Here is a 62,735-nt window from a genome sequence, read left to right on the forward strand (position 1 = left end):
CAGCCATGCAGTTGGAATTTCTTAGCAAATAATGTTATGTCGCCACTTTTGATTCGAGGGAAGGCCAAATTTGACATGAACTTAGTCTTCATAGGTCTTCATTGAAGAGCACTGGTAAGGAACTGTAAGCATGCAAGTTTCAGGTGCGCGGACAGAGAAAGATCGCCTGTTTCAGCTTTGTGGTGGCCAGGTTTCTTTCTTTCTTCTTTAATTGGAATTTATGGGAGCCTCTGAAGACTAGTTCAATGTGGCCCCATGTCAGAACAGTTCAAGGAATTTGACTGAATTTTGTTTTCAGGTACAAAATTCGGTGTCTTGAAAAAAAACTCAAGATTTCTCAATGGCTAAAAGGCTACAGAACGGGGCCACCAAAATGGAGACCACATCGGGGCGGAGAGCACCACTCCAGGGCAGCCAGCCCCACTCCAGGGCAGAAGGCCCCACTCCAGGGCAGCCAGCCCCACTCCAGGGCAGAAAGCCACACTCCAGGGCAGATTAGCCCCACTCCAGGGCAGATAGCCCCACTCCAGGGCAGAAAGCCCCACTCCAGGGCAGAACCTGGGGACACTAACCACTACCTGGGGACACTAACCACTCACCTGGGGACACTAACCACTACCTGGGGACACTAACCACTCACCTGGAGACATTAACCACTCACCTGGGGACATTAACCACTCACCTGGGGACACTAACCACTCACCTGGGGACACTAACCACTCACCTGGGGACATTAACCACTCACCTGGGGGCACTAACCACAAACCCGGGGGCACTTACCACACTTCGAGGCATCTTAAATCTTTGTAAAGAATTTTGCAGTTAGGTGTCGGGAGCATTTATAGGTGTTCAGGAGTTAAACTTCACTTTAGCTGGTCGTAACTTCCGCCGGCTCAACACCTCGGAGCGGGACAGCACGGCAATTTCAAAGTTCGAGAAAGATAGTTCCAGAAAGGTGACGTAGCAGCCGGCCGAAGCCGGCTACTGTCACGGGAGCTCAGCAAAAAGAACCTCTTGCCTCAACGGTTAGAACAGAACCCCCGGTGGCCAGGTTAATTTTGAGGCAATCAGTCAGAAGTCCGTGAGCTGAATAATTAGCAGGATTGCAATGGCGGTACAAGAGGGGATGGGGTGACGTATTGTGACGAACGAAGAGCGCTTTGGTCAATTTCTTAGCGGCGGATCAGTCAGAGGCACTTCTTTGAGCTTCGTGAAAAAGACGCACATGGTTAGATGATGGCAATGTTGAAAAATCCGCACCAGGAATTCGAATAACAAAGTTGTTGATAAGCGAAAGGATTACAACAAATCTTTGGGGACAGATTGGATTCACGGTAAGTTAAGGCAGGGCGTCAGCCTGCCTTTGCTTTGCCAAAGCCAGCGGGCCAGGATGTGGTGGAGATAAGGGGCAGCAATCATAGTGAGGAAAGCCTACGCATACCTCTCTGGTGGTACGCGTAATTTAAACCATTCTTGTGCGTGAGGCTAAGGAGGCCTTTGCATGAATAATATTGGCCAAGTACGATGTTCTTTGGATCCCGTCACTATCGCCAAGGCCTACAACGAGCTGAACATTTTCCTTCAAGAGTCGACTCATTTGCTGGTCAATGAGACGTGATCCATGGCCAAAGCGACGCGTTATGCTGATTACACATAGCGTGATTCTCACGATAAAGCCTCGTCAAGCGCCATCTTGAACACTTAAAGCATATGGAGCGAGGCCCGATTCACGTTCAGTTAGTGTTCAATAATATTTGGGCACCATGGAGAAGATATAATTGGCATGATTTGCTAATCAGGAACAGGTGGGCAAACAATTTACGGGAGTTCGTCGAAGGGCTCTTCTGAACATAACTCTGGCCCATTGATGCCTTGAAGACGACATACAAGTCACGACTGAGTCAGTAGTCATTCTAACCTGACGTTCAGAATTTCAATTTAATGCCCGTCGTTCTTCTGACGTGTGGAGGGTCATGGACTACCCACTTGATGAAGCGCCAAAAATAGCATCCAAGAGAATAATTTAAGTAGTTATTTCACTAGCATCGGTCAGAGAGACGAAACTCAACAATCGTACGAGTCGTGGTCGCATCTCGCTGCGTAAGACTGAACTAACTGGGCTGCAAATGCACCTCTGCGACAAACTAAGATTATTTCCAAGTATTCAAGGAAAGAGGTAAAAATATTCAAGCGCTGAAACTTTTTTAATGTTGTCATAAACTTTGCCGCCACATTTACAGTGACATTCAAACGTTGACTTCAGGTAAATAACGTAACACGCCGAGCGAGCATTTTCAAAGTACGCTTCATACGCAGTATCCAGACAAAATAAAATAATATTAAACATGCAAAAGCTTTCCAAAAACAAATGTTCGTTTCATAATGTAGCTGCTGGATTGAAATTTCTGAAGCTATACTAAAGTAAAAGGAAATGACATTCGCTAGGCTTGAATCCGCTCTCAGAGGCTCCGTTCATATTTTTGATCCAGGATGAATGAAAAAAAATTACAAAACTCGCAACTGGCTAGCCCCATATTTCCAAAAGATGAATAAATCATAACTTCATTCATCGTTATGATCAAATTTTTCCTTCATGAATCATTATAAATATAATTACTGTTCATGGCTAATGTCTTGATTGGATCGTGCCAGCAATTGAGCCTTAATGTGAGAAAATAGTAGCTTTGAAACAAAACTTATTTCACAGGAATGCAATCAAGCTTCATATGAAGTTTCTTGATTAAACTAAAGAACTTTTCAATTAGTGAGGTCATTTTCTATTCATTGATTTATATAGTAGCCACATAAAAGTAATTTTTATCTCGATTCGCATTCAATGGCCTAATGATTGCATGGTATCATACAAGTTCTCAAAAACGAGGATATGAAGGAGGCGCAAAAGGCATGGGTTCCTGCTGTTGTGGGATTATAGGCAGGTTGGAAAATGGGCGGCGAGTAGCCTCCATTTCCTGACGAGGATACGAGTTTGGAGGGCACACACGAGTGGCCGGCGTACGGGAGTGGCCGGCAAGACCGGTCTGCAACTCGCCAGTATCTGAGGAAAAGTTTCGGGCATCGGAACGCTGCCCGGAAGTTACACCAGCTTTGGTTAGAAACGCCAGCGCTGATGCAATGCACTCCATATTAGGCAGAGACCCGTGAGAAACTGGTCGCGCTGGTGCACCTCCGCTTTCACTGAGAGTCATATTCCCTCGAGTGTTTGGGTCAATGCTGCTGCTTGCGGCCATCGACGTAGTAACCGCTGAAGACAAAAAAGAACCGGATTCCCAGTTGGCTCCTGTCAACGCAAGAGGACGAGAAATCCGGCTTTTCTTCACAACCGATTGCGGTCGTAGCTTTTGTACCTGGATTACACCGTCAATAATTGCGTAGAGTTTCGTGTCATCCACTTGCAGGCGTCCAAGAATCATGAGCTGTTCCACAACTTTTTGAGCAATTTCTGACAGTGGACATTGATGGTTATTATCAGCGATGGCTATGATGTTCACACTGCAGAAGTGTTCGCTCCAAATCTTAGAGAGCAACCAGTCCACCGACTGCAAGCAGACACTCCCGCTGGAGTCGAGATCGGTGCATCCGGGATCTTTTAACATGGCATCTTCGATCTTCCTCTTGGAACGTTCAACAGTATTGATATTGGGAATATCTTTGAAAATAGATAAGGGGTCTTTTCCTAAAATATTTGCATTGACAGCAGCAAAGAGTAAGTTTGATATTTTTGGGGCCAAATCTGCCAGGTGTGCCTCCAGTTCATTCAATAACTTGAGTGTGCTGATCACGGAATACTTGAATTCACAGCCAGTATCTGTGCTTGTGGTGGCTGCAGGTGTTTTAGGATGGCTCCGAGGCAGACTAGAAGCAGCCTTTGTGATGAAACTCATAATCTTCTTGGTTTGTTCACTGCCGTGGGGCGTCTGGTCAGGGCGACCGTCCGTTTTCAAAGTTGTTGAAGAAGAATGCGGTGGCGCCTCATCTTGGCCATCAGCGCGAGCCTCTTGGTCTAAGCCGTGCTTGCTGCGCAGGTTCTTGCGTTCTTGGTCAAGGTGGCTTTTGGCGCGATCATCGATAATGGCGCACCACACCTTATACCATTCAGGCTGAAAATCGAAATCCTTCACCGGAATATTTTGACTCTGAAGTTCCATGCTGCGTCGTTGATAGAAACTCCTCCATTCCTCGGCGTAATCGGGGTGAGCCATTGGGTGATCCTTGAAGTAGGTCTGTACAAATATCAATTTGCATCAGTGAGTAGCTCAGCTCACGATATTTTCATACTTAAGCATGTAAACGTAAAGAAAAAATTCTTGAAGGTCCTGACACTTGGTTCTCAATGCGTCATATGTAGAATTCAGTGAGAATAACGACGTTCCGTTTTCATAACATTTAGGTTTACTCAATGAAATTAAGATTGAAGTGGTCCTTAAATACTGATAAGGCTGGTGCCGGTATCCTAGTCTTTACAACATTCTCACGGAAAATAAGTTATTTAGAAAATAACGAAGAAAAAATATTCCATAAATGGCACTGCCAAAGAGTTCAAATAATTTATAAGACATAGTTATTAATTTAATCTGACCATGCTACCTCACCGGTATAAAAGTCTTAAATGTGGCATTCAAGTAATGGAATAGCATAAACCATCGAATACTGGCACCAACTCGCTAAAAAATAAATCTGAGAGCAGAATTATAACTCAAAAGATACCATCAGAATTTAACAATTCAAATACTTTTCACTTAGCGGCAAATTGCTGGATGTAAAATAATAAAATTTAATAAATCTCTCATGAAACTACAATGATGTACAATGATAATTCGAGTGATCTTACCTTCATCTTATTCATGTGCTCTTCAAGCGCGAGCAATTCATTCTTGAATCGAATGTGAGCTGCGGAAGTCTCTTCGGAGAACCTTATTCCTTCGCCTTCTGTACGGCGATCGCCGTAAACCGACCTCAAGGTCTTCGCAGCGTAACTCTGGTTGCGCTCAGGAGTGTGGCTTCGGCGGCGAGGAGTGATGCTGCGGCGACGAGGGGTGATGCTTCGACGGCGAGGAGTGATGCTGCGGCGACGAGGGGTGATGCTTCTACGGCGAGGAGTAATGCTTCGACGGCGCGGAGTGATGCTTCGACGGCGAGGGGTGATGCTTCGACGGCGAGGGGTGATGCTTCGACGGCGAGGAGTGATACTTCGACGGCGAGGGGTGATGCTTCTACGGCGAGGAGTAATGCTTCGACGGCGCGGAGTGATGCTTCGACGGCGTGGAGTAATGCTTCGACGGCGCGGAGTGATGCTTCGACGGCGAGGAGTAATGCTTCGACGGCGCGGAGTAATGCTTCGACGGCGCGGAGTGATGCTTCGACGAGTGGTGATGCTTCGACGGCGCGGAGTGATGCTTCGACGAGTGGTGATGCTTCGACGGCGCGGAGTGATGCTCCGACGGCGCGGAGTGATGCTTCGACGGCGAGGGGTTATGCTTCGACGGCGTGGAGTGATGCTTCGACGGCGCGGAGTGATGCTTCGACGGCGCGGAGTGATACTTCGACAACGAGTCGAAAAATTGTCGTCTCGAGGTGAGATGCCACGCTCTCTGAAAGTTATGCGTTCCTGGGAAATACTGCGACAACGAAAATAGATTTCTTCCTCTGCATTAGCGAGAAAGCGAGAACCCCTTGAAGGATTGTCCCGAAAATATGCATCCAGGACCTCTTGACGCCAAGGACTGCCGCTACGGCAAGTCTCGTACCCATGCTCATGGCCGTGTCCATGATGTGGAGATGACAAGCCACGATAAGAGCTGCTATGATGAACGGCCGGACCAATGAATGAAGGCGGTTGACGATTCCAGTCATAATTTGAGCAGCCAGCGCGGGTTAAGCGCTCTGGAGTCGTCGGTCGGTGAGCGGCACTAACGACATTGCGCCCTTTGTCAAAACAATCAACTAAACCAAACCAATCTGACGCAGAATGGTCGATACTTTCATCGACGTGCCTACGGCTGGATGATTTATGTCCCAGCTCTGAAGGAATCGAGAAATCAAGACGTGACGCCAAACTTGAACTGAGTTTCAGACCCAGTCGACCACCCAGCCTGCTAGCCATTGGCCGGCGAGACTGGTAGGGCGTCGCAACTCCATCATCCCGCACCTCAGAAAACCTGGAAAAAAATAAAATACATATCTTAATTATGGTTAATGTGACAGTAACACACAGTCTTGTTAATTTGCAGATTATATTACATTGAAGAAGTGATTAAACCTTAGAGCAGTGGTAAGTATGAGTAAAATTAAGTCTTTATATTTTTCGGAAGACTTCCACCTTTTCCCAATCCTGAATGCAAAATAACATAATAGTACTATTCATCGTAACCGAAGCTTTACAAAGCTTGTTAACATGTTTTCAGAGTGGCCACTGCACGCCAATTACTTTTCAATTTAAGACCGAGTTAGCCTACCAACGAACAAAATTATGTTACAGAACAGCAAACAAACTGTTTCTTCAAATGAACATCGATCGTGAATAAATAAAATGGAATGGGTAAAATTTAGAAGGTGTGTTATCTCAGCTATTATAATGTCAATTATTAAGTATGCTATTTTGGATACTAGCGTTGCTTGACTTTCCCATATGGAAATCTTTTACAAGATGGCGTTTAAGAAACGCACACATAAAACGCACTATTTATGCAGTATATCCGGACTCGTACCGATGTCTGCTAATGTAATTCTACGATTAAATCATTTAACTCGAACGTTAACTTGTCCCTTCAAATAACTAACTATATTTGGAGAAATCAAGAGCACGTGGATTTTCAGGTATCCATGTTGCGTCACCATGTCTTGAGCTTACTTTGTGTGGACGTAATGAGCGAACGAACATGGACGTCCATTTGGCGGTAACAAGAGATCACGAACATGGGGTTTTATCTAGTCTCGGACCAATATAATATCCAGATTCGTAGTTTCGAAGCTCACGCTACAAGTTTAATTGGAATTAGAAGAAACTTGTGACCTCTAATTTCGCTCATTCAAATTACCATAGAGGGGGAAATTAGATTCACGTATTGTTATGACAGGCTCCATTTTTGCGTTTTTTGTTGAACTTCTACTGGGTCATCAAAAAGGAATTGTTATTCATACATTCCATAAATACCGAGTTTAGACTATAATAACTCTCCATTTATCTTCTACAATTGAAAGAGCCTGATTTTTCTCATGCATGCGATAAGGTGCCTGTACACAGGGATAGTACTAGCCGCTAGTTCATCCGCCGCTTGAACTGTCCACGCTACTAGCCTCGTGTATAGGTGCCTGTACACAGGGACAGTACTGGCCGCCAGTTCATCCGCCGCTTGAACTGTCCACGCTACTAGCCTCGTGTATAGGGGTTCAGCCGCTTCAGAGGCATGCGCCGGCAAGTGCCCGAGATGCAGCCGAGAAGGACAACGATGTGTTGATTTCTGCGCTGGAGATTGGAGAAGTGGCTAGTAGCGCTGATGCTGCCATGGCGAGAGCATTTGTGCCGCTCTTGTGAAGTATCTTGGGTCAAGTGAATCATGGATTCTTTGAACGATAATGTTTCTAAGAGGAATCCAACAAAATGGATTCCAGACGAAATTCAATTATTCTTTGAAATATTCCAAAAATACGAATTAAAGTGGAATGTTTGCCATGACGGTTACTCCAACAAAATGAAGAGAGAAACGAGTATTTTGAAACTGGAAGGAGACCTTATTAGTCAGGGCTTAGTTGTTCCCGACGTTGCATTTTTAAAGGTTAGAATAAAGAGTATAAAAACGACGTACAGACACGAGTTGTTGAAGGTGATCCCACTATCCATCTTTGCAGAGCTCACTCGATGGCTTCTAACGACGCACTAGCGGGCGCGAACGAGAAGATACTACTCTCATCGTGTGTACAGGCTTACTTGCCGGATAGTCAACAAACGACCGATACTAGCCAGATTTACCAGCAGTCTGCACTATCCCCGTGTACAAGCACCTATACTTAGATAGTGTATACTGTTGAAAACACACGAGGACTTGTTCCTATTTATAAGTGGGATGTCTTGAGTTTTTAGTCTTAGATTCAACCTCTAACATTCCATCAATACTTTCCCGCAAGTCGTCACGAATCTCGTTTGCCCATTATTGGAGCACACAATCCTCATACCTCACTTCTTTACCATTGTTTACGTTTATTTTTTGGAACTTCAACGATTTTTACTGAACGATGTACAACGCTATATATCAGCGGTTCCCTGCTATAAAAGAAGCCCACATAGTGCGGCTCCGAGATACCGATGACAGGTGAAGCGTGACGTGTGGGAAGAATTTTTATTTCCATCGAGAAATTTTCTACCTATTCGTTAAATTCTTTCTAATTATCAATCTTGATCTTTTTTCTATGAACAATTTTAAAATCGTTTTTGGAGTGTCAAGATATTTTCCCTACTCATATGATCGTGCGAATATAAATACAGTTGTTCGCGATGCGCATCCGAGTACGTTGGTATGACGTCACGCAATCTTTATTCTTGACTAACGGGGCATAAAGCGACAAGTTGGAGGACTTGATACTAACTAACGCGTCCCCTTATTCGGCAGTACGCATTCCTGTCGAGCAGCGGAACATAACGGTATCCTATAGTGACATTGACTCTAGTTTCCTCTTCCGGGGTTTCCAATTTGCGTATTTTAGGGTCCATGAATATTTTTAAACAGAGGCCTAGTTTGAATGCAACTTTCAACTCTTATCAATTTGAAACTGCGAATGGATAGGTTTTGCCAGATTTTCTTGCTTTCCCTTCTATCTTCAAAATTGAGGTTTAACTTTTTCTTAATTTTTTTTTAATTGAACAGTGCTTATTTTCGTTGCTTAAATTAAATTACTATTGAATTTGCGATTCAGGCAATCGAGTGACATAGTTACATCTATAAAACACGATCGCACACTTGTCAGGTTTGAATCCATCTAATACAGCGGCTGGCATAGCTGTATACTTGAAATGTTAGCATTGTATTCTGAACGAGTATTTACCCGATTTTCACTGCCCTGCTGAATCCTCATAAGCAATTCTGATATAGAGAAATATTCAGTATAGTGCAGATTCGATGGTCTCGGCTAATGGAAGCTCTGCCTTATAATTCATGAACTAAAGAGTGTTATCAAGATAAATGATTGATGTCTAATTTTCAATGGCCACTGGAGAATAATTATCAGAAGTCGCAATTCGGAACGCAGGATAATGCTTTCACTTTTCAGTCAGAGTCATCATTGTTTAATACTGCTATAACTGCAAACCTGACACGCCAAAGGGAACAAATTATTTCAGTCGACATCAGAGTTCACCGCGTTGCCATGGTTTGCTTATTATGCATGGAGGGAATTCGAGATGGAGCGAAGAATGAATATTCTTTTATTCAGAAAAGAACATAAGATATCCTGCTTCCATTTGCCGCGCCCATGGGGCGTCCATGTAACTTGGGCTCCTCCGCTGTGGTGTCACTAAACCAAAAATTCGGGTCAAAGCAGAGAATTTATTTTGACACAAGATCTACTACTTCAGAGTAGCAATAAAATACTGAGATTGCATATGCAAAACTACACAGGTCTATTATGGCTAGTTAGGTAGGGAATTTTTTTATTTGCAGTTTCGCAGATTGCGAAAGGAGCAGCTTCATCTTTGGTGTACACAAGTTTACACTCTGTTTTAGCCGCAAGTAATGAGAGCGAAACAGCATTTTTATTTTAACCTCTGGAACTTGGTGGTATTTTATTTTATTAACTTCAACTCACTTTAGCACATTCATGTATTGTCACGATAGTCCTTCACTGTAACTTAATACTATGTTACCCCCACTTGAAGAGTGGAAGCTTGAAAATTCCCTCGGGTCAGAAGTAAATAGCGACCCGAAAAATTGTACAACTCAGCAACTAACACTCAGAAATATCTTAGGCTCATTTTCTAAATAGCGATGCACTATTTGCTCTTGGGTGACCCAGTTTAGCCCGGCAGAAAGATATATCACAGCTACGACGCTCGCTGCATGTGTTGTGAATATATATATATTCACTATTATTAAACAAATACACTTTTCGGACATGGACCTATTTATTTTTATAATCGTACATAGTAGGGAGTAATACTCGATAGAAAATTTTCAATTCAGCTCGTTTCATAAACCAGCGTTCAATTCGCGTTTCAAGTTGTTTCATAAACCAGCGTTCAATTCAAGTTTTCGGCTGTTTCAGCGAGTTTTATAAACCAGCGTTCAATTCAAGTTTTCAGTGCGTTTCATAGAGCAGCGTTCAATTCAAGTTTTCAGTACGTTTCATAAACCAGCGTTCAATTGAAGTTTTCAGTTATTTCAAGTACTAAAACTGATAAATTCCGATGAAATAAATCAAGGTGTTCATAGAATAGAAGTGTAGGCACTGAAGAAATAGGCCCATGGCCTGTTGCCGATTCTTGTTCTTTTCGTGACTTGATTCACAAGGGATCCGGCCTTTGAGACCCGATCTTTCCATAACTGACGATTGGTTGAGATAGCTGCTGGACTTATTGCCTGGTCCATAAGTTGCTAGGCATTTTAAGACTGAACATATGCTCCTGCATAGCTTCGTCTAGTCTGTTCTTGAAGGCGTTCTTCCTCGGAGCGTCACCGATGGCATCAGGGAGGCTGCTCCACATGTCGGTGACTCGAAGAGAGAAGAAATTTTGTCGCATGGATGTGTTACAATGTAGTTTTTCAGTTCATAGCCGTGGCCCCTGGTGTTGGTTCTTGTTTCAAATAGTAGTAATCCTTCTGGGACATTGTATAAGCAATGAGGATACTTGTAGGCTTCAATGAGGTCCCACTCAGACGTCGATAACAGAGGCTCGATAACTTCATAATCTATAATCTTTCCTCATAGGACTTGCCTTTCAAGCCCGGAATTATCCTCGTTGCACGTCTTTGAACACTATTAAATTTTTGTCCTCTTCAAGTTTCGGCGACCACACGACGTTTTCAAACTCTGGGTTCGGGCGCACGACAGCAACAAACAACTGCTTCATCGCTACTGCATGTAGGAACTCGAAAGAGCGTCTGATCAGTCCAAGTCGTTTATTGGCTTCATGAACTTGACCTTCAATATGCTTAAAAAATTTCAACTCACTGTCGATATTAACTCTTAAATCTTTTTCCATTGTCGACTTCGACATCATCACACTTTCGTTTCAACCGTGTCTTCTCATACTGTAATCTTGCTGTTCATTATTCTTGCCAAGGTGGATTACTTTACATTTGTCAGCGTTAAAACGCAGCTGCCACTTATCAGCCCAGTCAACCAGCCTGTCAAGATCAACTTGCAACTGTACTTTTTGCACCGTATTCTTCACTGTATTATAAATTTTTGTGTCATCAGCATACATCGAGCACGCGCTAGACACAGCTTCTGGCAGATCGTTTATAAACGCAACGAATATAACAGGCCCGAGAACGCTTCCATGTGGCACGCCGCTGCGCACTGAAACCCAGTCTGATACGGACCCATTAATACTGACACGTTGTCGTCTCCTTACTAGAAAATCTCTGATCCATTCGAGTACCTTACTCTTAATTCTCAAAGACTTCAATTTACGCAACAGCAGCTCATGCGGGACACTGTCAAACGCCATGGCAAAATCGAGGTACACTGCATCAACTGGCTCCCTTTCGTCCAGCAGGCGCATCCATTCGTTTAGAGTAGGCAGGACGTTAGTGGTGCAGGATCTCCCGGCAATAAAGCCATGTTGACAGCTGATAGGAGATTATTAGCAGTCAAATGATCTATCAATCGATCCCTCACAACAGATTCCATTACCTTGCAAACGGCACCCGGGCAGCTTAATTTTTTGAACAATGGCAGCAGCACCTTTTTGCACCTTTTGCACCCGGGCAGCACCTTTTCTGAACAATGCTGTCACTTGAGCTTCTTTCCAGTCAGCCGGCAAGATCCCTTCGTTCAAAGTTTTTCGAAAAATGGCGTCAAAGGGCCGGCTAGGACAGTTGCTAACTCTTTGAGTAATCTGGGGTGGAAGCTGTCCGATCCACATGACTTGTTTGGATTAACAGCGATAAGGCGCTTGAGAACCTATTTTCTTGTATTTCAAAACTTGGTAATTTAAAGCTATTGAGGAGCGACTAGGCGCTCCTCAATAGCAGGAATACTGTTCAAATCCTCTTCAGTGAATACGCTACTGAAAAACTGATTAAGAACGTTAGCCTTGCCCTCATCAGAGGATATCTTTCGTTGATCTACTTTCAAATCAGAAATACCGTCCTTTATCTTGCACTTCGAGCTAGCGTACAAAAAGAAGGCTTTCGGGTTCTTTTTTGCATTTTTAGCAAAAATTTTTGCGAGGGTTCTTACTGCGGTGCGATAGCTTTCTTTAGCTTGATTTCGAGCTCTTGCGTATAGGTAGTAGTCAGCATCGCTACGAGTCCTTATAACGCTGGTAGGCTTCCTTCTTTGTTTTCAGCTTAGCGAAAACTGTACTGTTCATGCAATGAGTTTTTTTTTGCCCCACCAAGCTTAATTTTAGGTACACACGCATCAACTGCAGACATAACCGTGTCCTTGAGAAATGACCATGACTCGGCCACATTCATGTCATGAATACAGTTCGAAATATTCACTGCTTCACGGAGTTTATCATAGTCGCCTTTCGTAAAATTCAAACGCACACGCTTTCGAGACGTCTTTTCTGTACAGCACTTTAGACTGAAAAACAATGATTGGTGATGGCTTTTGCCCAAAGGAGCCTCGTGACGAAGCACATCTAACATCGATTCATCACTAGTAAACACCAGGTCTAGAATATTGGGAGTCTGTTTACTTCTATAATGGGTTGGCTTGGTAACATACTGGACTATGAAGAAGTCTCTCACAGACTCCATGAACAAGGATGCTTGGCGATTCTCATCCTTTGGAGAGGATCCATCTGTCCAGTGTAGCTTTGGAGGATTAAAATCACCAACGATCATTGTGTTTGACCTACGGAAAGTCATGCCCGGTAAAAGACTGTTTAGCGCTTTATCGTTATCAGAGAAACTGTTTGGTGATCTATACACGACGCCTATGAGGAGGCTATTTTTGCCTTCGAGAGAAAGTTCGCACCACACTGATTCTCTAGCTGATTGATGCTGTGCAGATAACTTGATTTTCTTAACCCCATAAAAGATTCTAACCCACAAAGCTACACCTCTACTGCACTGCTCTTCAATTGAGTTATGAAAACAATCAAAATCTCGCACTGATATTCAACAGGTACAAATTTCCCCCCGTAATTTTTAGGGAGTGTTTCTGTAATACAAATAATGTCTATGCACTCTTTTTCGATCACAGTTAACAGTTCACTTTTTTTGTTCAAAACAGAATCCAAGTTCGTATAAAAACATTTTAAAACTTTTTGTGCACTTTCACTTTGAACTTTGATGCATGCGTTTACTTCCTACATTATTTACAGGCCTGGATCTATGGATATGACTTCTTACTTGTCTTCCAGCTCCGCTGACTGACCGTGTGCGGCCGGTGTTATCTTGACATCGTGAGAGTGGTTGACCCGAGTCTCCGTGTTTAAGATAACAATAGCGCCAAGCGGCAAATCGCATCAGTTCATCATCTTTCCCCTATTATACTTAGGGTGAGCAATACTCAAAATCGTCGTGAGAATGTTGAGCTCACCGAAAATAACTGGCACGTACAGAGGACTTTGAGTAAATGAATGTGCATCGTGAAAGAGTTGTGTTATTTTAAATAATTTCAACCAGCAAGTGTGACTTCCGAACCAGAGAAAGAATACAATCAATCAGGTAACTAGCAGTATTTCGACCACACAAACAACGATTCAAGCGCGATTTACATATTCGAAAACATTGCCATTATAGTCGTGCAGAGATTTCCACAATTTACCTTCGTACCGAATCTCAAATTCATACATCGTTGGTTCATCGATTACTCACGCTTACAAGAAACAATGATATTGCCTCTAAAAATGAATAAGTAATAACCAATCAAACGTGAAGAACATCGCATAGCTTAGCATATATAAGTACACATCAAAGACTAGAAGCTCATTGGATTTACGGATTGGATTGCGCAGACCAAAATTATGTTTATAATTTGTTTATTTTCCGAGTCAAAATAATGTCTTTCCACTTAGTTCATAAAATTAAACACGAGACGTGGGCGGTGCTGCTGTGCGATGTTTAAAAGATGACAGCAGCGTTCACGCTCCCGCTTCTCGGCCACCATGGAGCTTGTTGACCACGATCCAAAACTTGCTTCGCCTGGCAGTTGACCTGAAATGATTGATACCATAAAAATTTTCCATCGAAATGAATCTGTATTTTTTCTTCAAATATAGACAAAAATTTTAAAATATGAACATAAGGACAATAAATTTAGACTATGATCGAGCAATTCACCTTGAAGAATACGTTCAAATAGCCGACCATGGAGGGCTTATTTTCTTCCAAGGATGTCCTTTCTGTCGTTGAAGCGGCTTTTCACAAGACACTCTAATCAATTTGCGTTAAAAAAACGTTTTTCAAGCAGAAAGCACATGGGATAGAAGATAGTCATGTTTGCTTATCAACTCAGTCTACCGCAATTGTTTTTCCAATATAATGGCAGATCAATTAATTTATCGTTTCTAGATAGTTTTAATTCTAATATAATACGGATTAAGGTTTTCCGCATCGCAAGGGAGCTCTTGATCAACGACCGGGCTTAATTTTGTTGCAGTAGAAATATCTTCACCCAGTTTTCGTAAGTGATGAATTAGAAAAGAGCGAATTTCTTTACGTGGTACACCGTTTTCTCGTTTCTGAAAAAAACGAATAACGTTGGTTTGTGCATACGATACCGTTGAGATCTGTGGCACTATCGATAAGCGTGAATGTGCACCATCCTGCAAGTTTAGAGTGGTTAAATGAGGTTGAACGTTTACAAGGAAGATATTTCTTTAACACAAAAATTCCAGGAACAAAATATCGATAAAAAACATTGTCACGGAATGCCAGTACCGTACCAAGCGGGTGTCGAAAACTGATTAGAATTGAAGCTAAATGCAGCTTGCGAATAATTGGTTTCTTTATTAAAAAAGATTCAGTAAAAGGGTATACAACGAGAAGCCAAAATAAAGCTGTAGTTTTTGGAAAAGTTCGAAACACGAGTACGGTAAGAGATAGAAGCCAGACGGCTGCTATGCCGATCGAGGCACACTGTAACCGAATCGGCGTAATGAGGTTTGATTGAGGCGAGAAATCGACATATCTTGAAGCCGTTCGTTGACACTTTCTGTTTTCATAGAGAGAAAGAGAGAACAAGTACGAATTCCAAATTTCCTATAGAGAGAAAGAATCAACAAGTACGGTTGAGTGAGAGAGGAAGAGATAATAAGTACGGTTGAGTGAGTGTGGAAGATATAACGAATACGGTTGAGCGGGAGAGGAAGAGATAACAAGTATGGTTGAGTGAGTGAAAGAGATAACAAGTACGGCTGAGTGCGAGAGGAAGTGATAAGTATGGTTGAGTGAGAACGAAAGAGATAACGAATACGGTTGAGTGGAAGAGATAACAAGTAGGGTTGAGTAAGAGAGGAAGAGCAAACAGGTACGGTTGAATGAGATAAGAAAAGCAAACAAGAACGACTGAGTGAGAGAGGAAGAGCAAACAGGTACGGTTGAATGAGATAAGAAAAGCAAACAAGAACGACTGAGTGAGAGAGGAAGAGCAAACAAGTACGGTTGAATGAGTTAAGAAAAGCAAAAAACAAGAACGACTGAGCGAGAGAGGAAGAGCAAACAACTACGGTTGAATGAGTTAAGAAAAGCAAAAAACAAGAACGACTGAGCGAGAGAGGAAGAGCAAACAAGTACGGTTGAATGAGTTAAGAAAAGCAAAAAACAAGAACGACTGAGCGAGAGAGGAAGAGCAAACAACTACGGTTGAATGAGTTAAGAAAAGCAAAAAACAAGAACGACTGAGCGAGAGAGGAAGAGCTAAAAAGTTCGATATAGTAAAAAAAATCCACTATTGATCAAACTATCAAATTAGGTTGTGCTGGAACACAAAGGGAAGCTTTAGCGCAAAAAAGACGTCCGTGCGCGAATGGTCACGCACCGTATATTTACGTTTAAAATTTAAAGAATAATACGAGCAAGAGTCGAAAACTACAATGGCAGCTAGACATCAACAATACCAATTCGAGAATGTTAGAATTCTAGAATCCACGATACGCGTGGACTAGGTGGCTATACCTGCAAGTAACGTGTGTCGTTATAAACGAGCTGGTCACACGAGTTTCGGACAGGGCGGTCAGGATACGACTCGAGGTATACCAGGCGTGTCTCGTTGGAATACAGATGAAGATTCATATACAAAATTGCTAAATATCGATTTAAATTTACTCTATTACAAAAAAGAAATCGATTACATTCCCATTGATTTATAACTAATATGATCTCAACCCGGTTCTTGATCTTGAACCCGATTTGATCTCAAAATACGAGTTATAGAACAAAGTAGTTCATACTTCTCATTTCAAAATTTGGGATTTTTTGGTTGTTTCGGAATTAATTTGTGCATACCAATTGCATAATCATGTTTCATTTTTTCATACAATCCTTTCCTATTTACCCATTAATAATAAAATTTCATGTTTAGGTAATATACTATACCGACTATCGTCCGTCCCTACTCCCTACAACACTACCAGCGACGAGAAGCAAGCAACAGCATCGTGCATCAGCTGACCCAATGAGGGCGGATCCGCGATAGTTAGAAGCTTAGAACCTTGAATGAGGGCAGATCCGCGATAGTTGCGCTGCGATCCATCGTGGCCTGGGACTGCTACGCCCGGTCCAAAAAATATACTAATGATACTACAGCCGTGTAGTAGCTCCTTGATCTTTGCTTTGCCAGACTTCAAACACACACACAAAAGATGGAACGCAAGCAGCCATACATTCAATACATGAAATATGAGCAGTTGGGGGCCACGTTCAGGCGTATCGAGGGCACAAGCGTCCTTGAAGATTTTAGTCTTCAAGGACGGTTTCAGATTCTGGAGCCACGAAGTCTTTCGAGGGCACTCGTGTTCCAAAAATATCTCGACACTTGTCGCTTTTACAAGAGGGTAATATTAGCTATAAGATCTGGCTAATATTACCTTATAGTATTTTTTGGGGGGTACGCAGCCGTGCACCACTAAATTTGTGCACCAATCAGCCTTGAAAGGAACGCCTAGCATATTTCCGGATGACCACCAATCAGCAGCGGATTAAGCCATCCGTCGGTAACCAGCCCGTGACATCATCTTGTTTTTTTTTTTTTAATATTAGGAGCTTTACGCCACCACATTCTGAAGCGAATAGCCCAGAGAGTAATGGTTATGCACCACTGAACGTTGCATCGAATCATCACTTCATACCCCGACTTTAGCTCGAACTGTAATTTGCGGACAACGGACTGCGACCAACCAGCCAGGTCGCCAGTGGAACTGCATGCATCCTGCCGTGCACCACCAGACCGTCACTTTTAGCTCAACATCCGGGGTTAGGTTTCAGAAAGCACCGTTCTGTTCCAAACTCTATCGTCCGCCAGCGAGTGACTTCCGCAGCTTCGCTAAATTGCGTAACTTTTAGCTCACTGCATCTGGGGTTAGGTTCCAGATAGCATAGTTCTGTTCCGAAATTTATCATCGTACGACGCGTGGCCGTTCGACCGTGGGTTGATTCGACACACGGGACAGATACGGACGGCTCCGACGCGCTCCGTCCGGGTGGTGTGAATTTTTTTCTCGCGTTGACAGACGACGCTGCGCCATACGACGCCAGGCTTATTTTCCTGTGGGCTGATTGATCTAATTCAATGGATGTGGTCTGTCTGGTGGCGTGCGGCTGATAATGTTAGGTCAAGGTGTGTTGTAGGCTACGTTCTTCAGGGAAGGGATCATGATAGTCCATTCGAAGCACGGCAGTGGTGGTCTCTGACAGGAGTCCCTTTTTTTGGTTACAGTATAGTATTTGGGGTTTTTGGTGTCCTTCACCTATCGAGTCTTACATTCTAGAGCCGGACGCGATTGGTGAAATACGCGGTGGGAAATTGTTCGAATGAAAATACAGTATTTATATTGTAATTGTTTGGTTAGTGAAATCCGCAACGGGCAATTCTTCAACTGACAGTACAGTATTTATATTGTAATTGGTAGCTTTTCTTTGCATAGTAAGTGATTACAAATCCTAACCACGCTCTTACTGCCGACCGAGTTTGACAAGTCGTTTATATCTGCCGATCGAATTCCTCAGAAACCCGTGAACCAGCGCACAGTCGTAAATAATTCTTCTCATTATGATTTATTGGAAACCCGCGATCAAATGAAGCCACGCTACCTGCAGCACGATATGGCGATAGATCACTTTACTTTCCTAGTGTAGAGCCGTACTAGCTGGTGTGAGTTAGGTCCTAGCGGTACTAGCTGAGTAGAGAGCAAAATACAGCAGCGCACGCATGAAGTACAAAAATTTTCGTTGTATGTGCCGGAGCTGGGGCTGAATCAGCCGTTGTGGATCAGCCTGCGTCTCTAAATTCACGAAACAAAGCCGATTATGATCCAAAGTTATCTCTAGGTCCTACCCAGTTTTCCCCCCTTCACTATGTTGATTGACAAGCTGCTCATCTACACCGATAGAGTAACGACAATTTCACCAATTGCTTTTTCCTAAATCTTCTAAACCAATAATTGTTTGTTATGGCATATTATTTCACCGAATGCAGACTTCACTCGGGGGCTTCTAAGGAGACACTGGCGGGAACGTATGAGAAATACTGTCAGCTAATTCCTGCCTAGTGTATAAACCCACTCACCGGTAACGGCAGAAGCGGAAAATAATAGCCGCTAATATCCAGCTATAAATTAAGGGTGGCGCATCAATGATTATAGGTGGCGATGGTAGATTACAGGTGGCGTAACGGTGTGTGGCCAGATCTGCCAAAAATCGGCAATTAAACACCAATTAAATGAATAAATCCAGAGGGTGCCGAGCATAGGTGGCAGTCATCGATGATTTAGAGGATCTGATTCATCGATGGCGCATTGCAGGCAAATATCTTGTAAGCCACCGATAACAGTTTGCTAAAACTGCACAGTGCACGAAGGAATTTGCCACTGTGATTTATCCAACGTAGAAAGGAGTTATTGGGTTGCGGTTCATTCGACATCCCGACGAAACTATGATTTCGTTCTGCATGTTAGGCTTGCAAGATTTTGATTCAAGAAAATTGAGCAGAAATCGGTAGGTACGAGTAAAACTGACAGACAGTCGTAGGGTGTTCACACATTTTTAATGCTAAAGTGAAGCAACTGGGCACGTATCAGAATGCTTCTGATATAAATTGTCCGGGGAACAGTGGAAAATTTTGTTGCAAAAATAAAGTTTTCCAAAATATGATGGCGAATCCAATTCTTCATGTTCACTTGATATATTGCGTAAATTTATTGCGAAATGTGTATGCGCCAATTAACTTGCTGTGCTGGAAATATTACGATTAATTGAGATTAATTAATTGTATCAGTAAGTATAAATTATATGGTTTGATTATGCGCGTTTCATAATATATATGTTACTCTCAAGTTGCTGCGTGTACACGTTCATAACTGTTGAGTTGGAGCGCGTCGACGTTGAACTTCTTACTCATTAATCTTTAACACGTACTGCTTTGAATGTGTGCTTTCCACGTAATTTGCTTGCCAAAATAGTATCCTCTTTACGCAGAGGGATACGAGTAAAAATTCGGTTTTCTGTCGCTTACTTCGATAGTGTAATTTAATTATTTTTTGGAGATTTTCTTAAACCGTCAGAAAATTATTTTGAGTTTGCGTCTACATTTCTAATCAAGTGGTGGTGTCTTTCCTCCGAAAAATATGAACCCTTTAACGACCAGGTGTACTATACGGTCGCCTTTCAAACATGCTCTGTAATATTGTCACGATAAGGAATTGGCGCTAGTTGTTTTGAACGTGTTCGGTAAGCGTCACTGCTTCGTTTCGGTGGTGCAACTTGGCCAGTGCATGGAGACATAAAATAGGTAAACTGAATTAGTGAAACACACGCCTTCATCACGTATCACGACGTATCACAAAGACCGCCGAGAAGAAACGAACGCCGTACCCAATTACTGCCAGGTTTCGACTGAACGAGTCCCGGGGAAGTCTGCCGACGCACGCCTTCGTTCCAGCCGGTGATGTAACCCCTTTTGGACCGATTGAAATAATAGCATTCTCATGTTAGCCACCCTTAATTGTTTCTTACTGTGTTAGCCTCAAGTAGTCACTCTGCCTGTTAGTAAATAGTGCCTAGCTCGATCGTCTCAATTGACACGTTGGGATTTCTGTAGCCAGTACGGTGTCCCAAATGCCTAGCAAATTACGGATCAGGCAATAAGTCCAGCAGCTATCTCAATCAATCGTCAGATATAGAAAGATCGGGTTCCAAAGGCCGGATCCCTTGTGAATCAAGTCACGAAAAGTTCAAGAATCGGCAACAGGCCATGGGCCTATTTCTTCAACGCCGACACTTCTATTCTATTCTAACTCTACTCTTTGCCGTCAACTACACAGTACATCGCTGATCTTGTTGGGAATCCGTGGTGCCATTCCCTTGTTGAACTTTCCCAATCTTTATTGGACTATGGTGGGAAAATCAGATAAGTTACAGCATTGAAAAAATTCTACATTGTTTCTGGTACAATAGTGAGTACACATGCAAAATTTGAACATAAAATAAAAATTACATGCATATATCACATTGTGTTTCTAAAGGCGACCGTTCAGTACAGTTGGACTTAAAACTGCGTTGTTTGAAACGCGACCGTTGAGTCATGTTGGTCCTACGACCATACAAGTAGGGAATTACGATGTAAAATAATTGTGTTTTCATTACTATTCTATAATTTAGTGAATTCTACAATATTTTTCTCACTACTAGTGAGAAACACTAATTCAGTTTACCTATTTTATGTCTCCATTCACTGGCCAAATAATCGAATTATTTAAGTGTACTAATATTTTTTGCCTTTCAGAATCCTTCAAGGGCTTTAGCATAAAAACTTTTTCTTCTCCAAGAAAACGTCCCAGTCTATGTGAACAGCATCTTGCTACTTTATTCTCCCGTGAATCTAAAGAAGACTCTGCGGATGAAAAGGACATATTGGATACGATATTGGTTTCACCAATACACCTGAAACCAGTTCTAAGAGCAAATTTGAAAAAGAAAATGAATCAATCATGATTGAAATTAACAGAATGAAAGGTGAGAACCTGGCCTCTCAACCTGGATTCTGGCTTGGCAACCTGGACCGCGGCCTCTCAGCCTGAACCCTGGCCTCTCAATCTCCATCCTGGCCTCTCAACCTGGACCCTGGTTTCTCAGTCTGGAGCCTGGCCTCTCAACCTGGACCCTGGCCTCTCAGTCTGGACCCTGGCCTTTCAACCTGATCCCTGGCCTCTCAACCTGGACCCTGGCCTCTCAGTCTGGAGCCTGGCCTCTCAACCTGGAACCTGGCCTCTCAACCTGGACCCTAGCCTCTTAACCTGGACCCTTGCTTCTTAATCTGGACTTTGGTCTCTCAGCCTCCACTCTAGCCTCTCAAAATGGACCCCGGCCTGTCAGCCTGGACCCTGGCCTCTTAACCAGAACTAGGGACTCTCAGCCTTAACCCTGGCCTCTCAATCTCGACCCTGGCCTCTCAGCCTGGACCCTTGCCTCTCAACCTGGACTTCAGTCTCTCAGCCTCCACCCTAGCATCTTAAAATGGACCCCCGGCCTGTCAGCCTGGGCTTCTCAACCCGGCCTGGTTGGACCCCGGCCTGATCCAAGGCTTCTCAACCTGGACCCTGCCCTCTCCGCCGGGACATTGGCCTCACAACCTTGGACCTGGCGTCTTTGGCCCAACATCCTTGATGTTTTCTAAACATTGAGAATGTTGAAAAACAAGAAATTTCTTTGAAAATTTCAATCTCGAATAAGGCATTTTTGCTAAAATACTGGAGTTTCTTGCAAGTTTCTTGGACTTCTTATTGTTGCTAGCAAAAGTAATGTAAAAATGATAATTAACTATGCCTGCTATATAATATCATCCATATTTTGCGCTCAAAGACTAAATGGATCATATGGTCGCGTTTAATGTTGGGTTCTCGTAAGACCGAGTGGACTGAGAAGTAGCCTTTCATTTTATTTTCAATATACAAGTTTTAATTTTCCATACTCATCTATACACTACTTAGTGACCATAAGCACTAAAAATCGTACGAACATTTTTTTACGTGATTTAAAAAATGTGGTCGTTAAAGTGTTAAACATTAGGCTTGAGAAAAATAGTGACACGAAGTGATGAAGGCATTTCACGCCTAACATTTCAAAATAACCGAGTGATGATTCGTTAGAACACGTAAGAATATTCTTGGTGAAAACATTTCGCTGTTAAAATATGTGTAATGTTCACATTATGAAACTTCGCTATTTATCAGTTTTCCGTGGCCTTTGCTCTGAGCCAAACCATTGTTCGTTATGGATAAACGAAGAATCTTCCAGCCGCCGTTTTCTCGAATATAGCAACATGTTCATATAAAATGGCTAATAGAACCATCTAATCATCACAATGGTAGCATTAACTTCTCTCATTTGATGAAAATAATGTTTGCAATACTTCAATCAAATCTTTTGAAATTACTGGACTACCATGTCCTCTCCAATGGCTCAACGGTTAACGCTTGGCTTTGCGTGGGGGAGATCAGAGTTCGAATCCTGCAGGCAGGGACTTTCTTCAAGTCGATTTCTCACGAGGCATGTGTATGGTACTCCGATAATTTGTTCATGCTACATGTCTGACATTGCTACTTGCACTGCCAGGGTGGATTTGTATACGTAGTTCCCAGAATATGATCGTCTGGAGCAATATCAGCAAATTCATCGGATGTGAAGCTAAATGAAAATTTTGTATCGACTTCATTTTAAAGGTGGCCATCGGTGGCTTATCGATGCGCCACCGGTGCCTGTGAGCAGTTATTGGTGGAAGAAGTTTTTCGGGTAGGGTGGCCGTAGGCAGGTTACAGGTGGAACATAGGCCGAACACGCCATCGACGTCGCATCGATGCGCCATCGGTGCTCCACCTATAGTCACCAATAATCATCGATGCTCCACCAATAATACTGTCCGCCTGCACAGGCACCTTTAGGTTAATAAAATTAACGTTACTAGTGCTCTGTCTTTCTTTCACTCGAGAACCTTCATCTAAGCTCTGCTTTTGTTGTGACTATTGTTTCAGGAGCGTAAGGCCATTTACAGAATTTATTTCTCAAGAGTTATGATATTCATAGGTTTGCGGCAAATTCTCTTTTTTTGAAATGCCTTTCGTCTAAGAAGCCTCGCCAATGAATGTAATGAAGCTTTATAAACTTAGCATGTGTATAGTGAAGAATAATAGCAGTTTTCCTGATGTTTCGTTAGTGTCGGCCAATAATATTGACCAAAATTCCATTTTCTTCCTACCTAGGCACATGAAAAGATACTATAACGATTTAGATTAGACGGATTAACGAATAGGAGGAACATACCACATCTTGCCACACGCCCTTTCAGCACGGATATATTCGCTATTTTTCATATAGCAGCTGAATTTTTTCCGTTTCTGCCAACCAATGGGTTTACGAACCATATGTCAGCGCTGTTATCACAGAAATATGGAATGTTCTTGTTCTATATCTTATATTGGTGGCGATCATAGTTTTTCCGAATGTTTGCATTTGGGCTGATCATGAGCAAATATAGGGTTTAACATCCCGTGAGGGAAAAAATGTACGAAGCAACGCTAATCGCAGGATGAAAAATAAAAGATAAATACGTATTGCCTGACGTTCAGTCCAAGAAAATATCAGGTTATGGAGAAACATTCAAGATTGCACTCGTGTCCTACAAGTTGTCAGTATCGGTATCAGATTCTTTAGCAACCTCTGAGCGTGACTTTGGTGTAATTTCGTTCTAAATTTTCAGATAACCTTCGCAGAACCACGTATAGAGAAGAGAACACACGAGTCACGTTCGACATTAACCTCTTCTTGAGGTTTATAGCTCAAATAGTTCATGGGCGTCAAAATTAGGGTGATCATGATGGCGCACTTCCATTCTATCTCTTTGAACTCCGTTTGATTCAAAATGGTTTATTTTGAATTAGCCTTAAAAACGACGAAAATTGATGCTTGTACGGTGAAGTTGAAATGTGACTGTTCAACATTCTTGATGGCAGTTCAGGAGAGGGGCGAGAGAAGTCTCAACGCTTCGTTGATTCGTTCCAAAAAATTCATAAAGTAAAGCAAGTTGTGAAAAATAAAACCTTTTATGAACTTTGTGTTAGCCAAGTTTTCCTGTGAGCACTACCCTCAGACAACACGACAGGTGGTGAGGAATATCTGGTTAGGACAGCGTAAGCAGAATACAATTCCAGGGATACACGGCTTGGTAATATTTCAAACTGAACTGACACTATTGAATTATAGACTCGCGGAGTCAGTACAAAAGTTCGAAAACTAATTCGTTTATCAAATTTTATTGAAATAAGCCTCTCACACAAGAAATCAGAAGTGACACAAGCTTTGGAATCGTTAGAAAAGTTAACGATGGAAAATTCAATCCTTTTGCCAAGATTCCCGAATTAACGAGAATGAAGCGAGGCCCTTTTCCCGAATAACTACTTTTATTTTTTCATCTTTCAAAGCATTTTTCATGAAACCTTGAACCCAAATCATAGTGTTGAAGTTCATTCGATCGTCTTCGCTCCTAAGACTTGAAAACTCGAGGCTGTTTGACAAAAAGAAAACGTTCCAGCAGAGTTTCAGCTCGTACGAACACCAATGACTTAAAAGCATAACTCCCATCGAAATCGCTGTTCCAAATCATTCAGACGAAAAACGTGCGAAACAAAATAAAATTAGAAAATGTGTAATGCGGCTTCGGGACATGGTGCGCATGCGTTCTCAAATACGGACATATTTAGGTTAATAAAAAAAAATATAACATAAGTCTATAACCAGACCATAAGTTTGATTCCTTTATTCGTAACATGCCTCTTATTTTTAGTTGGCATGAGTACAGAACAAATTTACCATGATCACTAAGCATCAAAAGTTTGATACTCAGAAAACAATCCCATTACAGACAGATATCACAGAATCGAAGAATATGGTCCTTGGGAAGTATGATACAATATCAAGGATATTAATGTTGTCTACAGTATTTAAGAGGATTTCCGCTAGCTTGGGTAGAAAACACCATTTTGAATGAATTCGATGGCAGTTTTTCTTAGCAACACTCATATTGTATTAAACTGCCAAAACATGCTCATTAAACGGTAGATACAATTGAAAACATCGATCGTAGATTCAATACATGGACAATGTGGGTCACTTCTGCAATATTCTCAAGTACGCTTGAAAAATATTATAATGCGCTTGAAAATAAACTAAAAACCCGCCGCAAATAGTTCTTCCAACATTTTAAGGTTCTGTAAAGAAGTGGAATAGTAAAACAGTGAATTTCCCTTGATTTATTCACAGAAATAAAGTCGAGTACAATCGTGAGAACACGGCTATAACTCGAGCACAAACAGATGAATCTTGATGGTACAAATGACCGAAAACTATTAGGTCATTTACTATGATTTCAAATGCTCCAACCATCGAACGTCAAGTTCGTTATTGGAAAGATTCGTGTACAGTTTGAAATTGTACAACTCGCCATTTTGCGACTAACTTATTCAAAAATACATGCAAAAATCCAGGCTTATATTTACAATAACTTGATTTGGCAGCTAAAGGTGTAGGTCTGCGCCGAAAAAAAAAGCACTAATACGGAGGAGAGTCGAAGCGCCTCTGAGGATGAATTGATCGACTCCATGCCTTCGGTGAGCCACTATTGGAGGCACCATGAGCTCCTCTGTTCATTACATACCTGTCAAAGGGATGGTCACTTTGAGGACCATCTCGAGCGTTAGGTAAGTATCGTAAGCGGTCACGATCCAATTCCAAAGAAGCTGGGTTTTGGACACGAATGTCATAAGTATCCGGTCTCGCGATTGTATGCCGCAAAGGATTCATTCTAGGATCTCCACGACCTATAAAATTGGTAGGACCACGAACGAATTCTTCAGCTTCACGATGATCTCGGTTCGTAACTGGTGGACCCAGTGGCCTCATGTGACCAGCACGAATGTGATCATCTGCAACAGAGCGCTCTAAAGTACGATCACGGGCAAAATGATCAAGCAGCTCATTATCCTGATTTATCCTGCGCCTCAGAGAATCACAAGTACCTTCAATTGGGTCATTTTGATATCGTTGATTGGGATAGTTTATATCTCTTCTAATGTCATTTATGTAACGTTCATCTTCCCTCAAGTGGCCATGTAGTCCAGTTGGTGCGTCTCGGCTGTGATGTGATGATTTGCTTTCATGCTGATGCAATGGTTGTCTTTCTGGTGAATATACCCCAGGCCTGTCTCCTAGGCGCATTCGAACATTCGTCCTTGAATCAAATGGAGGTACATCACGAGGACGTGGCAACTCCAAGACAAGCTCAGTAGGTCCATCCCGAGGGTGCAAGGGGAGTCGAGGACTCTGTAACGTTCTATCCCGGGGATGAGGAAACGGCCCATCCCGAGAATACTCAAGGAGCTCATGCGTAGAATCGACATCAACAGCCAGAGCGGGATGAAGTGGAGGCCCATCACGAGAGTGGAATGGAGGCCCATAACGAGGGTGGAGTGAGAGCCCATCACGTGGATGAAGTGGAGGCCCATCACTAGGATCAAGTTGAGGCCCGTCACGAGGATGAAATTGAGGCCCGTCACGGGGATGAAGTTGAGGCCCATCACGAGAATGAAATGGAGGCTCATCACGGGGATGAAGTGGAGGCCCATCACGAGGATGAAGTGGAGGCCCGTCACGGGGATGAAGTGAAGGCCCATCACGGGGATGAAGTGGAGGCCCATCACGGGGATGAAGTGGAGGCCCATCACGGGGATGAAGTGGAAACCCATCACGGGGATGAATTGGAGGCCCATCACGGGGATGAAGTGGAGGCTCGTCACGGCGATGAAATGGAGGCCCATCACGAGGATGAATTGGAGCCCATCACGAGGATGAATTGGAGGCCCATCACGGGGATGAATTGGAGGCCCATCACGGGGATGAAGTGGAGGCTCGTCACGGGGATGAAGTGGAAACCCGTCACGAGGATGAAGTGGAGGCCCATCACGGGGATGAAGTGGAGGCCCATCACGAGGATGAATTGGAGGCCCATCACGAGGATGGAATGAAGGTCCATCATAATTACGAGAAGAGATTCCATCTCCAGTATGGAAAGTAGAGTCATCTCGACGAAGCGAAATTGGTCCATCGCGAGTATGAAGAGGAAGCTCCTCCCGAGAAAGCATCAGATGATCATTGTGTGGATCCTGAGTAACATCAGACCCAGTACATTGAGGTGGTAAACGATTATCGGATTCTGAGTCAAAACGTTGATTCGAATCATCTTTCCGAATATTAAGCCCGGGCAAATTTTGTTTGCGTTCAATAACAGCGGGCGAGTTACCTTGCCTAGAATCAGGTCGCCTTTCATTGGATGACAACTCGTTGGACCGTTTTTCTAACGAAACATTGGCTCCAGTTTGGTCTGAAAACTTGGAAGTTTCTTTTCGATCAAGCCCACCATTTTCAACAGCAGACGATGAGTCAAGACTTTCGCTTTTTGGGGATGGCATTTCTCTCTTTTTTTGAACCATTTCCCTCAACTTTGTAACTTTTTTAGAATCAGTGGCTTCCAGCCTTTTCAAGTAAGCTGTCAATGCTCGCTGTTCTTCAACACTCAAGTCCTTGAAGTTTGAAAGCAAGTTTACAAGGTCGTCCAGTGACAGCTTTTCCATGTCTCTGACAGGCTGCTCTTCATCATCATAAGCACTCATGAGCTGGCCTAATGCGCCGGACGACTTACAAAGTTCATTTCCTGATTTACCTTTATCAGCAATCGGTCCCGAATCACTCGCTCTGCTTGAGGACTGCTCTTCGTTCGTTTTTCGCAGAACAGCAGCAGCCGATGGGAAAAGAGGCTTTCTGGTACTCGAACTTTCTTGGACTTCAGGTGCTGAACTAGTTGAAGGTGGCTCCAAGTGTGCTCTATCTTTTTCTATTGTCTGTTTTTCGATAAGAAGTCTCGCATGCGAGGCTGAGACAGCAATAAGTATCTTTTGCAAATCAGCTTCAGATACATTTGATTTGCCAACTTTTAATAAACACAGAGCGATTTCTTGTGCTATCTGCACAGTATCCATTCCCAAAGTCTTGGTGGCTAATTGGTTAATATCCAGCCCCAGATACGCTTCTTGTGGCTTATGCTCACTAACTTGAGCAAGCAACCATTTAGCACAATCAATTGCATTCAAGCGAAGCTTATTTAAAGCCGCTCCTCCAAAAATAGATTCCGAACTCAGTTTATCAAGACTTAATTTAATAAGAGTTACATTATCACTATCATCGAATAGATCCCAAGATTTAATGTTTCTAGCTTCGTTGGAAGTAGCTGTCATCAACAGAGTGCCGATGGCGGGCCCGAAAGCACCCAGCAATTTTTCTACTTTGACTAGTGCTCGCAGAGCGCCAATAACTGAGAGATCAGACCTGTGATCGGAAGAATCTCTGAGTTCTGATTCTTCCCACGGACTAATAGGTCGCTTTGTTTCTTCTAGGTCTTCCTTGTGTATTTTATGCTTTCTTAACAGAGCCTCTTTTTTGTTTTCTACCAAATTGTTGAAAATATCTTTCATCCTATCACTCCAAAAAATTGCCCATTCAGGTTTGAAGTCGTGTTTATTGGGGTCCAGACCTTTGGCCGCTAGCTCCTGATAGCGTCGCTCCCAGAACATCTTCCATTCGGACGAGTACTCGGGATGACTTTCAGGGTTCTTTCCGTAGTACATCTGCCAAGGAAAAACAAACTGACATTAGGATACGAACAAATAATTTTATTTTAAAGGAAATAACTAATAAAGTGATAATTTTCGAGCATAATTCAACGAGAGTGCAGATCTTTGCTTTTTTGACGATCTTAGTAACGCCTACTTGGAACCGAAGGTCATTCCTGCTGATGGATGAATCGTCTGCTACATGAACTGAGCTGCCTTTTCATTGAATGAAAAGCATTTATTGGAGATACTCCAAACTCAGAACTTTCATAATTCCACAATAACTCGGTAACTCTTTGACAATCAAATTTCATGTCGTAGCTGAACAGTTACAAGTCGGGAGAAATTAAGAAGACTCCACTTAACTTGAACGGCTTAGAAGTTCTGGCATTGTAACGTCGATTAAGCCATAGAAGTTTGATCAAAAATAATCCGAAAACGAAAAAAATTGAATACTCCAGACGGTATAGTACACTATCGCTATTAATTCCAATATAACTTGTAAGATATTCGGTAAACATCAATATCTGAATACAAGTAACACCATGGTTTATTGAATCGGGTAACGATTCTGCAAATCTTCACTGTATTCATTTCAAGTACATTAGTACTCACCCACATACTTTATATAATGGATGAAATGGTCAATAATTTATTTAAAGACTACTAGAGATGAAACGTAATCGATGTCTTTGACGTCGTTAGAGAATTTTTTAGTTTTGAAAGATGCAATATTATAATCCATCTGTGTTTGCGGCTGGTTTTAAGAGCCTGTATCCCCATGGATGTCTGATGCTTGCTAGAAAAAATATTTTGGTTATTCGGTCATTGCTTTCAACTTTATTATTATAGTTATTCAAACTAGTGAAGTTCTTCGGGCGAAAGCAAGCACTCGAGGTTTAATTGACGATACATCCACTGATTCCACCTTAAGTTGGGTTAATAAGAACGTGAATTTTCCCAGTAAGTAATTAAACAAAGGTTGAATTACGAACGGGCAACGCAAAAATTATAACGACTAATACAATACTTTTGCGATGCTTAAAACTTATCGATATTAGCTCAAGATAGAAAATATGCTATTCGTCTGAATCAACAATTGACCTTTCCTGTCGATTTCGAGTTTACTTTGCATGTTGGCTATAATGAAGACGCGAGTGCTTCAAGGTTTGGCCCTATAATCGTCTCTGGAACGCGAGAAAATGGACTTTGTCGTAGAAAAAACGACTTAATTAAAATTTATTCGTTTTGAATAAACTAATAAATTACAAATTTTCAATAGTCAATGCCTAGCTTTGTAAACTGCCTAGCTCTGATATTCCACAACAGCGGTCGGTTGTCGTCTTTGCTCAATAATATTTCAACTAAATCGATTTATTCCAACTGCTTTCTCGATATTTCAACATCGTTTGGCAATTTAGCGATCACACCTTGAGCTACTCCCAAACCCACCGGCATGTATTCTGTAACGCACCAATAGATTTCTTCCTTTGCGCCACCACTTGTTGATGGCGCAAAAGAATGACATCGATGTCTAATTTTAACCTTTCTGATCAGTGGTTCCCAAAGTGGGCGGTACGCCTGGTGGCGGTGGAATGATCAGGGGGGCGGTAAGAAGAAAAGGGCATTATGGGGCGGCAGTCCGAAGTCGAAGTCTGAACGTTTGTTAGACGATTTGTATGCAACACGGGCAGCACACTGCTCCCAGCGATGGGTTTCTCCACCCGGATCTGCGTTTTTGAACCTCTTCTGGGTTTTTACTTATTAGTGTAATTTTTTTTTTAAATATTCAAAATCTGTCAGGGCACGCTAGGAATTCACTGGAGAGCCAAGGGGGCGCCAGCTGAAGACAGATTACGTTAAAAAACATTTTTCTCCTCAAAACGACCACGTTGTTTGAGATGAACGACATCTAAAAAATCTTTCATCGAATGAAGTGCTGACATCATAGCATCAGAGGTTGCAGCGTGCTGCTAGCATACAATTAAGGTAATAATATAATCAACTACTCAAAATGTATTGTAATTGGAGGGTAATTCAAATTCAATGTTTACTTCATGTTTTTCTGTTTCGACACATAAATTCTACTCAACTTACCAACTGTAAATCGTCACGTCACAAAATTGAAAGGAATCTCACTTATATATTATTTTAAATAATTTTAGGTTTCCAGTGAGAACCGTTTCCCTGCTCTCACCCGCTTGCTTGCGAATGTTTTTTTTTTATGCAGACGCATCATAAGACATTTGTTATAGCGCTTGAACTTAGGCTATTACTAGAAGAATTTGTATTTATTTTTCCCATGGATGTTGGTCAACACGTGCCGAATTCCTATTTTTCTTGCTATTGATTTGATGGTAATGAGATACGATCGTGCTTGTCATGCTGACACGAGTTGTTTTTAGTATTACTGATTTTTCGACCAACTTTCAAGTAAAGAAAGCACCTGCAGACTATCCGTTTTTTACTCAAACCTCTGCTATATGCAACAACTGCTGTATCTAACCAAGACGGATCAGCCGATCACTTCACCTGTAATGCTCTTTTCATGCAGCTATGTATCTTTTACTTGTGTCTTTTCTCAGTCGCGTAACTATTTCTTCACTAGCACACCGTCCAGTTTGACCCTACCGGGGAGGAAGTGTGGGGAGGCCTACCGGGTGCCCCTACCAGCTTGACCCTACCGGGTGCCTCCTCTATGAGTTTTCATGTTTGAACTTCGTTAGGGTATTAATTATGTAGCCAAGGTGATTAAGAGTTGTTAAATTTACTCGTTTCTGTATATAATTAATTAACGAAGCTTGAATTTCCCATTTATTCCTGGAGCATGGTGGCAGCATTGAGGCCGAAAAATTGCACACAGTTTGAAATAATTGGTTGCTCTTAACAACGGGAAAGCAGGCAAAACATTTGTAATACGGGCTGAAGGTGCTTGCTTATACACGGGCAACTAGTCGCGTCGATTAGCTGAGTCGATTACAGGTTTGCCGGCTGAGTAGTAATAGTAGGATGATGGTTTGCTAGCGTTTCAGCTATAATGCTATTTCGCACCGGAGGTCATAATATAACATCGCCAGCAAGGCGGAAGGTCTCAGTTATTCAAAATCTCTCAAGTTATTCATCGCCCACAAGGGGCGGAAGGTCTCAGTTGTCCAGCCCGCTGAAGCTGGCTCGAAAGAAGCAGCGTTAGCATCTCAAAGAGATGAAGTGACAAGGAGGGACAGGTGAAACGCAACAGAAACGATGACACTCGAACAAGAGGTCGCTTACACGGGACGTCGGCCGCCCGCTCGAGAGACAGAGAAGGGAAATGTAACGAATCCTACCTACCGAATAACTTAACCCCACAACTGAGACCTGCAGTCAGACACCGCGAGCTCAGCGGTGGGGCGCTCAGGAACAATCCCCCTAGGAGCGTGAAATCCCATAGGACTTCTGACGCGCACAGACACACGTCCAAGTCCTTCCAGAGGGGTTTTTGCCGGCTGAGAGCCTATACACGAGGAGCCGACTGAGAGCCTATACACGAGGAGAGCGTTTTCGGTACAGTCCGTCAGCGCCAGTGTGACGTTTGGAGTTGTCGAATAAGGTGTGTGCATTGTAGAAACAAGCGAGAGCTCCATAGTTGTGCGGGGTGCGCAGCCGTAGACCAGCAAATTAACGCTCAAATCAGCCCTGGAGCCAACATCAACATCTAAATGCTATAGATATTGTCATCCTGGCACCTAAGCAGCCGTAGTCAATTGACCTATCTCACTACACGAACTTTAAACCAACACGTTTCAGCACACAAGCTGCTACTCCACATAGTTAACGGTCAATACGTTGTTCTCCAATGCTTTATAACCCATACCATCACTTCTTACACATGCTGTTATCCTAAGTGTCCGCTGACCACACTGCATTGCCGCAAATGTGAACTGTACCAAACGGTAATGCGTCATCACCTTACTTACTCCGCAAGACGTTAACCCAGCGTCACTGTTTCCCTGCCTTACTATCCCCCAGCATCTTCTTCCCCTCACACTTACCCCGACTCTCTACCATTATCGCATGGCTAACTGGAGGCTTTTCTGGAAGACCTTTGATGCTTATCCGAATTAGGTTAGGTTGGGTTGGGTTAGGTTACAACTCGTATAGATCCTCTTTTCATAGCGTAATGCAGTCAAGTGAGCAGAAACTAAGAAAAGCCGTCCGGCAGTCGGTGAAAAAAGGCGGGGAGACGGGGTATGCGTGGAGGTAGAGTTATGCCGGGGGAAAACAGCTGCGATGAACGGACGGCTGGAGTGCTGGCTGTGTATCAACAGCGGTATGGCGTAGGGAGTTGCTTACCGAAAATCGTGAGGAGGTGAGACGGCATGGAATAGAGCTGTTGGGCAGTTTTGAATACGGCGTACAGCGATTGTATTGGTGGCTTACTTCTCATTAGCTTGCTGGTTAATTTCCATGAAGGGTATTTGTACCTTTGGCTTTTAACATATAATCCCTTAGTCTACTCTGCCCTTTAGCAGGCTTACGCACGGAAAGGAGGATGAAAGATATGCTGGTCTTGGGCAACGCTGGCCTCTGGCATGCATCCAGTTGTGCGCACTACAGCGGCTAAGAGAGAGAGAGAGCGACGCAGTTGTGCTACGAAGGCCGAGGCTGCTTTGCGTGCAATGCACCAACTAGTCGCCTCTGAAGACGTTATTCATCACAAATATTAGTCGAGTCGACTCAACTAATCCACGCAACTAGTCGCCTCGTGTATAAGCACCTTAATGGGCATAAGTTGTTCAATCCACATGAAAACTGATGCACCACAAACTCGATCGTTTTATGCGCAAACTGTTCATGCGAAAATTATTTTTGACTGCCAGTCAGAGGCAACTGGTATATCAATTCGCTCTTACACATTCTCGAGCCACAGTGACTCCAAACGACATGCAGATTGAAGGATAAGTTTAAAGAGACAATACAGAGAACGAACGATAACAATGTTCTGGTTTTCTTTTTACAAAACAACAAAATAATTTTCCCTTTTGTAACAATAAAGTAGCCATTATTTTTTAAAATTACGATCAACTTACCGAGTTGAAGAAAAGTAATGAATAGATTTCGAATCCTTGTGTATATTGCTCGACTTCCGACGATCGAGATCAACTTGGCCATGGTCATAATGCATGTGTGAAATGTTCAAATTTCATTGGATGATTTTGAAAACGTCTATCGTGTACGGCGCAGCACCGTAGTGCAAGACGGACATGCATAAACGCAATCTAAACCCTGTCAGACTGCAGATTAACCTCTGTCAGACTAGCAACGTTATAAGCATACCGGTTATATGTACAGTTGTATCGAAGCAGCTCGTCATAGGTTAACAGTACTCACTCTTCTAACTATTAATGTTCTATTAACGAGCACTTTTGAAACCAAAATCAGTCTTAGAGAATTAATAAGAAAGATTTCATTTCGGATGTCATTGACTCCACTATCAATGTTTGAAATGATCTCTTTATTTACAAGTTTTCCGTCTCAACGAAAAAGATTACAATACAATTGACAGTGAAGGTTCGAAATTAAATGAAACTATACACCAAGTAAATAAATGAGTGAAACTTAGCCGTGTGGTATACAAGGGAATGGTGCAATTCTCGCTTGTCAAGCTGAATTAAGCAAGAATTGAAGCCGTTTCAAGCTGAAGCCCATCCAAGTCGACGAAGAAGTATTCAGAAATGTAACAGAGAGAACATTTGATTTAGATTTAATGGTACAAATCAGAGGAGAAAGTTCCAAACATTAAACGAACGAGTAGCGTGAATGCGACGGATCAAGTCAGTCGCTGTGGTATCAGGTTTATCGCAAACTATGCGTTTTGAGGCTTGATTAAGCCGAGTCGTAAATAATTAAATTCCATATCTCATTGAACAATCTAGTCAGTAACTTTGATTTTTTTGCCGTAGCTTTCAAAATTCACATGTACCGTTAGAATTTTTTATTAAATGTATGCAACATTAGCTGTTCGCTATAGTTTGAACTTAAAGATCATTATCAAAGGCATATTCTTCACGTTAACAAAATTTTTAGCGCTCTAGCTATAATAAACAAACTTAGTGCGATATTTCAAGGGTCTTTCTTGATGTCATTTCAAATCATTGAGCTTTTTTTAAGGAACCCAACGAAACGTACAAAAATGTTGAGATTCTTCCTCAATTATAATCTCGTTTAAGAAGTTTGGACACAAGAAATGGTTTCTTTCTCCTGGAGATAACTTGAAGTTGCTTTGTATCAATAAGATTCAAGCTTCAGCGAACCTACCGTACATATGCAGGAAACTTTTCAAAACCTTCTTGACGATCAAAGCGAAAAAAATTTGAATAACTTTTTACGAATGTAAATTTAAGAGGAACGTAAAAGGTAACTTCCCGAGTAAACTACTCGCTTTCACCTCGCTCTCAGAGGTGAAACGCATTGCGTTAATTTTGTCAAATCAGTGAAACCATTTGAACATGCATGGCCGTACCCTGAAGAGAACTCTTATCATCGCGAGGAGAAGTTCAGTTTGGTAATAAGATTTAATACAGCTTATCAGATACAGAGCGATCAGCATCGTACATAGTACGACTAGATAATACCCATAAGTGAAAACTGAATGAAACCAATTTTAAATAAGTTTAAATGAAACCAGATGACTTCATCATGAAGTCTTTCGATTTTATAAACGTGATGGCGACATTTTACGTTAAACTTCAACTCCGTCTTCATTAATAAATGACCAAAATAGTTCAAGTCCTTATAACTGTTAATGTGAGCCCGTGGTCATAAACCTTCGATTATAACTTTCAAATTTCGCTACATGGCACAACGTCAATGCATAATTATCACAACATAAATTTGAGAGACAAACGTCTCTCTAATTTCATTACAGATGTCATGGTTAAATAATTAAATATTCATAATAAATATAAATAAAGTGCACATTTGTGGATGTGAAATATCAATGGAGCGCGTATCCCCAGCTAGCGGATACAGAATTTGTGAGCAAAGCGGTCATGATCCAGGTGCTGTACTATCAAAACTCGCCAAGTACACGTAGTAGCTGATTTAGGCTCTAATTGGTGGGTTTGACTCAATTGGCTGACGGATGTACGAACTCTGAACGATTTTTGATAGTGCAGCTCCTGATGTACGGACAACACTCACGAGGAGAGGAAGTTATTTCTAATACGAATTCACCTCAATTAGCAATGATCTCCTCGCACGATCAATTTAACACGTTGACTACGATTGCTTCATCTTGTACTATTATTTCATTTTTTGTACTGTTTTTAAACAGGGCAGGGTTGCCAGACAGTCATTTTTTCTGGACAAATTCCGTGATTTAGTTTTTTCAATTGAGTTGGCCAGCTAAAATTTATGATAGGGGTACTTCTTAATTAAATTTTAAATACTGCAAAAAGAAAAATAAATGGAATTTTAATAGCGGAACCTACAAATAAATTTGTATATATTGAGTTATCGGCCTTTTTTGGCCTTTTTTCTCGGATTTGGCCGATTTAAGGCAACCTGAATTATGTACCACTACGTCCTGGAGAAATACATTTCGTGGTACGCATATGTACCACTTCGTAGTCAACGTGTTAACCCGAGACAATAGCAAAACAGAAAAATTACTTCTTCGTGTGCAAGCCGAAATGTGCAGCTAAGGGTAAAGCGTTCTGGATTTATTCTCCCGCAAGGGATCTAGTACCGAGCTCCAGAGTGAAAAAAAAATCATTCTTCATACTTTAACTTCGAGTCAGCTAGGTTCACTTTCAAATTTTAAAGCTTGGTAAGCGTGAACTGTTATTTATTGTTTCTCGCGTGACATTGACATTGAGATGCAGATGATCAGCGCATCCTCACCATTTGAAAAGACCTTTTGGTGAGCAGATGCTACGCAAGTTACATCTCAAGCGGTAATGTCAAATCATTTTGAAAATGAGCGTCGAAACACAGAGGACGATTATACACTCGGCCCTCCAAGCCATACATAAAAATATAGCAGAGCGGCCTAAGATTACGACTGAAGAAAAATTTCATTAGAAAAAAGAGAAAAAACTATTCCTGCAAGCAAGGCACAATAAATACGTGTTACTCACCTTTGAAGTTCATAGCGATCGAGGACATAAAACTGACCTCTCTTTCAACGTGCCGACTGTAGAAATTATCGAAGTCTTTTTTGAATGCTGCCACGGCAGCACTTTTGTCGCCTCCAAATCGGCTATCAGATCTGAAGGAAAAAAAAGAAACTAAGTGTATCTTTGTTCCATAATACTTCAAAATCGACCCTATAAATATTCCATATTAAGACGATTATAATTTCAATGGTTTTGAGTCAATGTGAAGTAAACAACGAACTACCTGACGAGTCACAGGGTATTGTTCTGAAAAAGAACACGCTGCTTGTACAGGCGCACGGAAGGAGGAAATTTATACTGATCGTTTGTCTTCTGTATCAGTCTGATGTTGCTCTTGAGAAATGCTTAAAACAAACTCTCGAGTTACTCGTGATATCTGAGTACCTTTGCTGCATTCATACTCACAATCATGCCTATCCACTAATAGCAAATATAAATACTAGTTGGTCCTGGAATGGAATCTTTACGCACGCCAAATATACCAACTGACTTCAGTAAGTACTTCTATAACGTGTACAAGACAATGGGAACTGTTGAACGGCAGCGGTCATGTAAGACAGAGAAAAGATGTATGTAAGAGATGAAGGTTTATATACCAAAATAAATAAATTCTCTAATGACGCTAAATAAAATAAGAACCTAATTGTATCCAAACTAACTAAAGCCTTTCAAATATATGAACAATGATGTTAAAAAGCTCAAAATATTCCAAACAATGCTTCATTTCAATATTAAAACAAAGTAACAAAGCCTCAGGAGAAACAGTAAGACAACAGTCGTATATAAAAACAAATGAACCGAATTGCCGCCTAGTTTGTGCACCATGAAACCAATTAGAAACCTAGCCCAGCCAAGCTAGTGAATGTTTAGGTGCTTATACACGGGGCTAGTATTAGCTGTGAGTATTCGCACTCTACATATTGACGATTTATTCACCATTTATTCATATTGCGAGTAGCTGATGCGTTTGCCTCTGTAGCAGTTCATGTTAATTAGCGGTCTAGTATCGGCAGTAGCGCTGCGACAGCTGTAGTATGTATGTCTGTTCCGCTTCGTATCCTGCTTGGGGAAGTGTTTATAATGCTACGAACTGTCTTGTAGCAGCAACGGCGGTTCTAATAACGTCAAGAGATGTTCACATGATATTGAACTGTTTTTAGATATTCCACTTGTACGATCTACAGTAGAATGTACGTCACAATGAATATTCCAACAAAAACTAATTGAGAAAGTAGTTTTGAAACTCAAAGAACACCTTATTGGGTCTCTCTCCCGCACTCTACGCAGATCAACAAAATTTTTCACCTGGTCAACAAGAGTGGCAACTATGCCATCAAATGCTTCATCAAACGTCTCCGCTAACTCGTCATTATATACCGTTACGTTACATATTACGCCATGCGCTGACCTCACTCGATGGCTTCCAACGACGCACTGACACCTGCGGACTTTTCACCAAATACTCTAATGTATAGGTTTTCATCCGGCAAAACTGGGTGTGAAAACTCGCAGCTAATACTTGCCCCGTGTATACGCACCCTGAGCGTCAACACCGAGTTTATAGATACATAGATACGCCCGCATGTCGGTCATCTCAAGTCCAACCATTGCATTGCTAACGGCCAGCGCAGTGATTCATCATAATGAACTACAATAATGAACTATACGTACTTACAATATAACCACGGAATATAAAGGGCAAAATTAAATTGATACAAGACGTCTTAGTTTACCTAAAAACGTATTATTATTACATGTGCGCTAATCGGACTTCATGAGTAAGACAAACCTACAGAGCGTCCTGACAAAAAAAAAGTTTTAAGAGATAAAAACCAAAATTTTTATTGAACAATCGCTCACACACTGCCTTAAGATAACATGATCAAAGATAGGAAAAACATCCACTTAATGATAGTCGTTTATTGTCAATACCAACGTAAGGCATTTTTTCATAACTTGAGCAGAATAATCGTACATGAGAAATGCTCAAGGGTTTTCTAATTGGAGACAACGCATATTGCTTCTACAATAGCATCGCAGGGGTTTTTGGTTGATATCTTGCACTTTCATAGTAATCTTGTCCACAATTCACTAACTCACTAACATACTTATAGATTCCCGTAAGACACGAATCTAATGGAAGAAGCATTGAGCAACAGGTATTGGAAATTCAGAATATTGTGCGGTCGGTAATTCCAGATTGTACGCGACAACTCCTTTGCATGCAGTCGGTTTTACACACGGTAAAATGAAGCTTACTCAATTACTCTGACGTCACAAAGAGGTACTTCTCCAACATCTACCGTCACTTTTCGGCCAAGCATCGCACTTCACAAGAGTCAAGTTTCAGCTTTTCATAATGATTGCGACCTCACAAACGAACGTTTACACTAATAGAACCACTAACTCATTTTGACAATTTACCTTTGATTTCACGATGTGCTTACTTGTTAGGACGTAATGTAAAACCTCCGAACAGATAATATGAGGTAAATAAAAAAGTGTCTGCGAGCTAAAAAGCTCAAGCCAAAAACATCAGATGTCAGTGCCCATAACGAACAAGTAAAAAATTTCAATTTAAGCTAGAATCTTATTTGGGATGACTACCCAAGTGCTCTTCGTTCCCGTTGACCAAAATCAGAAAAAAAACTAAGTGTAAATGAGGGCTGTTTCACATACACAGGTCAGAAAAAATACACCACGCAAAATACGGGCAACGGCAAAAAATATTTTAACCTCGCCCAAATATGCATTTGAAGTTGACTAACATCATGTCATCGGGCAGAAATTCTCACGGCTTTAATTAAAAAATCAGAGCACATGTAAAATTCATCCAAACTCCGAATATAGAAAAAATTAACGTCAGTAACGTTAAAGAAAAAATAAACCACCACTGTGAAGGCGCTACATGAAATGACAATTAGAGAAGTTTCGGCTGTGCTCTGATGGAAATAGAGGCATGGAAAAGGTAATAATTGAAGCGTTCGACGATTGGTCTCTCATGGTGCAGAACGAGACATCCGCCTAGCTTGCGCAGGATTCCATAGTCAGATCTATGACGAATAACTTGGTAAAGGAATCAGTAAATCTTTCCTTTCGTATTTCCAAGGTGTCCTTGATGATTGGGCTTGTAGCTGCTGTCAGCAAGGAGAACGGCTGTTTGGCTTGAGTGCATGTGGTAGCGCATATATTTCCATGTTGTAGAGACGCCTCGACTCTAGACACCCGAATGAAAATTTGCGAGCAGCGCTGCTGCAGAGCCTAGCCTCTTGCAACAAAGGCAGCGCCAAGGTCTTGGCCAAGATTTAAGCAAGATGTCAAATAAAATTGCTCCGTTGTGGGATCGGGGGCTTCGGCTTGTCCAATGCACGTGCAGTTTGTCGCTGAGAACAGTGAAGATTCGTTGATGCACAGAGAGCTCGTGTCAGACGGCCGTGAATGAGATGCCATCATGTTGCCAACCGTTCATTATGCGGTCGAGATGACGACGTGTAGAACTGGATGCGGCAGAGGTTTCTCGAGTAAAGTTATTCAATGTTGAACAATGACCTCTATTGATGGGATACAAGAAGCTGATAAATGATGCGGGAACACAGGATCGTTTATTGACTCCACAATCAACATACAATGAAACAGTTCAGTTTTGAGATGTACTTCTACACTCAAGAGCAATAATAAAATGCTTCTTAGCATTTTTACAGCTAATTTTTCGCTGACTTGAAAGCTCAATTTAAATTACTAATACATGAATCGGATGAACGATCGACATATTACAGAGCTAAACTTGAAGGTGTATGCATCACAATCACGATAGCAAGGCTGGGCTTGAGAATAGCTTACCTTAACACTTAGAGAAATTGAACCAAATGAATTAACAATAGCATCTAAGAATCGCATTTGTTTGTGGGATATCCAAAAGAAACGAATAGATCAATCGATTTATTTGAACATCAATAATTATAGCTAAGGTATTTTCCAAAACTAAAGCCTGTTCCTGAAGTAGCAAGAAAAAATCAATGTACTCACCTACTAACTTGACTGAAATGAGCAACGAACGAAGCCCTGGAGCCAGCTCATGTGCAGAAATTCGTGGTAATGAATGTTGTCACGCCACGTCTTGCTTCATGGCAGAACTTCTTCGCACAACTTGCACACGGCAGCTCGTCCTCATGTCACTTTATCCATTATTATTCACGACTCGAGCTTTGTTCAACGGCATTTTAATTCTACCCGAGGCATAAGTGTAATGTCGGGTACATCAAAATATGAGCGCGAAGCCCGCGTCGTATTAATTAAGCGAAGGATGATAACGCCGCCATTTGTGTCAGTTCGTCAACTGCTTTTCTTGAATGAAGCCTTGATTCAACGAACTTAATTCAAGACGATTCGCCTGTCATTTCAATACAAATTGGTAGAGCACATGAAAAACCACACTGCTATCTCAAAAATCAGATTTTTGTTTAAGCGCGACAAAATCCAGTAAGGACAATTTGACTTCCTTCAAGAGGATAAATAGTGGCGGTTGACCACTAATGAAGACTACTTTATACTGCATTAGGATCCGTCACGGACCGGACGTTGGATGCGAAACGATGCGTCGTCCTGGTTTCACGCAAGGATAATGAAGACAACCTTTATTGACAAATGCTGATGTAATTTTAACATAAAAACTCTTTATACTTAGAACTATCCAATAAATCTCTATACCAATATAAAAATAGAAGAAATTTAACAATAACAAATTTATCAATCAACTCGTGCATGATTTTCTTATGAAAATCTCTCCTAAAATTCGTTGGGGTTTTTCCAGAATGTTCTCAGGGATGGCGGTGCGGGATTTGCTAACACTTGCCTTTATTCATTTTATTGCCAATGACACACACGGGTCCAAATTTCTATTAGAAAAAAGGGGCGAGTCGATACCCGTAAACTTTGTTCAAGGAAAACAAAATGCATATGTGATCTAGTTCAGAGACTTACCTGTCGCAATAACAAGTATAGAACTAGAAAGCCCAGTCACAACTTGACCAGTTTCAAACAAAAACGGCACGGGAGGGAATGCGTATTCAACTAACGGAAATTGATAGAGGAATTATCACACAAATCACGACTTGCTTCACTGTTATTTTAATACCAAACAGAATGGAGTTACGGTCTTCATGGCAAGTCGTCAAGTCGTGAAGGGACTGATGAGCAAAGTTCTGGTAGTTGATAGGCAAGAATAACGAAGCCCTTCCACGTTTTTCCAGATAATTCATACATAAACCACGTGTACCAGTCATGGTAGCCGGGCCGCCAGTACAAGTTGATCTCATTAGAGATAATTTTGTCGCTTGAAAGGCAATGTTAGATTCACAGAAGAATCACAGCATAAGTTCAGTGATGCGAATCGCTGCTTCCTTGAGAAGTGAAATTTTGTAACCTGGCACCATACTATCAAAATAAATTCGCATCAGAATTGATCTGTGACTTGTGGCTTTCGCTTGAAAAGCCGTCAATGATCGTATATTTTTGATAGTATGGCATACAGCTAAAGTGTTCAGTAGGGAGATTAATAGGATGGTATAAACGATTAAAGAACAGCCAAGGAAGTGAGGAGAACAAAGAAAGCACTGACCTGCCGGGGCTGGCGTGTCGCAGCAGGTGAGGTGAGCGCGAGCCGCGGTGGCTCCAGGCGCCGCCACACGCAGAGCCGCTGCTCGACGGCCTGATGACAGAAAGCACGAGACGTATGACTACAACGGTTCTACTTCAAACTGTAAGTTATATTATATATATCACGCACAATGCGAAGAATTTAACCAAGAGAGTGGCATATCTTCTTGATTATATAAATATTATCCTAGTACAAGGAAACGACCATAATGAGACTCCAAACCACGTTGGGCACGGTTGGTGGGATTGATCACCACTCGAGGGAATATCTTCGTGATTATTTAAGTATTATCCTAATGCAAGTAAACGACCGTAATGAGACTCCAAACCAAGTTGCTGGGATTGATCACAACTCGAGTTTGATTCTTGAATCTTGATTCTTTGGCAGCCGATTTCCCCCCACGTAACAACTGATAAGACTGGCAGGTATTTACTGGCCGTTCATGAGCACATAACTACCAATAGCTTAAAGCCATGGCCACAAGATTCCGAGGGACGGATATTCATTACCATATGAAACCGCGCCTTCAATAGATTGGCGTCTCAAGTAACGAGCATAAAAATTAAGCAAGAATATTAAGAATGGTTTGTGACTTCTTGAGACTAATCGTAACGGAGATCATAAGACTTGGTTATTACTGACCTGAGTTTCTTGGGTGATGGACCATCACGGCCAGGTAGTGACGGGGACCTGTCACGCCCTGCACACACAAAGCGTTTCAACAATCAAGATGGCGGACATGATCACGAGCTCGAGGCTTGTCTCGTAGAAGCACAATGAAAATATCTCAATGCTGTCAGACTTTAAGACACTTTTATTTAATTTACTCATCTAAGCGCTAGCTCTAGCAACAAAACGAGAAGCTTCCTCGTCGCTTGAAATGAATTTATCCAAATATATAGTTTGGGTTTCTTATATTTATCCTCGGCTTGAGTGGGAAAAGTAGAGAATTGAGGCGCGCAATACTAATTCGTAGCTACCGGAATGTTAAGTGCAATTTTTTAATCGTCATTCGCTTTTTCTCAGTAATCACCGTTATTTCCTGAATATTCATTTGAAATACAACACAGAATAACGATATCTCAGTGACGCGACACTGAATCATTCAACAGGTGAGAAAATATTTATGGATAAACCATTAGAAAAAGACAACGCCTTTAACTAGACGCTGCACGTTCTCCAAGAAAAAAAAAACATTTCTGAAGCAGCACTGAACCATTTCCTAGCTAAAATGCCGACGTTTGTACGTGCAAAAATAACCATTTCCCTCGCAGTTTTATAGGACAGGACTTGCACGCCATTTTATTTGTTTCACAATTAATGTGAAGCTATTCTCCGAGCTATCGGGGTAACCACGTCATCAATATGACAGAAATAAACATGACAACTCAGCTCCACAGCCCAGTTCTGCTCATGTGAGATCGAGTAGCTCACCTGCCACGCCGGCGACAGCAGGAGAAGGGGTGTCCCGCTTGAGGCCTTGCTTCACTGCAACCAAACGAACCAGTGTTAGTGCTTTTATTATCAGTTTGCTTCTATCGCAATATTTAATAAATAGAACATAATGTTGAATTTCCTTGGCCTTTTCTTATCTTTTAAATTCTTGGTGAACGTCAGTGCTTGGCATGGCACTGCGCATGTCAGCGTCATCGTAAGGGCTTGCAGTAAGAGGGGTTCAACGTTGATACATATTGAGTGTGACAATAAAACTCATACTTAAATAAAACCGCATGATAACTCATTAGCGATTAGTAAGACGGTTTTGGGTGTTGTTGGGAGAGGAAATTTATCTGGTGGAAATGGGCGGTTAAACCGATGGAATGAAGGCATCAGCCGATCAGAACCTGCTTTGATTTCCATGCTAGGCAAATATTTGATTACAAGCTATATAAAATATTATCCCTTATCGATATCGAGGGACATAAACATGAAAAATGCCTTATGAAATTCAACTCGCCTGGTCTTCGTTTTCTTCTTTGTTTCCCCCCCCCCCCAAAAAAAAGTAGAGAAATTGCAATGAACACAACTCACATTTTTGCCTCAGGAAATCAGGTAGCCCGGAAACTTTCTCGTCCTTGCCGCGAGCCCCTGAAGCAGAGCTGCTTGTCTGTGGCTTGTCACTCACTCCCATGAAGCTCCTGTGGGGCGGGACGCTCATGTTATTAGGTTAACTCGACTCGCGTCCAACAGTTCACTATAGAATCCCAAGGAAACTTGTGAGGGATATTCGGCAGCTTAAGTTTGAGGCAGCAAAGATCCAGCTTTCAGTCTAAAAGCACGAATTCAGCGAAATAAATTACAATTTGTCATTGAGTTAGACTACAGGAGTTGATTCGATCAAAACCCATCAGTGATGATGCACAAATTACTGATGAACAATCTTGTCACAATTAAGAACTAACAAAATATTCAACGTCTTCCCTCAAATTTAAACTTGATCTATTGATCATGAATCAATTCAACAAGACAGGTAAAAATTAACCTACATTGAACATATTCTTCAAATATGACAATTTTGAGCCCTTGTGGCAGCAAACATCAGGGTTTTATTCACATGATATATCAAAGCTTGAAAAATGTTTAAGGGTACCCACACAGTGAAAGCCGGTTGCCAGCGTGCTGGTTACCTGCTGAGGCTGGAGTCTGAAATTGAAATGAATAGGCCTGGCGCTGGCCTATTCGTACAGATTTTCACTGTGAACACTTACATTATTATCCTATGTTCATTCTTGTGGCAGGTTGTAGCAGGTTGCCCGCGCGGGCAAACCTGCTTTCACTGTGTGGGTACCCTAAGAATGTGGTGATTGGAATCGATAAATACATGCCGAGCAATAACACGAAGCAATATTTGCTTCAACTCTCACCACAGTTTAGATTAGCATACAGACCAGCAATGGATTGGATTGGGTGCGCCAATTTTCAGCAATCAATAATCTGTGATGGGGCTCGTAGAACTTGATGTTCTGGCGACGTTTGTCTCCAGTAAGCTAGGAAGCTCACCTGAATTTGTCGAGGTTGCCGATGTTTTCCTTGATGACGGGGATGACTGCGTTCATGTCTGGTTCCTCACACACAGCCATCTGGAACTCCCCCAGACTTTTCGACACCTGCACAAGACAAAATAGCTTAAGCGTACAGTTCAAAACAATTATACTGAGAACTTATACCTTCATCAGTACGACATTTACCTCATGGCTTCAAATGTCAACATGCTCAGTTTAACTAAGCAAAGAACATAAAACGAACAGCAATAAAACTAACCAATTGAGAAGAAGGCAAGAAAGATTCGTTTGAAAAATTCATTGGGTATTTCCACAAACAAGCTTATTAAATTTATATGAATAAAGTAGGTAATATTGAACATAGGTAATATTGAACATGTATTATGCGTAGATGTTAAGAATGCTAGGAATGCGGGCCGTTATTGCGAGACCGTGGGAAGCATCGAACGTTGGCGAGGGAAATTCCATTATAGGAATGTGGCGTTACTTCGAGGGTTAGGCTTAAGTGTGCGCGACTCTAGCCTATATAAGGACAGTGTTTCATTACAACCCTCTCTTTGTATTTTCTTTGCCGTAACGCTTCCAAAAAAGAGAACCTTATTCACGTGCCAAATCAAATGCCACTCGGCAGCCTACCTGACAAAACGATAAGTAATGAATACCGGTATCTTGAACCTGAACGTAACGTAAATTTGGTGGAGTAGATCACTCCGATTCACCCGACTTTAAAAGATATGAGATGATAACAACGTCTCTCTCTATATATATAAAATATACCATTCTTTAAAATCCCTATTTAATCATATAGTAACATTGAGTAATTGTGTGTGATGGAAAAAAATCGTTGTAACCCCTTTGCGGGCAAGCATAAAAATTCAGAAATTGAAATTTGTGAAACCATTACTATAGAGTATCAACTATGCGATTTACTATTAACTATATTATTGCGATTTTGTTTTCTAAATTTTTCATATTGGAATTAATCGCACTTGAAAAATTTATTAAATGCTGTCACTATGCTGATTGCCCTATTTTGGTCAAAGGGGAGAATAAGACTAAAGCCTGATCGCAGCACTAGTAGGGTCGCGTCCTATGAATGCTTCGCTACCGCAACAAACGTTGCCTGATCGCAGCACTGGTAGCATAGAGTCCCAAGAAAGGCTCCCTGGCGCAACAAACCTTGACCATCTCTTCGGAGAACTCCAGTACGAGCGCAGCCGTCCACTCCTTGATTTGTATGGCGCCGTATTTGGCGTGGAGCTTGGGGCAGTGGTGCTCCTGAAGCACAATATCACTCGTACATCAGCAATTTTAGCAACTAAATTACTGATCAATACATCAAGTGGAAAGACTAAACAAGGATAATATTACTTAATTGTAGACAAAATTCAAAAGTTTTACTATAGTAAAAAATCAAAAAGGAAGCTCAACAGCCATTAGGTAACTGATAATGGGAAAGTTACGTCATTAATTTCACCTTCTTTCATGGCCAATTGGCCTCTTGAATGACAACTTGATGAAATGAAAATTCATCAGCCCTTTTCATGCCATTAAAGACAACAAGAGATCAATGCTCTACTCCTAACGACATTTATAAGAAACTGAATAATGGCTTTGAAACGAATCAATTTTCGTTTTTCAGAGTCGAAAATTAACTCTAAGAAAATAAGTTATCAAATAATATATATAACTCTCTATCTTGATTTATCACATGACAAATCCCGTACATAATTTTAACGACATTCCCAATAGTAAAGTATAAATTTATAACTTAACAACGCCTGTCATAATAAACTGCTCTCGAGAAGATTCGAAAGTAGAGTGTGCAGTATGAGTTGAATTATACTAGCAGTACGTACGGTGAACTTGAGGCGGTGCGGCACACTCTTGATGTGAGCCACGAGAGTCTTGGAGGACATCTTCTTGCTGCACAGCGCACACACGTAGTAGCTCGAGTCCAGGTGAGGGTTGTTAGCTTGCTGCACTTCAACGACATACTGAAGCCCTGGGAGCGCACAAATCATCCAGCTATGAGCTACATGGTCCTATCCCCGATACTTTGATCTAACGTATTCATCACACTTAATAGATCAGTCAAGAAAACAGCATAAATAAGCATGGGTGTGAGCAGTGAGCACCTTTAGTACGCTATTGCAAGTAAGGATGGAATAAGTCGTGAATTTTGAGTGCAGTGAAAGGCACATAAACAAATGAAGTATATACGTAGTCTATGAATGGGTCTCACTTACCCACAAAAGGAATGTCATGTTTATCCAGCAAAGCTTGTGCTAGAGGAGTGACTCGGTAGTGCTTCGAAACGTCACCCTGCCAAAGAGAAATAAAACCTATATATAACAAGCGTGATGAAATTACCTAGACTTTCTACCGAACATGGACCTTTTACCCTTATTATTACTACTAGCTAGCTATAAATGTTGTGGATAACATTGATGGGAGACTTTATTATATCTCCATACGCTTCAAAGCTTTGAAGGCCTTCTTCATAATTCACCTGCACAGAGAGGAGAAAAATATCCTAAACAAAATGCCCTAAAAGATTCAACATTGCAATGAAATACTCAATAAGTGTTTTTATTTATTCAGCAGCAGATTTTACAAACTGGTTATAAAAATACATATACTCAAAAGCAGCAATGGCATCAAAGTTAGGCCTTACATAGATATAGTATAGATATGCCAACTTACCCCAGCAAAAATATCCTTTTTCTTGGGCATAAGCTGCTTGAGAATTTCCGTCATTGAGAGGCCCGAGTTCTTCGTCCATGGGGTTTTATACACGTCAGAACTGATGCTTGGAGAAGGGCAGAGCCCCCATTCATTTCTTTTGGGATCTCTTGGATAGTTACGCTGGACTTGATCTTGATGCAGAAAGTTTTCTTTGTTCTGCTCCACAATTTTATCTGAAGTATCAATTATAATTCCAAATGTTGCTAAGAAACTAGCGTCATCCTCATATTTGTTTTCAGGCAGGGGATTTGTATTTCCCCAGCAATGCGGCTTCTGAACACAAGAGCTTTCATCACCCTTGTCTACAGGCATACATTTAAATAGTTCGGTATTAGAATTAGTTTTCTCTTCATTTATCTTAACATCAATACGTTTTGGCTCGTATGATACATTTTCGACAGGACGTGCTACTTCCGTTGTAACACGTGAGGTAGACTGCCATGACGATGACTGTGACATTGTATTAGGAGGTACCAGCACATTGTCATCAGGTATCTCATCGTATGGGTGACGGCAAGTTGAAGGTTTTGACCAGTACACAGGCTGGGTAGCCCCCGCTCCCGACCAAGACACTAAAGTCGAACTTGTCCAAGGATTGGAAACTGTATCAGACGTGAAACTAGGAGACGGACAGGCTACAGTTGACCGAGTGTGAACATTTGATGTCAGTGAAGCTTCTTGAAGCTTGGCAGGTTTGACTGGTAGAGGTTCTGAAGGCGGAAGATAGAACGGCAGTGGAGGAGGATCCAATACAAGAGGATGATTTGATGCAATGACAGAGTTAGATGGAAGGGGTGGATCGGACGGAAGTGGCGGACGAGGATCCGATGGGAGTGGAGGAGGATCTGATGGAAGTGGAGGATCCGCTGGGAGTGGAGGATCTGATTGGAGTGGAGGAGGAGGATCCGATGGAAGTGGAGGGGGAGGATCTGATGGAAGTGGAGGACGAGGATCCGCTGGGAGTGGAGGGGGAGGATCCGATGGAAGTGGAGGACGAGGATCCGCTGGGAGTGGAGGGGGAGGATCTGATGGAAGTGGAGGGGCAGGATCTGATGGAAGTGGAGGAGGATCCGCTGGGAGTGGAGGATCTGCTGGGAGTGGAGGAGGAGGATCCGATGGAAGTGGCGGGAGAGAATCTGATGGAAGTGGCGGATTGGAGAGCTGAAATGGTGAACTTGGTGGTTTTGATGGAATTGGAGGTGGAGCACAAGATGGAAGGGGAGGAGGAGGTTCTAAAGGAAGACGAGAATCAAAAGGAATTGTAGAATTTGGTATAACCGGAAGGTCAGATGGGAGTGAAGGAGCAGTCAGTGGGAGTGAAGGAGCACTCGCTGGTAGCGCTGGACTGGCAGTGGACGGGAGAGGAGGAGTAACTGATGGGATTGGAGGAGCGACAAGAGGAAGAGTAGTAGCGGTAGAAGGAAGAGTAGGAGAGACAGAAGGAAGAGTAGGAGTGGTAGAAGGAAGAGTAGGAGAGGCAGAATGAAGAGTAGGAGTGGTAGAAGGAAGAGTAGGAGAGGCAGAAGGAAGAGTAGGGGCCGTAGAAGGAAGAGTAGGAGCGGTAGAAGGAAGAGTAGGAGCGGTAGAAGGAAGAGTAGGAGCGGCAGAAGGAAGAGTAGGAGCGGCAGAAGGAAGAGTAGGAGCCGTAGAATAAAGTGGAGGATGAGCAGCTGATGGATGTGGAGAAGTAGCAGGAGGAGGCAAGACGGATGATGAGAGAATATCTGATGAAGCTGGAAGAGGACTCTTCAATGAAGCCGGCAATTCGTTCTTCGCTGGACTTGGTGATATTTCTGATGACGGCAAAGGCAAAACTGGCGCTGATGAGAGACGAGTTTGACTGCATGGCTCTGATGAAGGTGAAACCATCGTTTCCGTTGGTTGGGGACTAAGATGAGGCAACACAAGTCCGGCAACATTGAAAGATGCTGAGGTTTCTTTGGATGGATCGAGTAACTTGCAACTGTCGCGGCTATACGGCGGAACTTCTTTTGGTAAACCATCTCTGGATCCTGTCCCAGATGGAGGACGACAAGGTGAAGACTTCTGGCTTGAATGCTCTTGCAGACTTGGCTGTGAATTCGCAATGATTGTTGATTGTTGAGTACTTGCAACTAATGCTGAAGGAATTGAGTCTTGCGGTTTTGCAACATCAGTAGTCTCGATAAAATTATTGAGAGACTCCTTCACAGAGTCAGATAGTACTACAATATTTTTGCTAGACCTAACATCATAAGATGTGGCCTCACGAAGAGGCTCGGGAAGTTTGGAGCGCAAAGAATTTTGATGCAACGCTAAATGATGAATTTGCGAATTGGATTTTTTATTGTCAACCAGTTCAGGAGATGCATTGAAACAAGAAGACAAGGGAAATAAATTCATTTCTTTTCTTTCTGAGGCTATATCTGCAGAAAGTGGAGGAAGAAATGAAGTGGTGGTTGATATTCTCAGTGGAGAAGATTGAATAATTGCTGTTGATACAACTGCTGTGTCATACCCAGGGCTTCTTTTCGTGGTAGAGACTGGTGTTGTCCATGGGCTATCAAAACCATTCGGGGATTCATCTCGCAAAGGTGATAACTGATACGTGGCAATTTTTTCTGTTGGCTCTAACTCATTTCTGAAATTTGAACATGTTGGAGGGGATGTTGTCTCATCTTGCAAAGGCGAAGGATTTCTCACACAATATGAATCAACATCACCCTCACATATTTTCTGGTTTGGTTTCACACTTCTCAATGCCAGAGGTATCACTAAATTTGGATCATATTCAGTCCTCTTTGAATTAATTCTATTCTCAGATTTCATCATGCCACATTCCTGATCTGAAAGTGACCATGATGACCCATCCATTATTTCTTCTTCTGGGTTTACAGTTTTCATGATGATGTCAACAAAATCTAAGATATCCTTACCATCATCATTATCCTCTCCAATGGATGAGCACTGATCTGGTAATTGTCGACTCTTTGCTGTAGATTTCTGTTCAGATGAACCAGATGCAAAGCTTGTGTCCCAAGTTCCCATCTCATCGGGAGGTGAGTATGGGACTTCACCAGGCGAGTAGGGTGCATCATCATTGAAGGTATTTGATTCAGTATCGGAATGATCTATTGTATGAGAACAAGCACTTGAAAGTTCAGATCTTGTGTTGCTTCCATGCAGTCTTTTGGCAAACCTTTCATCCTTCTGAAGGTGCTCAGTAGATTTTTGAGCACTTTCAAGTAATTTGGTCATACCAACATTTTGAGCGGTTCCTGAGTCTGTTTTTTGCTTCTTCAGCTTGTACAAATAATCTTTGACAGTGTAAAACTCATCTCTGATTTCAGAAAAAAGTTCATGAATTTTGCGTTTCCTGGAACTAGAAGATCGATTTCCAGGTTCACTAATGTACAAAGATTTGGTGTCATAGTACTTCTTTTTCAAGGTTTCAAAGTACTTAATCCTACCTTTCCTATCCAAGGAGTCCATCACTTTGATGATAGAATCACGATTAATCCCATCACTTTGGGCGCTTAGTGAAACTGATGAAGCACAAGGACTTGGAGTCAATGTGGAAGTTGAAATGTTACCAGTGACAGTTGCTTGATGTTGGCTTGCTACAATTGCTGGGTGAGGTGTTCCCCTTAAGGAATTGTCGGCATCATATTTTTCCATTGCTGAAACTGGGCTGGACGAGTGCGCCCTATCATCGCCAGAGAACATCTCTAACTGGCTACTATGCGAGTCAAACTCTTCATGATGGGAGCAAGCAGCTGCATGCTTTGGAAACGTGGGCGGCATAGTTGCCTCTGAGAACACATTATAAGTCATTATTCCAGTGGTACAATTATTCCGAGGATCAGCATTAGTCTTGTCGCCCTTTCCAAATCCTATTGTTGGCGTCAATGGTTTAATCATTGTGTTCATTGCTTCATGGCGCATTTCATGGCCATGAGTTTTATTGAAAGGTCGTGAACGTTTCGACCATCCCTCAATAACAGCTTTAACTGGTGGAGGCTTGTCCAGTGGTGACCGTGAAGGAGGAACATGAGCTTGCATCTCACGAAGCTGTCTCCATTCCTTGTAAGATTTGGGCACCTCCTTCAAATGTGCTGTGTTGAGAGGCGGGAGGTGACGGTTGAGAGCAGGAAGAGGAGCAGATGTCTTGGCCTCAGGCTTCTTCTTTGGTATTCTGAAACAAATATAATATTAAACAAATGCTACAAGAATGAGCTTACCTAAAATAACAGCTGAATGTTATACATCATGGTAGCTACGATTTCACAAAGTATATAAATCCATGTAAAAATACATGTGTATGGGCAAAAAGTTGTCAACAGGTCATGCTGGCAATTGATGAAACAAACTAGGCATGAGAATCAAACAAGCTCATGAATCATAGTAAAATAATTAATAAAACTGGCATAAAACTTACTTGAAGCCAGACAAGAGAGAAGCATTAACTGATGGACCATCCTGAGAAGTGCTGGTTTCAGGTGCTTCTGAACTTGGAGTAATGGATTTTTTGGATAGCTTCTTACTAATTTCTGCAATTTTTTCTTTCCGCGTGACATTATTTACTATTTCTTTAACATTTGCCTTATCACGGGACATACTTTCCATAGCCTCAATGAGAGATATACTTTTGTTGGGCTTTGCCTTAGATGATGATGATGAAGGCTCAGGGACATTTTTGAGAGTCTTCACAGGCAAATCTCCCTTCACAGATAAATCTCCCTTGGACTTTTCACAAATTGTCTTTTCTTTCTTTGTCTTTGGAATGCAATCAACTTCACTCTTTTCTGGACAATTCAATTTTGAGTATGAAGAATTTTTCAATGAGTCATCTTTAGCTCGAATGTGATAACCAAGTTTAAGGCGTTTCATCTCTTTGATCACCATTTTCTTATACTTTCTTCTATGAGCTACATTACGCAATTTAACAACACAATTGGCAATCCTATGCTCCAGAAGTAATTTTGTAAAATTAATTGAGCAGTTATTCGACAATTTCTCAGTCAGCATATCATCTTTTATACCCTTAACTTCCACACGTTCTTTATGTTGTCTTTCATTACAAGATGCTTCTTCCTCAACAGTTTTCGCTGAAAGTTCAATTTTCATGGAACTCTCTTGGGCATTGAGGTCAGAAGTTGCTGCAAATTTATCATCTCCAACACCACTAAGAGCGTTATCATGAGAAGGATTGGAATCATTAGTTGGAGGTGATGGCTGGGAATTAAAACTTTTCTCTAAAGACAAGTGATCTCCACTGTTAGCAACAGTTTTGGTATGGTCATCTTTGCAGTTCACAACACTTAGTGGAACAAGAGCTTCACTTTCAGCTTCCAAGCTAGTCTGTTTCTCATTTGGTTGCACAGTTGCTTCAAGATAAACACCACTGCATCCAGGTTCAGATGATGATGCCAAAGAAGTGTTTTTCTCATTTGAGTCAAATTTGGATTCCCTTTTCAATTTTCTTCCTTTGGTCTTGGATTTTTTTTCAGCGTGATGGGTCTGGATCTGGTGTTTATTAGAAGATGGAGAGTTTAAACTAATTTCACCTGTCATGGAGGTGCCAGGAACATCAAGTTGGCTGAGCTTTTTGTAATTGCATGCAGATGCCATAAATGCACCAGAGCTATTTTCTGAATTTGTGCGACTCTTTTTGGGAGCCTCTTTTTTGGAACCCTTGGGCTTTGGTCCCCTTTTAGTTGCAACAAATACAATGTCTTGAGAAATAGATGATACAGAATCTTCATATAAATGTAAAACTTGATCTTTATTGGCTGTTCCCTCCTTAGGAGCACCGTCAACATGTTGATCTAAAGGGCCTCCTAGAAAAACATTGGATTTATTCTTCTGTTTAGCAGTTTGTTTCCTTGCAGATGTTCCAGATATTGCCTTAGCCTTTGGCCCATCATTCTTGTTATTAGCACCATGTTTCATGTACTCTTTGTTTTTCTTATGCTTTCTCATCTTGAAATGTCTTTTCCATGATGAAATTGAACTACCATATGTTTGACAAAATTGTTGCACTATTTCTTGATCTTCTTCAGGGAAGTTTTTGATATCATGTATGCTGCTATCCAAAGATGGAATATGCACTCTAGGCATACTTTTCTGAACTCCATCAAACATTGCCATGTCAACTACTTGTGCCAGAGTTGACTGAGAGATGAGCTTAGCAGCATGCAGTTGCTCTCGGCTGTAGGTTGTAACAGTTTCATCTATTCTGAATCTAACTTCAAATGCTTGTGATGAACCTTCATAACCAAGCTCCTGCTTCACAACAAGATTATCAAAAGAGCTCATGTTGCTACTTGTTTCTATATCAATTAAGCCAGGTTCTTCCTTAATAGGAACAATTTCAAATGGATGACTAATCAGCTCAGAGGGAGAATTTTCAATGAAGTCCACAGGCTCCTCCTTTACCAACAAAAGATTTACTGGTATTGCCGGAACATACTCAACAGATGTAATAGATTCATTAGCAGGGTTATCAGAAAATTCCCCTAGGCTAGTTGGTAAACCCGTAGGAGCAGCTAGAGATGAATGAACTGGACTGATAATTGAACAATCTACTGAATCAACGGGCAATTCAGTGCATGGCTCACTATGCTCAGAAGTGCACGGCTCACTATGCTCAGTAGTGCACGGCTCACTATGCTCAGTAGTGCACGGCTCACTATGCTCAGTAGTGCACGGCTCACTATGCTCAGTAGTGCATGGCTCACTATGCTCAGTAGTGCACGGCTCACTATGCTCAGTAGTGCATGGCTCACTATGCTCAGTAGTGCATGGCTCACCGTGCTCAATGGTGGATTGAGTAGCTAATAGACCATTGCATTCTGTAGATGCCTCCAAGATAGGAGATTTGCTTGCACCTTGACTAGCATCATTAGAATTACTCTCTATCTGGTTCAAGACCTTATTCAAAAAATCAATCTCTTCTGCAGCAATAGCTAGAGAAGATGACAGAGGAGAACTTGTATAGCTTACATTGTGACCATTTTTCTCCATTGATGAATTCTTGTCCGTCATCTGTGGGGTAGACAAGTTATGGACATCATCAGATTAAATGCACAATATAGGAGAGGATTGCACAAGAATCGTAAATACAATTTTATCATTAAGATAGTCAGATTTTAGGCAATATAAAATATGCAATATGCTGTAAAAAGCAAGGTAATCCGTCTTGGCACATTTACCAATAATTATAACTTAGGGCAGGCAGTCAAGTTTTAGAATATGTGTATTTATTCCAACATGATTCTCAACACCTATGATATGCCCATGAGAAGAAAGCTCGGGGTTGTGCTATTCCATAGGAGTGTGTCCAAATGGTCATATTCCATAGGAGTATGTCCAAATGGACATATTCCATAGGAGTATGTCCAAATGGTCATATTCAATAGGAGTGTGTCCAAATGGTCATATTCCATAGGAGTATGTCCAAATGGTCATATTCAATAGGAGTATGTCCAAATGGTCATATTTTGTCAATGGGCATTAAAGGCCTAATACTGAGGCTACGTAACACAATATAACGATTAAAAAAGTTTGCATATCTAATAGGTTAAAAAATTAAAAATGTGACCCATGAAAAAGAGCTATTATTTAAAGCCTGTCGGAGTACCCCCTCCAATTTTTGTATCTTTTGGTAAAATAGCTCCAGGTTGAACGTATTAAAGTATTAATGTCACTTATTTGCTTAAATCGTAAGTTGACTAAAAATTTAAAAGCAAAGAATAGTCCACAAAAATTCATATCTTTATAGAAAACGTTTCGGAGTCTAGCTCCATCGTCAGTTCGTAGAATCTAGAACATACATAGAAAGTCACAAGTTAATACAATTGAAAGCACAGAACACAATTAGAACCTAAATTTACAAGTAATAGGGCATAAAAATCTATCTATTCACAATTTCAAGAGGATAGGAGCTCACAGCTGAATTTAAACTGGGCCTAAGCTTAAAAATGTACAACGTTTTCTATAAAGATATGAATTTTGTGGACAATTCTTTGCTTTTAAATTTTTAGCTCCAGGTTTTGATGCATTGTAGTAGAACTCTTCTAGTTACATATGCAAATAACAAATTTGAGGAAAGTGTCATAGTTTGCAAATGGGGGGCACTGCCCCTGAATGGGGGAACTTAGACTACCTAATGTCAGCCATGATGAGATAACATAGACCAGCTTGGAAATTAATATAAAATTACCATATATAACATATTATATGTTTGATACACCTATTAATGTTTTTTATGTTTCAGACTCTACAGAGTCTTATATATGGTAATTTTAATTTATTTCCCAAGCTGATCAATATTACCCCGTCACAGCTGACATTAGGTGGTCTAAGTTCCCCCATTTGGGGGTGGTGCTCCCCATTTGCAAACTATGACATGCGCCCCCCATTTGCAAACTTCTTCAAATTTGTCATTTGCATATGTAACTAGAAGAGTTCTACTACAATGCACCAAAACTTTGAATTATTTGAAGTTATTTTACCAAAAAATAAAATTGATTTGACCACCCAGTCAAAGAAACCCCAAGAGCTGGGGTAACAAAGACCATCACTTTTTTTGAAATTACATCAAAACTATGAGAGGCAGGAGCCAGCAATTTATGGTGATTGAAGCTAGAGTATAGACCTGTATTTTGCAGGTTTCAATTTAAGTTTAACTTATCTAGTAAAAAAATGACATCATTTTGAAAAAAAAGTGGTCAAAGTTAACCCATTTACGGTACCATGGATGTGGAGGTTTAAATGTAACTGTAACATGGTCTGCTTCAGGCCATTTAATTTACTTGGAAGTTGCTGCAGTGAACTATGGTGCTACCACGGCTTAAAAAAATAGTATGTTATCATCGTTGTTTATGCTAGCTATTTTTTATATTTACTAAATATAAAAAATACTATATTTACTAAAGTAAATACTGTTCTGAAACAACTGTTAAGTGATATATGAATGCATTTAAATGTTACTAATGTCATGAGAAAGCTATATTGTGACATGAATGCAGCAACTGTACATGCTGCAAGGATACTATAAAATTATAAATTTATTTTTTCAATCATACAACTTTAAAATTAGGAGATATTTATTCAATATCACTAATTAGATGAGGTGGGAATGCCATGCTAAAATTGTTGAAAGAATGAGCATAAAACTGGCACAGTAAGTTTTATTTTACAATTTCCTTAGCTTAGTTTCTAACATGAGTAACTTGTCAATAGAAAAATTGCTGCCTCTTGTATCCCACAAAAACAGATTTCATGAGCATGATGGAGTGAAGTCAATTTATTAGGATTTTTATGGCAAATTTACAAGGACTAACATAACTGCAACACTTGGCTGTCAATGTATGCCAGCCAACAATCATGTGTTAACAACTCCAACAACTGTCACGTGTGCAAAGATCTGTTTTAGGAGCGTTTTCCAAAAATTTAAAGCCAAAATAGGCTGTTTTTCCTAATACTGACCAAAAATTAGGGAAATAGGAACATGGAAAGGGAAGGAAAATAGGAATGTGTTAAGGAGAAGGGAAAGAAAATGGGAAAGGAAATTTATGGATAATTGCAGCACACAAGAATGATCAAACAACATTGCACAAAAAGTGGAGACAGAATTCCACACATTCCTATTTCCAAGAGAAATGGGAACAGATAAAAATGCTAAGGCTGAACAACCTTGCATGGTTTTTTACCACGTTTTTCTTAGCTCGCTTTCGTGTCCGTCTGTGATGATCAAATCTTGCAATCGATATTACACCAACTTTCCTGCTAGCTAGCGCTTTGAAACTTTTAGGGAAGCTCAGCTCCCGATGACAATACAATAATCAATAATTTGTTGCACGTTTCCAGGCGTATTTATTCAATGAAATGCGTGGAATTTATTCAATTGGTGCAGGAAATGAAATGAAATTACATGCACCAATGTATCCCCTCGAATACAATTTTCTGCAGAACTTTGAAAAGAATTTTCTTTCATGCATTTGCGTGGCCAACTGAAATAAAATGAATATTATGTAGGACTAAAAAGGAGAAAATAAAATACTTAAAAAAACTTTTAAAAACCACATTTTCTTGTGGACTAAAAAGTAAAAAATAAATTATGGTTTGCCCCAAAAAACGTGGGTTGGACAGATTTATGATTGAAGCAAAAAGCACACAACACACGAATTTTGGAAATTTGATGGTGAACATACAAACCGACCCACATTTTTTGGGGCGAGCCATAATTTATTTTCTACTTTTTAGTCCACAAGAAAAACGTGATTTTTTAAAAAGTTTTTTTTTATTTCAACTTTATTCACAGGAGGCTTTTGTCATACTTTCCATTTTAGCTCATATAGTTTTTGACTGGTTAATGTTATCACTAATCACTGGCATATTCAAGGTTATTCTAAATAATGGATTCAATTTTAAAATTTCATGTTATAATATTTTCAATACTTTTGGAATCTTCCAGCTTGCTTGTGCACTTTTATTATAGTAAGATAGAAAGTAATTTGATTAACAATAAGATAAAAGGTAATTTATTTAGCTATACGATAGATCGTAATTTATCTTACAGGAATTCTGTGGCTCCAAGAATGGTGGAAAAGTGCTAGTCCAACTTTGAAATTTCATAGTTGCCCATAGATGTTCAATAAATGATGAAATAGTTTTTGCTGAAAATTTCTGTACAAACTAATTGAGCCCTTCAGAGCCTGTGTGATTTTTTTTATTGACTTCATTCACAAGTTATACAGTTGCCAGGCAGCTCACTGGTAAATGATTTTCATTCAAATAAAAACAGTAAAACAAAGCCAAGCTTCTACTATCATGGGCATTGAGGTTAGGTTCACGTAACAAAATTACCTTTTGAATAAAAACCATCTCTTACAGATGACAATAGCCATATAACATATGTGCGAGGTTAAAATATAAAAATGAACTACCTAGATATGAACTAACGGTCTGTGAGTTTGGGTGCACAGTTTCATTGGAATCTGTTCTGAAGTTTGGTGATATTTGTTGGTCATTGCAACTTGGATGACTGTTCATGAAAATGTCTGATAAGCAGCCATATAACTTGGGGGTGAAGCAGAAAATTGAAAAAAATTATGATATAAACACAAGCAAAATACTTAAGACATCTAAAATACACAGACATCTAAAATGCAGATATCTAAAATAGTCATGATTGGGTCATAGAAACATTTCATTGTGTTGTAATTTAAAAAGCATTGTCCTAAGGCACTCTCAATGCAAGCACTCAAATATATGTACTCTGGGCCATCGGAACTATGCGCTACAGCCCGTAGTTCAAGTGGCTGTGAGTGCATATGCTTGGGTGCTCAAATATATGCACTTGCAAGCCACAGCCATCGGAACTACGTGCTATGACTGGAAGTTCAGGTGGCTGTGAGCGCGAATGCTTGGATGCTCATATATGTGTGCTCACAGGACACAGCCATCAAAAGTATATGCTTCAACTTATAGTTCAGGTGGCTGTGAGCATGCATGCTTGGGTGCTAAAATATGGGTATTCACAGGCCACAGCCATTGGAACTATGCTCTTCAACTCATAGTTCAGGTGGCTGTGGGCGCATATGCCTGGATGCTCAAATATATGCGCCCACAGACCACAGCCATCAGAACCATGTGCTACAACTTGTAGATCAGGTGAATGTGAGCTTGTTTGTTTGTGTGCTCGAATATACATGCTCACAGGCAAGTCATCGGACCATGCACTATGACTTCTTGAGGCAGCTGTGAGTACGTATGCTTTGGTGCCCAAATTTACATGCTCACAGGCACAGCCCATGGCTTATCAGAACAATGCACTATGATGCATAGTTTTGATCATAGCTTGTAGAATGATTTAGTGCATTGGCCATATTGATCACAAATTGTGATTTATGGAGATGCATAATTGGCAGCCGCCGTCCAGTGGCATCCACCTTGATCGTACCTTGGTGTCTTGGTGCAATGTGAAGTTGGTCTTCAATTATTGTTAATGAAATAATATGTCTTGTCAGTCTAATTAAATTTTTTAAATGTCTTATCATATACCACTCTGTGAATGAATTTCTGTATCTGTGAATGTCTGTATACTCAAACATAGTGGCAATTAGCAAAGCAGAGAGTTTTTTTTTTAGACTCTCCTAGTATCCTTCAAGAACTTCAATTTTTAGTCCTGTAAGTTGACTAGCAAACTATCATGGATACCAGCATCATCATACATAAGATATGGGTTTAAATCTTGTGTATGTGAGAAAATTAAAAATGAACCAATTCCGAAAAATTACTGGTTTGCCACTATGCACTTGAATGTCTGTGTTATCATATACCACTCCTTCAATCATATGGCATTGAAGGAGTTATTAGGAGTGTGACTTTCCCAAATTAATTAACACAGCCTCTTAATTTTTCATACTGAAATTTTTGGATCAAAACACGGACTGGCCTACATTGATCAAAAGTAATACATGAACCACCATTTTTATAATTCCTTCTTGTGACAGTGCAATGCAAATGCAGTGTGAAATTATAGATGGGTATTAAATTAATTAGTACACATATTTTATTAGGAAGCAGGACCTGAAAGCTTGACAGTGATTTTCCAGCAGTGATTGACTGATTGCCAATTGGTAGATGGGATAGTGATGTCATCCTTTCCAGTTCCAGCAGTGATTGGTTATGCCCAAATATGGTATGTGTACTGGTTAACTTAAAACTTAAACTAACTCAACTTAATACTTAACTTAAACTCAATCATTAGTTCATTACAAACAATGGGGCCATGGGCCTGGAAAATGTTCAAAAATGTATTAAATAAAAGAAAAATAAAAAATATTATTTAAACAAGAGACAACTAAACAATACTATAATATATCTGGGATACTACACAATTCAACAATTGGAAAAGTTTGTCCACTTCTGATCCCCCATTCCCATTATAGTCAGTCACCTGGTCCTGGCAGAGCACTGTAACTAACATAATCTAAGGAAAGCTTACCACCTTGGGTGAAAAGCTTTTTTATAAGTGAACTTCCATTCCTAGAATTCCACAGCAACTGCAACCCCAGGGAGCTAGGCCCACTGATGGTTGACATTTTATATAACTAAGCAGATATCATATAGTACTAGGGTAAACGCGGTATATTCCGACACATTAAGGTTTGTATTCAAAGCCGCCCGAACTCCACAGCGAGCTTGCTCGAGTTTGCTGCCGAGCCGCGTGAGGGCTGGTTATCTTACGTCTGGCCGTCGCGATGCCGGATAGGAATGCGTGCTTGCTCAGGCCATGTCGGGCTGGACCACAGTACAAGCTCACAACAGTGCAGCATGTAATGAATGAGCTTTGACTACTGCCAGCAAATTCTTTGCTATTTACAGCGCGATCGCGCGATCTTAAAAAAAAAACAAATAAACATAAAACAATGATTGCGCCAAACCTTAAAAATATATAAGCATAAATTGAATTTTTTATTGTAATTAATTAATTTAATTATTTTTATTTGCTTATATTCTCATCCCTAGTATATAAATGCATTATATTCAAAACCGAAATAGTGTCTATGATATTTAATTTAAATAGTATAAATTTCTACACGAAAGACAAATTATCGCTAGATTATTAATTATTTTTTCGTAATCATGGCAATTCTATGGGCACGTAAAAATAAGGTTACAGATACGCGCCGAAATTTTACTTATATTAATAAGTGAATATATTAATAGAATACAACTTGTATGTGCATAGACTTGGGAAGAGACGCCCTAAAAGGTGTTTAGGCAGCTGAGCTCAGTGAGCTGTTCCCTCACACCCCTCCCCTCTACCCCCACCTCCGATGTGCGGGTATCCCATTTGGTAATACGAGCCGATGATTCAGGCCAAGTAGACTGTTTTCGAACAATTATATCCTCATCTACAGTATATAAATGCACAATATTCAATACCGAAATTATGTCGATGATATTTAATTTAAATAGCATAAATTTTTACGAAAGACAAATTGTCGCTAGATTAGGCACTAATTATTTTTTTTGGGGCACGTTAATACTATAGGCACGTAAAAAGAAGGTTACAGAAACGCGTCGAAATTCTAACTTTAACTGGTAATTAAGATATA

At 41.1% G+C, this 62,735-nt stretch overlaps 2 protein-coding genes and 1 long non-coding RNA gene across 3 annotated transcripts; all 3 read right to left on the bottom strand.

Moving 5' to 3' along the window:
- Positions 1-2,189: 2,189 nt before the first annotated feature.
- On the bottom strand, positions 2,190-11,739 carry LOC108681193 (the record flags this gene model as incomplete). The annotated part of the gene is made up of 4 exons (XM_047883016.1): positions 2,190-4,241; positions 4,850-6,176; positions 6,511-6,515; positions 11,644-11,739. Coding segments are annotated over 4 exons (2,799 nt in total), but the record flags the coding sequence as incomplete, so codon positions are not given.
- Positions 11,740-13,852: 2,113 nt separating this feature from the next.
- On the bottom strand, positions 13,853-15,840 carry LOC125178677. The gene is made up of 2 exons (XR_007156985.1): positions 14,472-15,840; positions 13,853-14,345 (listed from the first exon to the last, which is right to left on the bottom strand). It is a non-coding gene; the product is annotated as an uncharacterized LOC125178677 (long non-coding RNA).
- Positions 15,841-24,633: 8,793 nt separating this feature from the next.
- LOC108681194 lies at positions 24,634-55,602 on the bottom strand. Its single transcript, XM_018170199.2, has 12 exons — positions 53,042-55,602; positions 48,583-52,798; positions 48,126-48,201; positions 47,736-47,881; positions 47,056-47,154; positions 45,875-45,981; positions 44,906-45,012; positions 44,309-44,362; positions 43,517-43,574; positions 42,836-42,925; positions 37,217-37,310; positions 24,634-29,074 (listed from the first exon to the last, which is right to left on the bottom strand). The coding sequence occupies exons 1-12, from the start codon at positions 54,919-54,921 to the stop codon at positions 26,603-26,605; spliced, it is 9,399 nt and encodes a 3,132-aa protein (XP_018025688.2). The 5' UTR covers positions 54,922-55,602; the 3' UTR covers positions 24,634-26,602.
- Between the last annotated feature and the right edge of the window lie 7,133 nt (positions 55,603-62,735).

The sequence above is a fragment of the Hyalella azteca genome, unplaced genomic scaffold (genome assembly GCF_000764305.2).
Source record: "Hyalella azteca isolate HAZT.00-mixed unplaced genomic scaffold, Hazt_2.0.2 contig11811, whole genome shotgun sequence".
Classification (NCBI taxonomy): Eukaryota; Metazoa; Arthropoda; class Malacostraca; order Amphipoda; family Hyalellidae; genus Hyalella; species Hyalella azteca.

Coding starts and splice junctions, on each gene's coding strand:
- LOC108681194 (XM_018170199.2), bottom strand. CDS start 54,921: ATGAGCTCTTTTGATAATCTTGTTGTGAAGCAGGAGCTTGGTTATGAA. Junction 52,799..53,041: donor TCTCTCTTGTCTGGCTTCAA/GTAAGTTTTATG, acceptor TATTTGTTTCAG/AATACCAAAGAAGAAGCCTG. Junction 37,311..42,835: donor CGACACGCCAGCCCCGGCAG/GTCAGTGCTTTC, acceptor TTTTTCCTTCAG/ATCTGATAGCCGATTTGGAG.